Source organism: Triturus cristatus, chromosome 2_1 (assembly GCF_964204655.1).
Source record: "Triturus cristatus chromosome 2_1, aTriCri1.1, whole genome shotgun sequence".
Lineage (NCBI taxonomy): Eukaryota > Metazoa > Chordata > Amphibia > Caudata > Salamandridae > Triturus > Triturus cristatus.
The window spans coordinates 166374895-166446983 of record NC_140581.1 but is presented as its reverse complement, the minus strand read 5'-3'; positions in this window follow the sequence as shown (position 1 = coordinate 166446983).

Here is a 72089-nt window from a genome sequence, read left to right as displayed (position 1 = left end):
CAATTAGCATGCAGCTCCTGATCGGGAGGGTGCGCACAGGGTGCGCATAGGGTGCGCGGATCCTCCGAGACCATAGATATATATGTGATTTTACTTTTGATTTTCTCAGCAACTACTGAATGGATTTACACCATGTAACCAAAAGGCACGAGTGTGAACCAAGGGCTAACTCTTTGCCAAATTTGGTGTAATTCCGTTCAGCAGTTCGGGTTGTAGCTGCGATTAAAGGTTCCTATGGAAAATTGCATGGGGAAAACACGTTTTCGGACCCCCCTTTTTTCTCGGCCCCCGCTTGACGAATCACCCTGAGACTTTCAGGATAGAATCGGACCGTAGCGCCTACCACTTTTGAAAATTTCGTGAAGATTCGTCAACCCGCGCCAAATTTATTCCAAATAGAATGTTGCGGATTTCCTATGGATAATAGATCCTAACTATAACTACCCACCGGCGACCGACAGTAGGTAATATATATATATATATATATATATATATATATATATATATATATATATATATATATTCAATGAAAAAACCAAAGGTTTCACACATGTTATAGTTAGCTGGACATTTCACTCGTACAAAACCAATGAAATTTCCCCGTTATAGTTAGTTCAGCTAACTATAACTCGCGCGCCCGCAATGCACTACTGATGACGTCACATATTACATCACTCATGACATGGTCACTGACATCACTCATGACATCACTGATGACATCTCAAATGACATCACTGATGACCTCACTGATGACATCATCCAGTGAATGTGTGTTTTTCTGAAAATTAAATAGGTTTTATATAAGTATATCTCAAGCTCGATGGAAGATTAAATGGGTATATAAGTGTCTAAATGGATGATTTTTTTTTTAAAATGTATTGTGTAACTGATTGTTAAAATGTATCATAGTGAATACATGGCTTAGTGAGTAATGTTTAAATATGTAAATCTCTGTATCAGTCTCTCACTTTGTGTATAAGTGGCTGCATGGGTTGGTGAGTAGCTACATGGGAGTCAGTATAGGTTATTAGTTGGTTTTTTGAGTATCAGTCTGAGTGTCTGCATGGTTCGGTGGGGGGTATTACGTAGTGCATAGGTGCATGAATGAGTGACTCACTGTATGTGTTGAAGACAGCATGTGTGCATGACTATATGGGTGGATGAGTATGTGTAAAGGTGTGTTAGTGAGTGAAAGACTGTCTCAATAGTGTCTCCATGAGTAACTACATATGTTTTTAACTGTTATATGTGTCTTTTGGTGTATATAACTGAGTATATGTGAGAGTAAGAGATTGAAAGAGTTCCTGTATGAATAAGTATGTGTTTCTATAAGTGATTGTTTAAAAGACTAAGTATGTGTAAGTTTCTGTAGAAGTAGGTGTGGTGGTGTGTGTATAACTGTATATGCAAGTAAATGGATGTTTGATTCTTTATTAGCATGAGTGACTTTGTGTGTGAGTAACTCTATGGATGAGTGGCGTTGTGTAACAGGATGTATAGGTGTATGAATTAGGCCTGGGCGGTAAATTCCGTTCCGTTCGCGGAATTTGCGGAATTTGGGTAATTTCGCGTTCCGCGGAGAACGCGAAATTGCCCAAAAATCTGCGTTCCGCGACTTCGCGAAATTTTTTGCTTGTTCGTGTTCTCAATATGCGTGTTCGCGAGATATTTCACCCCGAGCACGCAAACAGCGATCGCGAACAGGAAAAAAGTATCGCGAACAAGCAATTCCGCGTGTTCGCGGAATTTCTGCGTGTTCGCGGAGATTTTTTACCGTTTCGCGGAGATTTGCGTAACGCGATTACGCAAATTCCGCCCACCCCTAGTGTGAATACATATGATGAGTGAGTACATGTATGAGTGACTGTATAGGACTGTTGGTGAATGAGTGGATGTGTATGTGGTTCTTAGAATTACTGAATAGGTTGTTGTAACTGATATTGATATGTTCATTATTTCGAACATTTTAGTTTCATTTTTTTAAATGTGTGTATTAAAGGTTATATTAGGGGAAGAAGAGGTCTGCTACTATTTCACAAGGATGATTTTTTCTTCTCCTGTGGACATCAACCCTTGATTTGGGAGCGTTGAAATGAGGTGTACAAAATGTGGTGGTCTTATTGTTTTTGGGGATATCAGTCTTACCCTTATTAACAATAAGATAGACCAGCATGTTTGTAGACGCTCATAATACTCCCATTCTTTCTTTACTCCATCCCTGTATGAACCCAACGGCTCTTATAAGAGCCAACCTTACCTCTCAACTTTTTTTTATTTTTTATTTGAAACTTTTTTTTAATTTTTTTTTACCGTACGCGTTTTTTTTTTTTTTTTTTTTTAAAAACACTAAAAATCAATTACCACATCTCAAGATCCTTGAGAAATTAATAACTAATTTTTTTAAATCTTTTAGAGATAAAGTGGACCAGACCACAAAGTATGCAAGTGACCAATTGAGCATTCACCTTTTCCTCCCCCTCTGGAAAAGAAAAATACATTATGAATCCACTTTTCAGATTCTGAAAACAGCACATGTCCAAACTGCTTTTTCAGACCACCACCATGTGTAACCTGGGTGGCTGCCTACATTCCAGCAAGGGCAACCAGCCTTAGTGATGCTGAATGTATTTGCATTACTGGCTGAAACCTCAAACCCCACTCGCTTGTAAATACTGTGCATGATTCCACATGGTAAGCAGCTGGGTGTGTGCTAAGAGTCTGCTTCTGCACCAAAAAACGGCTCCCCCTTTCCATCTAATGCAACTGTGAAATCACCAGAGCAATACGCAATAAATCTCTGCCTATAATTCCTCTTTGCACACAGAGTCATGTTTTCACATTAGTCACAAAACGAAATTTCTTTGCCAATTTGAAAGCACACTTACTGCTCATTTTTTTGGCAAGTGATAATCACTTTTACAGACTGACACATTATGAATCCACTTTTCAGATTTTTTTAATTGCACATGTCCAAACTGCTTTTTCAGACCACCACCATGTGTAACCTGGGTGACTGCCTACATTCCAGCAAGGGCAACCAGCCTTAGTGATGCTGAATGTATTTGCATTACTGACTGAAACCTCAAACCCCACTCGCTTGTAAATACTGTGCATGATTCAACATGGTAAGCAGCTGGGTGTGTGCTAAGAGTCTGCTTCTGCACCAAAAAATGGCTCCCCCTTTTTCCTACTAATGCAACTATGAAATCACCAGAGTAGTACACAATAAATCTCTGCCTGTAATTCCTATATGCACACAGAGTCATGTTTTCACATTACTCACAAAACGAAATTTCTTTCCCAATTTGAAAGCACACTTACTGCTCTTTTTTTTGTCAAGTGACAATCACTTTTACAGACTGACACATTATGAATCCACTTTTCAGATTCTTAAAAAAGCACATGTCCAAACTGCTTTTTCAGACCACCACCATGTGTATCCTGGGTGACTGCCTACATACCAGCAAGGGCAACCAGCCTTAGTGATGCTGAATGTATTTGCATTACAGACTGAAACCTCAAACCCCACTCGCTTGTAAATACTGTGCATGATTCCACATGGAAAGCAGCTGGGTGTGTGCTAAGAGTCTGCTTCTGCACCAAAAAATGACTCCCCCTTTTTACTACTAATGCAACTATGAAATCACCAGAGCAGTACACAATAAATCTCTGCCTGTAATTCCTATATGCACACAGAGTCATATTTTCACATTAGTCACAAAACGAAATTTCTTTGCCAATTTGAAAGCACACTTACTGCTCTTTTTTTTGACAAGTGATAATCACTTTTACAGACTGACACATTATGAATCCACTTTTCAGATTTTTTTAATTGCACATGTCCAAACTGCTTTTTCAGACCACCACCATGTGTAACCTGGGTGACTGCCTACATTCCAACAAGGGCAACCAGCCTTAGTGATGCTGAATGTATTTGCATTACTGAGTCCAACCTCAAACCCTTAAACTATTCTTTTTTTATACCAGTACACCTTAATTTATCGTGAAAACATAGTCCATATTATTTTACATGTTCCTCACATTTAAATTTCACCCAAAACAGAAAATGATAAACACAACTTCAACAAAAGGAATTCCATTTCTATTATTCATTTCTTAATTTACCATATACATCCCCTCTCAAACTCTAAACCCACCTTTAAAATTAGTTAGCTGTGAAAGAAATGTGGCACTCAAACAGCAGATTATCAGAGCCAGGATCTCTTTTCTTTACACCTCTCTCCTATTCTCTTTCTATTGGTTGAAAACCAACCCTTTTCCAAAAGTACCCTTCCCCCAACTTGACTTCTGCCTAGTACCCTTCCCCCAACTTGACTTCTGCCTGCTACCATAGCAACAGCTCATGGAACACTGCTGTGTGGAGTTAGGTCAGAAGTTCGCCAAACAATGTTTCAATTCCACAGAGCAAGAGTGCTTGACTTTTCAAACCTAACAGCAAATCCAAAGTACTGTTCTTTGGTAACACATTTTTCTGTACCAATACAAAACATGCTTCTATTAATTTACACATGCAGCCTAGTTTTTATTCTAGAATGGTATGAAACAGCCAATCAGTTCTTTTTTTTATGAAAAAAATATGTATGCCTCCATTTCCAAACTGTCTTTCATTTCATTTTCCCATTCTACTGAATTACACCTCCTGAGTGCATCCAGATCTCCTTGGAAGATGTTCACAGTGTGGATTGTAGGGCACAGCTATGTCTTCTGGAGTGAAAAGTATGCAGAGAAAACAGGTATGGTGAGAGACCTTGCTTTGCCAAATGTAGACATTAAATGGATTGGTCAGAGAGGGTTAAAGTGGCACCAATTGATGCCATTGGTGAAATCCTTCATGCAAATCCAACACCCTGACCTCATAATAGTGCACTGTGGTGGCAATGACCTAGGCACTTTGACTGGGGTAGGTCTGGAAATGCTTATGAAGGACACCTTTGCACAACTGTTTTCACTTTTCCCTAAAACTGCCTTTGTGTTTTCTAACATATGCCAAAGGCAAAAATGGAACTGGTCCAATCATTTCTGTCCGCAGATTGACAAAGCAAGAAAGCACGTCAACAAATCTGTTTCTGCTTTCCTCCGTGACTATGGTATGGGTTCCATTTACCACAACAACTTGCGTTACGACATGCAAGACATTTATAGAGGAGATGGTGTACACTTCAAGGATGAAGGGAACAGAGTCTTCCTCTTGAACCTTAGACTCTGCATCGGTACTTACTTGTAGGTACCTCTAAAAAATCACTTCATAAACACAACGGCTCTTTTTAGAGCCCCCTAATATCTAAACACTTAAATCTGAATTTTATTTCTCTTTTTATTTTATTTTTCTACCGTACGCGTACGGTAAGCTTACCGTAAGTTTACCGTACGCGTACCCCGCGATTTTTAAAAAAAAAATGTTTTCTTTGAACTTTTCTGTCCTTCTTTGACCCCCTTACAAATGTTAGGGGGTCTGTAACTCTCCACCTTGCCCCCTTTTGAAGATATCACTCTTTTTTTTCTGAGTGAAAAACACGAAATGGCGGCCGCCGCTTCCTGGTTTCGACCGATTCGAATGTTTACTAAGATCTAACAGCCAATCAGAATCGTGCTCGCGCACGCCACCGTACGCGTACGGTAAGCGCACCGTAAGCGCACGGTAAGCTGCCACAGATATATATATTGATTAAAAGGCTATTTTCTCAGATTCTACTGAACAGATTTACACCAAACCTACAAAAGGCACTTCCTTGACCTAGGGACTACCTCTCTGCCAAATTTCAAGTAATTCTGTTCAGCCGTTCGGGCTGTAGCCCTGTCTAAAGGTCCTATGGAAAAATGCATGGGAAAAACGCGTTTTGGGACCCCCCTTTTATCTCATCCCCCGCTTGACGAATCCCCCCCGAGACTTTCAAGGAAGGAGCGGAGCGTAGCGCCCCACCTATTTTGAAAAATTCGCGAGGATTCGTCCACCGGCGCCAAAGTTATTCAAAATAGAATGTTGCGGATTTCCTATGGAAACGTGGTCCTAACTATAACTACCTAATGGTAATATATATATATATATACCAGATCAAATGTCGGGACGAAAGAAAGCACTGGAGCCGCGGCCACAAATCAAAGGTGTGTTTATTTAAACACTAGGTCCGACGCGTTTCGGAGTTTACTCGCACTCCTTTTATGAGTGCGGGTAAACTCCGAAACGCGTCGGACCTAGTGTTTAAATAAACACACCTTTGATTTGTGGCCGCGGCTCCAGTGCTTTCTTTCGTCCCGACATTTGGAAAGTAAGACGCAGTGGATTATCTGGTGTATTTGGGGGTGGCTACCCCTGCCGTGTGCCCGCCATACAAGAGGCTCGGGGAAAGCCAACTTGATTTGGGATATATATATATCTATATATATATATATTATCTACTGGCGGTCGCCAGTAGATAGTTATAGTTAGGACCGTGTTTCCATAGGAAATCTGAAAATTTTATTTTGAATAACTTTGGCGCCGGTTGATGAATCCTCGCGAAATTTTCAAAACTAATGGGGCGCTCCGCTCATCTCCTACCCTGAAAGTCTCTGGGTGATTCGTCAAGCGGGGGCCGAGAAAAAAGGGGGGTCCCAAAACGCGTTTTCTCCATGCATTTTCCCATAGGACCTTTAGTCGAAGGTACAGCCCGAACGGCTGAACAGAATTACTTGAAATTTGGCAGAGAGGTAGTCCTCAGGTCAGGCATGTGCCTTTTGCATATATGGAGTCGATCTGTACTGTAGTTCCTGACAAAACTGCAGTTAAAAGTACATAAATATCTATATGCGCGCACCGTGCGCGCACCGTGCGCGCACCCTTACGTGCGCGAGCGTAATTCTGATTGGTGGTTACATGTCAGTCAACGTTCGAATCGGTCGAAATCAGGAAGTGTCGCCGCCATTTTGTTTGTTTTGGGTGCGACACTGAAAAAGAGAGGTGGCGAACGTGAAAAGGGGGCAAGGTAGAGAGTTCCTGACCCCCTAGCCTTTGTCAGGGGGTCCCTGAAGGACCCCGAAGGGTGAAAAAATATTTGCGCGTACAGTGAAAAACCTTAAAAAAATATATAATTATACATAACTTAGCATTTAAAAAACCGTAAAAATTCACTTAAAAAACCATAGGTTTCACACACGTTATAGTTAGGAATTAGCATTTAAAAAACCTTGCAAATTCACTTAAAAAACCATAGGTTTCAAACATGTTATAGTTAAGTGGACATTTCACTCATAAAAAACCAATGAAATTCCACCGTTATAGTTAGTTCAGATAACTATAACTCGCCCGACCGCCACTCTATCACAAGGATGATGTCATCAGTGATGTCATGAGTGATGCCACTGACCATGTCATGAGTGATGTAATATGTGGCGTCATCAGCAGTGGATTGCGGGCGCGCGAGTTATAGTTATCTGAACTAACTATAACGGGGGAATTTCATTGGTTTTTTACGAGTGAAATGTCCACCTAACTATAACATGTGTGAAACCTATGGTTTTTTAAGTGAATATATAAATATATATATATATATATATATATATATATATATATATATATATATCAAGGAAACAATTCTGCTTCAGAAAAGAAGAAGGCAAGCACACAGGGCTGCAAAGTTAAGGCCTTTTTATTTTCCCGTTCTCCCATGACCCCGCGACAGGAGAGAGGCGTTTCGACTTCGCAGATGCCTTTATCAATCTAATTGGTGCCAAATACACATGAGTATATCTAGCCCTTCCCACTAAAGGCATACATAAACATAAAGAAAATACTTTTATGTTTCAGATCACACACTGAGACAGACACATTATGTTGTTTGAACATTACCCTGACAAAATAACTTGCTGTGCGGCTGGTACAAACAATCATACACTATTCAAATGTACGTTATTAATCAACTGCAAAATGCAACCAAACATATCTCAGCGTGATGTTTCCTCAGCCTGCCATGAACCAGGGATAGACATAATGCATGTGTGAACGTGCCCTTGGTAAGAATAAATCACCCGCTTGTTACAGCTTTGAACTGCGCCAGTCTCTCAAAAAATATATATAAAGATCTCAATGTATCAAACTAGACATGTCAATGCATTGCTATTAAAATCGTGCTGTTAAAAACCAACTTCACATTGAGCTGAGACCTCTTTAACCCCGTGATGTGAACTCTAATGCAGATTGGTTTACCGGTAATTGATCTGTGATTGAAATCACGGGCTATATATATATATGCACCAATAGTTCCTTTATTTGAAACATGAAAAGAGATGGGCCACGGCTCAATTCATTCAGCGTGTATTTAGTATATAAGCAGCAAAAAATAAAAAAAGCCTCAAGCGTTTCGGAGCTAATCGCTCCTTGCTCACGGGTGGTGGGCTGCGAAACACGTCGGACTTTTTTTTTGTTTGCTGCTTGGATAATAAATACACGGTGAAGGAATTGAGCCGCGGCCCATCTCTTTTTTAAGTTTTGAATGAAGTGACTATTGTTTGGTGCATTGAAGGGGTTTGCTAGCTACCCCACTGTGGGCTCATTGTCATAAGAGGCAGGAGAATAAGCGATTGCCTTTGTGAAATTATATATATTTTTAACTCAGTGTTAGAGAGCCTCGGCCTCAACAAGGTGGCATCGGCGTGTGGGGACAGAGCAACCCACATAAATCCATTACCGACTCCTTTGCAAACTTTTCAAAGAAGCACGCCGCACAGTAGACATCCAACATTAGGGTGCTTTATTCACGCATACCATAGAGGACAGCTTGCTTAAAATCCCAGTAGTCATGACGCGTTTGGGCCTCCATTCAGCCTTGATCATAGGTGAGTTATCATGTGACTGCGGCGTAACTTCCTACTTTTATACGCCTAATTGCGACTACTTGATCTCCTCTTAATACTGCAATCCCCAGAATGCATCTTGACAGTCTCTTAGTTTTTGGATTTTTGCCTTCAGTTTACAATTCGTTTCCCAATTATTAATTTATACGGGACACTGCATTCATAGCTTTTTCTCATGTACTTCAAAAGGCGCTGTTTATCAAACTCTTTCTAAAAAGACGCGCTGCCTCTTTATATTATTTCTTGCAACACTTTATGATCGAAAGTCCATGTGCAGGACACATTATCTTCACTCTCCCTTGCCACGCTTCCACCTCCAATTCAATGGTTTGGACAATCCCATACCTATTCTTGGTGCAATGCATGGGGAAAACCCGTATTGGGAAACCCCCTTTCTCCACCACTCTGCAAGCGCACCTCCTGGCGTACTACTGGTTGGAGGATTAAGTCTCCTTGACCGCCAAGGGTCGTTGGGGGCCAATAACCCCTCCTGTTACCACCAGTAAGTCCCACACAGTGGGACTGCTAAAAGCTCGTCAGAGGTCCGCTCCCTTTTACCACCATTCTTCAAACTTGCCTCCTTGCACACTTATGGTTGAGGGATGAAGTCCCCTTGGCTGCTGAGGGTCGTTGGGGGCATTGAACCCCTCCTGTTACCCCCAGTAAGTCCCATAGTGTGAGATTTATGAGAGCTTGTCAGGGGCCCCGCCCCCTGTCTCCACCACTCTGCACTCCTGGTGCACTACAGGTTGGGGGATGATGTCCCATTGAATGCTAAGGGTCATTGAGGGCCAAGAATCCCTTTTGTTACTAACAGAAAGTCCCACTCAGAGGGATTGCTGAGAGCTGGTCGGGGGCCCGCTCCCTTTTTGCACACACACCTCCTGGAGCACTACCAGTTGGGGGAGGAAGTCCCCTTAGTTGCTGAAGTTCATTGAGGAACAATCACCCCTACTGTTACCACCAGTGAGTACCACACAGCAGGACTGCTGAGACCTTCTTGGTGGTCCCACCCACTTTCTCCACCACTATGCAAGCGTATCTCCTGGCATACTACTGGTTGGGGGATGAAGACTCCTTGACTGCTGAGGGTCATTGGGGGCCAAGAAGCCATCTTATTACCACCAGTAAGTCTCACACAGTGGGATTGCTGAGAGCACGGCGGAGGCCCTGCCCTCTTTCTCCACCACTCTGTACATGCACCTCCTGGCGCACTACTGTTTGGAGGATAAAGTCCTCTTGCATGCTGAGGGTCGTTGGGTGGTGGAGGTCAAGAACATCCCCCGTTACCACCAGTAAGTATCACACACCGGTATTACTGAGAGCTTGCTGGAGTCTCTGTCCCCTTTCTCCACCCACTGTACAGACCCATATAGTCACTCACATACCCAGTCACTGACCGTTACAGCCATTTACACAACCACTCTGAAAGGTTGCAGGTTACAGTTAGGAAATAAAATTTAAAAAACCTTCGAAATTCACAATAAAACAAAGGCTACAGAAACATTATAGCTAGGAAATAGAATTTTTACCGTGAAAATACCTGCATGCTTGGAGCCCCAATTCATGCGGTATGCATGTGTACAGACTCATCACGTCCAAAGACAGTAATGAGAAATCTTCTTGCCAACTTGGACAACTTTACTTGGCAAGAATATTTCTCATTACTGTCTTTGGACGTGATGAGTCTGTACACATGCATACCGCATGAATTGGGGCTCCAAGCATGCAGGTATTTTCTTAATGAAAGATCTGTCTCATATCTCTGTCACACTGAAATGATCATTGAGATTATGTCAACCTGTCTCAAACAAATTTTTTTCATTTTCGACAACAAAATATACAGGCAGACCCTCGGTACTTCAATGGGGACCTGCTTTGCTCCTTGCTTTGCGGGTCTCTATTTGGGGTACTGGGAGGAACTGATTGTAAGGAAATCTGAATTTTTCAGTGACAAAGTTGCACTTTGGGTTCGTTATATCGACGATATTTTTTGTGTATGGAAGGGAAATGAAGGAGAAGCTAAAGAGTTTGTTGAAGTAACACCAATGACTTCAATTTGCAATTCACTAGTCAATGGTCCAACACGACACTGGAGTTTCTTGACTTAACATTGACTGTGCACAACAATAAGTTAGAGAGTCCTCTGTTTAGAAAAATCACGACAGGGAACAGTGTTCTCCATGCCAAAAGCTGTCACCCGCAATCGTTGATTGATAGCATTCCGCTGGGAGAACTCCTCCGTGCTAAACGTAATTGTAGCATGGTAGAGAGTTTTGAAAAGGAAGAATGCATCATGATACAGAGATTTCTTGAGAGAGGCTATTCTAAAACAGTGATCAACAAAGCTAAAACAAAAGTGAAGGAAAGAACAAGAGCCTCATTACTGGTTGAAAAAGAAAAACATGAGATAACCGATGACTCTAGAATTAGATTCATCACCACCTACAGTAGACAGGCACATGAGGTGAGAAAAAGTATCACCAAATTCTGGCCGGCATTACACACTGACAAAGATCTCACAAGCAGCATAGGATCACTGCCCCAGATCACTTTCAGAAAGGCCAGATCTCTCAAGGATACCCTTTGCAAAACAGTAGAACCAGTAGAAGTAAGAAGTCTTGGGATTCAAGGGTTTTATCCTTGCCGCAACTGCAAAGCGTGTAAAAACAGTCGTCATTTGAAAGAATGCAGTTTGTTGGCAGATTCTAAACCCTTTAAGATCACTAAACATACATCTTGCAATACTGAATTTGCAGTATATGCTCTTTTCTGTCCATGTAGAAAAGCATATCTTGGAAGCACGATCCATAAAGCTAAAAAGAGGGTACTAGAGCACCTACGTGCAATCAAGAACGGTGACAAGCAATACCCCATGGCAAGACACTTTCAAAGCAAACATGACCAAAACAATTCATTACTCAGTTTTTGTGTACTTGATTCAGTTAGACTTAATGAGAGAGGTGGAAATAGAGTGCAAGCCCTCAGACGCCTAGAGTCAAAACTGATTATACAGTACAAGACCTTAGTTCCTAATGGGCACAATTGTGATGAGGAAATGGAAGTCCATCTGGGTTAAGAAAGTATATCATATTTGGCATGTTCAAAAGTACATCAGTTGTATCTTTTTAGTAAAGTTCGGAATTGTAGAAAGAAGGTCAATGTTTTTCCATTATGCCTGTATGCTTTAAGACAGTTTTAAATTTTTTGTATGAATCTTTTTCTTTAAGTGTCTATTTTTGTGGTATTGTACATGTTGTGATGGTTAGAATAGAATTGGAAGAGAACACTTTGCCATATGTAGGTAGCTAAATACCGGTCGGTAACGGCCGAAATTCGGTAAATATCCCGTTACCGACCGGTATTTAGTCAAGTGAGATGTAGGAGGCCAAAAACCAGTTTCCGGTAAATATGAAGCGGTAAATACCGATTCATATTTACCGATTTCTAAAATACCGATTCAAATTTACCGAATACATATTTTCCGATTCGGTAAATATGAAGTGGTAATTATGAAGTGGTAAATATGAAGTGGTAAATATGAAGTGGTAAAACGGAAAAAGACATGTAGGTAAATTCGGTAATTAAGAAATCCATGAAATTCGGTAATTAAGAGTCGGTAATTAACACAGATTGAAAGCAGGTGGTAAGCATCAACAGTGCATATAAGCAATCCCAAAATGCAACAGCGTGGACAACATGGCCGCTCTGTATGTCATTGCAAGGCGCCTACGTCTACAGGCAGCAGGTCTGAGGATTTGGAGACGGGAGGAACGCATCTACAGACAGCGCATCACACTCTTTCAACAGACTGACGCAGAGATACATGAAAGTTACAGGCTACACCCACAAACCATCATGGACCTGATAAGGGACCTGCACCCACTCCTGGACCAGCCAACAATAAGGGCTCATGCCATACCACCACATGTGCAGGTGCTCTGCAGCCTACATCTACTTGCATCTGGCAGTTACCAGGGGGTGATAGCTGCTGTGGGCGGTGTATCCCAGAGTTGCCTGTCCCGTTTCTTCAGGAAGTTCCTGGATGCCATGATGCAGAGAATGCACCACTACATCAGCTTCCCAAACACACAGGCTGAACTGCAGAAAACTAAAACTTACTTTTATCACATGGCACAGTTCCCCCATGTCATTGGCAGCATTGATGGCACACACATCCCAATCTGCCCACCAGCTGCCACTGAGCACATCTACAGGAACAGAAAGTCCACCCACTCCATCAATGTGCAGGTAATCTGCGATGCAGGGAACATCATCACTGATATTGTTGCGAAGTTTCCTGGGAGCACCCATGACTCCTACATCTTCCAGAACAGTGGGATCTACACACGACTGCTTGCCGGAGAATTTGGAGAGGGATACCTGCTAGGTAAGTAACAGTGACGCCCCATGAAACTTGCAAATCATAGTGTATTGAGGCATGTGACTGATGGTTCCCTTTTACTCACCTAGGCGACAGTGCATATGCCGTGCGGTCATTCATCCTCACTCCCTACCTACACCCATCAACCGAGAGTGAGAGACGATATAACATGGCACACAAATCTACATGCAACGTGGTGGAGCGCACGTTTGGACTATTGAAAAGCAGGTTCCGCTGCCTCCACAAGAGCGGAGGCGCACGCCAGTACACACCCATCATCTGTTGCAAGATCATTGCCACTTGTGCAATGCTGCACAACCTTGCCACGAAGAGAGGTACAGAGGTGGAACTAACAGATTTTGAGGACAATGAGGATGAGTCAGGTCAGCCAGAGGCCAACGCAGCTGGAGTGTTAACAGCAACAGATGGGAGAGAGAGACGGGCAGAGATCACATGCAACTATTTCTGAGTAAGTAAGGGGACACAGCCAGTTGTTGGATGTCATGACGTAGTTTAATAATGCGGCACTACGCCACAACACCAAGAATATGCCATTCTGGCAACATTGCGTAATTACAAGTAGTAAGTCCAGGGTTACGTCACCCAATAGTCTTTGGCTATGCGGTGCTGCATTAATGTTTGCTGCCACGCGCTACAGTGTGGGATGGCACGGATTGAGCCTCCTCACTAGTGCCAGCCCCAAGCCGCCTGCTGTTCCTGCGTTTATCTGGGACCGGGGGTGATATGCGGCTCCTGCTGCTGGTGTCGATACTTTCCGCAGCATCCCCTGCACCAGTTGTGGCCGCCTGACTTGTCAATAGCACCTCAAGCGCACTGGTGACCTGCACCATCCCCCGAGACACGTCGCTGCTGCAGTGTGTCAGGCCCTCCTGCATAGACACAGAGCGCCGGCAGAGTAGTGAAGTGGCAGTTGCCAGCCGGTTGAGTGCCCTGGTGTGACTGTCTCTCCTCTGCCGTTCCCGGCGCCGTGCAGCTCTGTCTGCATCATATTTGCTGCACAACAGCTTGATGGACTGGGACATGTCCCGAATGCCCGCTGCCATGTCACCCATCCCCACCGCCATTGCGCTGATGTTCCTGTCCATGTTGACAAAAGTGGTTTTCAGTCCCCGCATATGCCGCTGAATTGACATAACTGCCTTTGTTTGCAGGCGCTGTTGCTTCAGCATGTTGCCCTCGAGCCCCGAGAAGACCCCATGGCTGTCAACGTCTGCTGGTGGACTCTGCACCCGCGACCTGCGGCGCCTTCTTGCACCCGTGTGTTCACCCTGTGAGGTGGAGGGCACAGTGGCATGGCTCCCATCCTGGGGCATAGTGTTTGGCTCCGGTCCCCTGCTGTCGTCAGATGAGGTGTCTAATGCTTGCAACCTGGCAGCAGCACGCCTCCTCGACCTCACAAATGCAGGCAGTGATGTGGCCGGTGACTCAAACATGAGTGGCGATGCTGGCTGTGGTAGAGGTGATGCTGGCTGTGGTTGAGGTGATGCTGGCTGTGGTAGTGGTGATGCGGGCTGTGGTGGTGATGCTGGCTGTGGTAGTGGTGATGCTGGCTGTGGCAATGCTCCCTGGGCAGAACTTGTGCTGGCCAGAGCTGACCTGTCTTGCCGGTGTGCCCTCTCTCCTGTAGCATGTGCAGTCCTGCGCGATGTTACATCTGTGGACAGAAATGCAACATCAGCTCAGTGTACCTGAAGCCCTGCATTGCTAGCATCACAATAAATTTATGTAACACTCTCACATTGTCCTCTGCCTGCTTTTGGCTAATGTGTGTACCATGCATTGTTGTTCTGTGCTATTCAGTTCATGGTTGGGGTTTCCCTGACTACATCTCCCATAATGCATTGCCTGTTTGCACTAACACATGGACTGGAGTGGGATACTCATTTCACAATGGGGGATGTGGGATAGGGGTAGGGGGGGCTACATTGCTGTGCATTCGTCTTACCTTGTTGGGTGGCGGCTCTGGCAGAGCTGTCGGCATCCCCAAGCCCCACGACACTCTCGGGCTCTATAGTCGACTCCACCAGCTCCTCCAGTTCGGTGAGGGCAGGTGCCCTGTTGATTCCACCTCCTGTCCGGCTGGCCTCCTTCTGTATTTCCCCCATCTTCCTCTTTGTGACGATCCTCAGGTCGTACCAGCGCTTTTTGAGTACCTCAATGTCTCTGGGGGTCACTCCAACAGCATTGACCTGCGCCTGGATTCCCAGCCATATATTGCGCTTCTCTGACTCTGGCACTTGCAGGGACTGCCTCCCAAACAGCTTCTGGTGCTGCTTCACCACCTCCTCCACTAGCACCTGGAGTTCCCTGGGGCTGAATTTTTGCTTCCTCCTCCTTTCCCCTCCATCTCTCTGTGTCCTCTGGCTGGACATAGTGATTTTGAGCTGCACAATCAGGCACTGGCTCCCTGCCTCTCCTCTGCACTCCCAGCCTCTCCAGGGTCTGTTGATTGTGTGCACCTGCCTGGGTATGGCCACTTCCTGGTTGGGTGGGGTGTGGTTGCACAGGATTGGCTGTTTCATCCAGTCATGTGTTTTCGTTTTTCCGATTCGGTAAATACCGATTCGGTATTTACCGATTCGGTAAATACCACCTCGGTATTTACCGCATCGGAAAATTCCGATTCTTGAATACCGAATGTTACCGATTCGGTAATTATTACCGAATTATTACCTACATATAACTTACCGATTCATAAATACCGATTCGGTAAAGTTCGGTATTTAAGAATCGGTAAATTATATTTACCTACATGAGGCCCTTTGTCTTTTCATATTTCTCATAGAGATCACATTCAGCACCGAAGAAAAGCAAAAAAGCAAAAGTATTGGTAGATTGTTTCTACCTTAGAAGATATATCATCATTGGTGGTTTTATGTACGAAGTTCAGGATGATCAGATCGTCTAGACCCACTTGGGTAGAACAGCGAGTACTGTAGTAAGAATTGTGATCCCATTAGGCTAATATGATTTTGTGCAACGTCAAAGACCATGATATTAGTGACTGTTACCATGCAAAGAGAACCGTAAGCAGTTACCCACTTGGGTTTGATAACAAGCGCTGTTATTGATTCCTGCATATGCCCTGGGAGATCGTAATTGTCACATTTAATATGTTTGGGACACAGGTTTGGAAATCATAATTGTGTTAAGTGAGTTCACAGTGAACTCAATGTCATATTTTTCACAGTCACAGTCGCATTGTAAATAGTGCAAGACTCTGAAGCAACTGTTGTTTACCGTTTACTAGAACCATTCCAAGATGCCGGATGTGCTTTGTTTCATAATAATAGGAATGAAGCAACTCCCATAGGTGCAGTCCGTTCTCTATGATGATGTATGGTTTTTTGTAATCACATGTCTTTATTTAAACAATGTTTTGTTTGCATTACCACACTCGTGAACAAGGGAGTTTTCCCGAAACGCGTAGAGTGGCCATTTGTTGCGAAATAAAACAGCGCAATTGATCATAAGAGTCCGTGGTTGCTGTCTATATTTTTCGTCATTGAAGAATTCAGCTGAAGTATCAATATATATATATATATATATATATATATAGATATATATATAGATATATTATCTACTGGCCGTCGCCAGTAGATAGTTATAGTTAGGACCGTGTTTCCATAGGAAATCCGCAACATTCTATTTTGAATAACTTTGGCGCCGATTGACCAATCCTCGCGAAATTTTCAAAATAGGTGGGACGCTCCGCTCCGCTCCTTCCCTGAAAGTCTCTGGGGAATTCGTCAAGCGGGGGCTGAGAAAAAGGGGGGTCCCAAAACGCGTTTTCCCCATGCATTTTTCCATAGAACCTTTAGTCCAAGCTGCAGCCCGAACGGCTGAACAGAATTACTTGAAATTTGGCAGAGAGGTAGTCCTCAGGTCAGGGAAGTGCCTTTTGCAGGTCTGGTGTAAATCTGTTCAGTATTTCCTGAGAAAATAGCATTTAAATCAATATATATATCTATAGGCGCGCTCCGAGCGCGTACCGTAAGCTTACCGTACGCGCACGCTGCCGTGCGCGAGCGCGTGTTTTCTTCCATTAATTTTTAGCTATACATATATTACAAATATTTTTTTTTCAGAAAACACATATGTCATCAGTGATGTAATATCTGACGTCATCAGCAGAGGATTGCGGTCGCGTGAGTTATAGTTGCACTAACTATAACGTGGAAATTTCAATGGTTTTTCACGAGTGAAATGCCCAGCTAACTATAACATGTGTGAAACCTATGGTTTTTTAAGTGAATATAGATATAGATATATATAGATATATATACTACAATGTTACCTCAAAATACCACAGCACAATATGTTGTTTAAATGACTTTATTCGATATAAAATATCATAAAAGTATGTACATTGTGAGGTCATCCTAAAAAATCCATAATAGTACAGCATAAACATTAAAAATATAAAAGGTAAATATGTACAGTTAATAAGCAGTAAAAACACTTCCTATTATAGCAGGGGCAGATGCTCAAATATCTCCAATGGCCAAATTCTTATGAGATCTTAACAGTTTATTTCGAATCGACCAGGCACACCCCAGAAATTTGGCTACCCCGTAAACCACCACCAGGGAAGAGACATCGGTTAAGAGGAAGCGAAGTGCCACCCTGTAGTTCTCAAAGCCCAGATTCCTGCAAATGGGTCTACGCCACTTCCTCCTGGCCGCCCTGTAAATTGGGCATGCAAAAAGGAAGTGGGAAATAGATTCGCTAGGAGCAGGGCACCCAGGGCAGTCAGCAGATGTTGGAGTCTGACAGTTCCAACCTGCTACTATGAAGTACTGGGTATTTTAGACCCAGCGGTGCAGGGGCACACACCCTATGACTTCTTGGTTCACCCTGTTCCAGACCTACAGAAACACAGAGTCTTCTGGGTGAAGTCAAAGATCGTTTATTGGCTGCAGACCAATTACAGGTATCCTAGAAGTACAACAGCGTGTATGTTCTCAGGAGACTGCTGAAAATCATAGGAACGGACTTCATCTTAAATACCCTTTTTCTTGCCTCAAGCATACATTCCTAGGTTTTATGATACGGCCATTACAAGTGTACATTACAAAGAAAAGGCAGAGTCATGATGACCATCCCACATTCCAGTTCGGCCAGCCCACAATGATTTACACAGTAAGGTTCAGATCCCACATTTGATATCAATAGGCCCCCCAATAAACATGAGCATCTCCTGTTTTGGGAAACAAGTCATAAAGCAGGAACAAGCAGGTGTGAAAGAGATTAGCCGGAGGATTGTGTAGAATGAAAGGGTTTTATGACGGGTCAAGCCCTGATGCTAATCACAGGTGGACGGAGGAAGGGGAGCTCGTGAGACCAGTTTGACCCGGGGCAGCAGAGCCAGCTGCCCAGGTCACAGAGAAGTCAGAGGAGAAGCCCATGTACTGTGAGGCCCGCATTTACTCCATTATAGCCTATGTGAGGGCAATGACAAGATGGCCACTGCTTCCAAAATGGAACCCGCGTAGTGAAGCAGAATAGCGTGTACACAGTGCATTCATAGCTAGAACGATATATAAAGCACTCGTACATACCGCATTAACCATTTGCGGTTTGCTAATACCAAGATAGACAGGGGTAGGGCCCTGTCCCCTACGCGGTCCCGAATATTAAAGTACGACAACTAAGGAGTTGAGTGGGAGAGTCCCGAACCTAAGCTTAATGTAGAGCGTTCTATCTCGGGGGCATTGAATGTAGTCCAGGTATTGCTCGGCTTTTGCCACCAACTTGTGCTCAAGGAACTGGATAGTAAGAGTACCCCTTTTGGGGTTGCTATCTTCCTCTCCCTTCACCCAGACCAGTATGCTTTCTTGATGACATGCTTTGCCAGTGGGGTCTTTGGGGAGCCATGCCTCCCCAAAGCCAATATCGGTCACCAGTCGCTTTAAATTACAGATCCATTTGATCTTATTGCCTGTGTTTAACTTGATGATCTCATCCAGGGAATCTGCGTAGCTGGCCAATTCAGGGGTGCGTCTCAAGCGGACCCAGAAAAGCAGTGGCCGTAATCTTACAATATCCCTAATGGAATGTTAGCCAAATCCATACGGAGTGGTATCAACGGGGTGGAAGGTGGGAGAGAGACCAATCCTCTCAAAAAGTGGTTCTCTGATTTCACCAGATCACATGAGTTCTCAAACCCCCATAACTCCGCTCCGTATAGTGCTGAGGGTAAAGCCTTTCCATCATAACTCTCGAGGGCGGCAACAATTGGTCTGCTAAAGGAGAGCCGCTGTTTTCTTAATATAGCACCCGCCACCCTCTTGTGATTAAGGAACATTTTGGTTAAATGGTCATTCCATTTCATCGACTTGTTGATCCTGATTCTTAAATAGTCAAAGGAGTCTACGATGTCTAGAGGCGTGCCATTAAGTGAAATGTCATTCTTGAAACGTTTGGAAGGGGAGAGTGTCATTAGTTTAGTTTTGGATGTATTAATTACTAAACCCCGTGCGTCACAGAACTGACAAAACCTGTCAAGCAGTTTTTGGAGGCCACTTGGACTTTTTGACATGAAAAGGGTGTCGTCGGCAAAAAGGAGAGTGGGGGTTTTTTCCCCTGCCAGGGCTGGGGCGTCTGAAGGCACCTCTCTCAGATAATCAACCACCCCATTTATGTAGAGGGAAAACAGGGTTGGGGCCAGCACACATCCCTGGCGAACTCCCCTGTCTACCGCCACCCTGTCTGTCAGCTGGCCCTGGTTGCCCCACCTGATCTTTGCATAATTCCCCTCGTGGAAGCGCATGATGATATCCAGGATCAAAGGTGGAAAGCCCAAATCGGACAGGACCGCCTAGAGTTTGGAGCGAGGGACCAGGTCGAATGCGGTCTTTAGGTCAATAAAGGCCAGATATAAACTGCCTTTCCCTATAACGACCGCTTTCCAGTAGATTGTGAAAAACTGGAAGACCTGGTCCATCATACCCACCCTGTGTCTAAAGCCCGCCTGGAAATGTGAAAGCACATTGGCTTCGTCCAGCCAAATCCTGACCCTCATAAGGAGGACCCTGCCAACCACCTTCTGAATTACATCAATTAGGCTTATCAGCCTGTAATTGTCAGGTTCCTCCCTATTCCCCTTCTTGAATATGGCTACCACTTCTGCACCCTTCCAGGAGTCCGGAACAGGATGACCTCTAGCAATTAGATTCAGTATGGAAAGAATAAGGTCTGCCCAAATTTTTGGGTCATGAAGAAGGAGATCGCCCAGAATGCCATCTGGTCCTGCCGCTTTCCCGTATGTCAGCCCTGAGATGGCAGAAGAGATCTCGCTAAGCTTAAAAAGGTCTAGAGCACTGACCAAAACAGGGGTCACAGCTGTTGGGGAAACCTCGGAGCGTAGGAAGGGCGCATCGCTGGGCAATTGTGAGTGGCAATTAGCCTCACTGTACAGCCCAGTGAAGAGTGTGTGCCACTGTTGCGAGGAGATATGGTTGGGGATCGGAGCCTCGCCCATGCGGCTACCCTTATCAACAAGTCCCCAAAACAGCGTGGTGTCCCGCATAAGAGCTGCACATCAAAGATCCTGCCAGTGCGCTTCCTCCCATATACGCTTGGCTCGCTCGATAGATTTAGCGTACTCTTTCCTGGCATACCTAACAAAAGAGATGTTGTTACTTTGGAGGGCTACAGTTAGCTTACGTCTCATCTCCCTACAATCCCTGGAATACCACGGGTTAGTGGACCCAATAATTGGTTTATTCGTGCGGGACTCTGGCCTGGTGAGAAGAAGACCCATTTGGTCGATAAAATCTTGGTAACAAATAAATAACTAAGTATTTTAAATTCTAAATTTTAACACCACTTAATCTATTTACAGCTACAACCAAACATTTGCATTTACACCCTATAATTTATATTCCTGCCACATTACATGTACCTCCATTCACCCATTTCCACGCTACAAGTGTTTAAAATACCACACTCCACCCTATGACACTCCACTCTATGCCTCTCCACTTTATAACAATCCACTGTATGCAATTCCACTTTATGCCACTCTACATCACTCCACTATACACTATTCCACTGTACGCCACTCCAATCTACTCCACTTCATTCTATGCCACACCACTCTGCACTACTCCACTGTATGCTATTACACTCTATGCCACTCAGTTTTGCGACCCTCCTGTCTACACCACTCCACTGTACGCCCTCCACTCTGCGCAACTCATCTCTAAGCTGTAAACAACTATACTCTGTGCCACTACACTTTCCAACACTTTAGACTACGCCACTCTACTTAATGCCCCTCCACTCTATGCCACTCCATTCTATGCAGCTCCAGTCTGCACCACTCTACTGTACACCATTTCACTTTACACCACTCCACTCTATGGCACTCCACTCTATGCTGTTCCACTGTATACCACTATACTTTACCTGACTCAACTGTACGCCACTCCACAGTATACGCTACTCCAGTCTACAACATTTCACTGTTTGCCATCCTACTGTATGCTATTATACTGTATGTCACTCCCCTGTACATACCCAACTCTACTGTATGCTATTCCACTGTACACCACTCTACTCCATCCTACTCTCCAACACTCTACTGTGCGGTATTCCATTCTATGCCACTCCACTCCTCACCATTCCAGTCAACACCACTCTACTCTATGCCACTCTACTCTATGCTGTTGTACTGTATGTAACTCCACTCTATACCACTCTGTACCACAAGGTACGCTATTCCAGTGTATGCCATTCTACTCTACACCACTCCAGTGTAAGCTACTCCACTATATGCCACTCCACTCTACCCAACTCCAATTCATGCCATTCTACTGTACTTCACTCAACTATACTGTACCCCCCTCAATGATAATCTTTGCCCTGCCACTCTGCCACACCATAGTCCACTTTATAGCAATCCACTGTACAACAATGTACTCCAGTCAATGCAAGTCTACAACACTCTCTCTACTTTACTCTATGCCGCTGTAAAACACCTTACTCTAGTCTATGACACTCTACACAGTTCCCTCCACGCATCTCCACACCACTTTACTATACTATACCCTATGAGAGACTACTCCACTCTGCTCCACTGTACTTCCTGTTAGAGTGGAGTAGAGTGGAGCAGAGTGAAGTGGCATAACATATAATGGAGTTAAGTTCTGTAGAGTGGAACATATATTATAGTGAAGTGGACTGGTGTGTTGTAGTGTGGCGAGGCTCATATCTATTCCCCATTTTAGATGCAACTCATTAAGTCAACATCTCTTTCTCGTGGTGCCACCTGCCACAATTTCTCTGCTAACTAGCGAATGTGCTGTATGTGCATCTTTGATAGACATTGACGCCCTATAATCTGTACAGTTAGTTTCAGGATCACACATGTAGAACACAATGTCATTGTTATCTTTCTTTTTGTGCTCGCTTGAAGACACTTTACTGTAGCTAGAAAAAACCAAATGAGCTGCTTTGCACCTTGGCCACAGTTGCTAAGAACAGGGTTTTATTATATAAACAGCTTCCCAGCTAAAGCTCTTTAAGAGGAGCATTGTCATGCTGGGAATTATCACAGAACTGCTGCTGACTGTGACAGAGGTGCAGCCCTACTGACTCCAGCCACTATCCTGGTTAAAAAGATAACCTGTGCACTGCGCCCAGCTTCCTGACACCTAAGACCAAGATAAGGGGGTTAGACTATCCCAATTGATCTGAATAATTCTATCACTATGCTCTCTTTGTATAGTGTAGGTACAGATAGGTGTATGCAAACATTAACCTCAATTAACATGTTTGAATTGTTCTTCCTGTTTATCATTCTAACAATGCCGATTATATTAACATTTCTGATCTCTCTAATAATTACAAATCATGATTTGTATGCAGGAATATGATAATTTCATTACATGTTTAAAAAAGGCATTGTCATAGCTTTCTTGTGTTGACTTTGGGTGTGCTAGGATGACAAACAAAAGGGTTAGATCTGTTACAGCGGATTCCTTGGGAATCAGAGTGTCATGTTCGAAGTTGTTAATAACATCTATTACCCTGTTTAATTTCAGGGTTAGATGTCTTGAAGTTTGTATTTGGCTAATACACAGTCATGCTATATTTGACATAGTAACAGTAGATCTGTGGAAAATACACTTTAAAAAATACATTGACAATCAATACCCTAGAATAGTTTATTTGTTTATCTCTGAATCTCAGTGAGTCACTGTGCCCTATGTGAACATATCAAAACAAATCACAGATCTAACCTGCAATTTAATGGAAGATGTCCTCAAAGAAAGTACTGAGTCGTCATCGATTCCGGGAACAATCTAAATAATGTAGCGCTTGTAAATAATGTAGCTCTTGTAAAAACTTTGCAGAGACAGGCATGAGGCATAAGCCATCATTTTTCATTTATAGCACTCTTAAATATTTATAAACGACAAAATAAGCACACACAAATGTAAATGTCAAACAAAGAAGCTGTAATGTTTCCAACAAATAAATTAGATTGGCTGCATCGGACACCAGGGGCCGCTGCATGTATTAAAAGGTTAGACTGTGCACTGCAACGTTTCAAGATTTGTGTTGGCAAAGCCAATATGTATTAGCTCTAAAAGTATGAGCTTTTGGCCTTGTCAATGTTTTTTTATTGGCTACGTGTAAACCTATGCACATTTTCACATGAACAAATGGTCTACAATTCTGTAGTGAGTTTTCACTCAAGGAAAACCCATTCCAATATTTCTGGTCATGCTTTTGATGCATCACAGCCATTTTTTATTTACCCCAAAAAGTTTTTTAAAGTGCTCGCAAGCAAAAATAAAGTGAAACGAGGATGTGGCCTGGTAGTGCTGGTAGTACTCTGCAGGTTGTCAGATCATGGTAAAAAAAACTAATACATAAAAATAATATGAAGAAATGAAGACAGAGTGGGCAGTTGGTTGAGGAGGGACGTATATAAATAGTGTGGTTGGAGCCAAAAACACAAGCGAGAAAGTGAGCAAGGAAACACAGGCTTTCCCATAGTCTCAGATAGACAACCAAGATATGTGATCAAAGGGGTGAACGTAAGCCCACTCTAAGGATATATTGTGTATTGAACATAATAGTTCTTGCCAACAGACGGCAAAGTCTGTCTGTAGCCACGATCTATAAATAATCAAGTTTGATGCTTTCATTCACATACATTCTTACGTTGCATGATAGTTTTGTGACATATATAAAAGAAAGCAGTGATCAACTTGAACTTGGCCAAAATGATAAAAAATATTGATGCTACTAAATTTCAATATGGCAAAAGAGTTTCGGATATACAGTTAGGGGCACAAATCTCAAATTCAGAGTTGAATAATCAGTGCCTGGGTGTTTTTCAGATCATAAACCACTCACTTATTCAGAAAACCAATTTTAGAGAGTGTGTGTGTGTGTGCATATGTGCATGCGGACGTGCATGCATGAGTGTTTGTGCGTGTGGGTGTGTGTGTATTTTCAGAGGAGTAGCCCAGAATTTCCTCTAGGAAAGTGGTGAATAACCGCAAGGGACTATTATAACAAGTAGACTAGGTCTACCAATACTTTATTTTTGAGTTGTAGAAATGCCATGGTATTCCAGTTCCTCATTAGGTACTGGATATTTCTATAGAGAACAGTGTTTCCATTCCATTTTCCCACAGTAATTACAAGGCCAGGGTGGAGTTTGCGTAGCTGTGCTGCACGGAACTCCACAAAGTGGAAAAAACCACACATGGGTGGAGTTCCTTTGTCCCACCCATTCACATGACATTTCTGCTGTACAGCAAGGCAAATTGAGTTTTCGGGCAGAAATATCGCACAAACTACACCATATGGTCGTGCATGTGCGTGGCCAACTTGTTTCTCACTCAGTTTATGGTGCTGGGGCTTACTGTTTCATCCTTGCTCAAACTGTGTAATCCTTGTCTTCTAAAACTTTTTTTCCCAATTTTTTTTATATATATTATCCTACCCTTTGTCTTTCTTAGTGTGTACTTTATTTTTTTATTCAACTTTTGTTGTGTTTTTTTTTGTGAGATTTGGACTTTATTTTTTCACTTTACTTCCTTCCTAATTTTTTTTACCTTCCTTCTTACTTATTCCAGTTTATGCATTTCTGTCCCCTCCTCCCAGTACCATGGCAGATAAGGGTTCCCCAAAAAGCCGGCAACAAGGAGCCACCTTGTGGAAAGCAGCACCAGGAAGGGGTACAGCCCAGTGCCTTGTTTTTCGAGGTGGAGGGGCTGCGCTTGTTTTTTACGTCCAGCGCCACCTCCCCTCGACCCTGGCAGAAGGTGGCAGGCCTGGGTTCGGGTGCAGAATCCGGTAGCACGTGTGCACCGGGCAGTGTATTACTGCTCTTGGGTCAGGCACACACATAATGAGGTGATGCACTGGTAGTCTGACATCCTGGACCTGCTAGGGGTTGAGGTCGCGGGGCTCGGTGAGTAGATAATTATTAATAATATTATTACTTTTATGATCTATGCTATTGCAAAAACTAATTCCAAATAGAAAGCATGCTGCTCACATGCAAGTAAGTTAAGTTTCCAAATATTATATTATGTGATCGCTATTCTAGACAGGTGCTTGGCGCTACCTAATCGTACTTGTTGGCGTTCGCTTGGGCTGATTATGTAAAAATTAATGCAGAGATTCCTTTGTCTTGTCACTAAGATAGTGGTAGTTAGTATTAGTAATATAGCGGTGCATGTCCTCTCACTTCAGTTCTTACATCCTTTTTTGTAGCTCGTACAGTGAGAAGCAACCAATTGGGTGTATCCCATGCATGCAACTATGCAGAAAAGATGCAGACTTAGACTAAGGGGGGTGAGATTGCGATTGCGTTTTCCTGTCAAAGAATATTTTTGTCCGTAGCTTCCTTTCTTCTGCTTTGTCAGTCAGCTTTGCTTCTCCCCTATATTATATTTTGTTGACTGCCTAGGGGTGAGACTGTAAGAATCAGAGAACCCATTAGTAACATACTTCTACTACTACTACTACTACTACTACTACTACTACTAATTCTCTGCCATGCAGATTTCATGCCCAAGCAAGGGTTCTACGCATGTTTGTTGCGATGAGAAGGCTTTCTTTTAATTTCTCATGCTCAATCAGTAAAATTGAGAGAGTGGCTATGGTCACGTTTGACACCCCAAAGTGTGTCTTAGCTAGGCATAGTATTATTAGCAGCAGTTGGTGAACTGATGACTGTGTGCAATGGCTAGAAGGAAGTATGAGGAGGACGGCTCTATTGCATTTGCCAACCTTGACCATATGTCCAGTTGTCCACTCTTTTATTTCTTTTCAAAAACTCTGATTCATAAATAGTTATATCCACTCCTTTACAGTTTGTCTTGAGGCTTTTAAAAAAATGCTACCAATAAAATGCCAAAGCTGAGATAGATAGAAGATACTGTGTGCCTTATTTATGAAAACTGTTTCATCGCTGCAGCAAAACAACGGTGCAATAGTTTTCACTGCGCCCTCCTTGCGACATGATGGATTCACCATATTTAATGTATGGCGCTCCATGTCCCAAGGAATTACAGATACATCAGTATTTCTGACGTATCTGTAGGCGTAAAAGTGATGCATTGCTGGGGTATGTCCGAAAACAGATGCAACTCCAGCAATATGTCATTTGGCCTGCATCAGTCTTACGCCTGCTGTGAGGCAGGCATCAAATATTGACGCAGCGGCATCCTAGAAGTATTGCAGTGAAATCTCATAGATTTCACTGTGCTACTTCTACGACCCCATATTTTGGAGGGAAACGCCCACCCTGCATACATTATACCAGATGCAAGTATAATGTAGTGCAGGCCTTTATAAAGTGATGCATCTGCTTAGATGCGTCACTTTGCAAATATGGCGTAACGTGGCACATTATTTATGCCACCGCAGAGTCACAAGAAGTGACACACCGGTGGCATAAAAGTGTTGTAGGCCTTCATAAATAAGGCCCTGTATGTATCCGAATTGTAGTGATGTTTGTGGTGTATTTTGCTATAAAACAAATAATAGGGGGAGGCATATCTAGCATCTAAACAATGTATAATATTTTTTATATGTGCGCCGACCACCAGTGCCGGGGCTAGCAGTAACGGCACCGGCCAGTCAGTAGATTTGGTAGGGGGTGAGCCAGCGGCAGTGTCAGGCGGTGGTAAGTCAAATTGCTTGCTTATTGACAATTAATTATATACTCACTGCAAGGGCGTATTGTTGACATGTGAACAGTTGAACACACCCCTCTTTACTTAGCATATACAGCAGGAGTTGAGTTGAATAACTAATAGCCTCTTCTAACTTCAACTCAGCAGAGAAAGTTTCATGAAGACCTTTAACTATGATGGGTTGATGGAAAAGGGTAAGAAGGATAGATGGAGAAAGGACAGGAGGAATGTTAAAAGACTGGTAGAGAAGGATGCATGGGTGAAAGGATACATATTCTATAAATGGCTGATAGGATGCATGGGTGGGTGAAGGATGAATGAAAGGGTATCCGGGTGAAAGGATGCCAGCCTGGGTGTGTAAAAGTGTTTGTGTGAAAAGATGCCTGCCTGGGTGGGTGAAAGGAAACCTCCGGTGAATTTGATGGGTGAAAGGACACCTGGGTGGGTAAATGACAAATGTATGTTGTTGAAAGATTTATTTAGACTGAGAGCCATGTTTGGATGGATAGATATATAGATGGATAGATTGTTTTCAACGTTGTAGACTGGATTGAGAGAATGTAATACTTAAACGGTGAATAGCAAAGCTATGGGTGAAGAATTAAAAATACTAGAAGAACTATGCAATGATGAATGGAAAAGTCCTGGGGAACTCCTCTGTAGTCTTGTTCTTCTCACCTTTACTTGCTTGTAATGGTTTTTATCAAGGTTTTTTATTCATAGGGTTGAGGTGGTATTTCAGACTAATCCTTTGACTTACAGTACTTTTCAAGCACAACATGTATTATGTATCCTTCCTACCCACCCATCATCATTCACCTCCTTCCTTCCCTACCCATAGCTTTTTACAAGTGACACCCATGGGCGACCTATGAGCTGCATGGTTACATCGGTGGCTGTGCATTGTTGGATCTGCAATGTGTGTCGGCCGCAGTTAATGTGTAGGCGCATTTACAAATTTCATGGCAATGTGCGCCCACCTAGTCACTTCCTAGAACATAACTCCTTTCCAAAGTTCCTTCTATCCCAGCCTTCTGTAAAATTTGAAAAAAACATTATTTGCATGCGCTACTTTCCTCTGATCAAATGATAAAATGTATTATTGCTTCCATAACAGATTAGGTCAGTTCAAAATTTCCCCTTTCAACAATTGCTAAACAAAGTGACTGACTACTATCTAAAGCTTAGGCACTTGATGATGATGAACATGGAAACGTCTACCTATCCGGCCTAATCCCTCTAACTTACTTGTAGTAGACTAAGTTAATAATCCTTTTCCTTACTGCCTAGCAAATCACTTTTCATTTAAAATCTTTATTCGATCTGTTTACAAATAGATCATAAAAACACAATTTAATCATTTCAAGCAGGTACAGTAAAAACCCTAAAAGGACAGTTTTAAAATCATACTTGAATTAAAAAACAAGAATGCCTCTTACAGTATTTTAAGTCAATGCACCCAACAACTTTCTCTTTCTCATGCAGGCCCACAGAAATGTTGCAATCGAGAAGCAGACCTAGGGGTTAGGGAAGGACTTTAAAAAGTACAGTGCCACCCTGCATTGCCTAAAATTATGACACCTTAAAATAGGGAGGATAAACGCTTCTCCTTCACTTTTATAAAACTTACAAAACAATACCAAATGTAAATCCGACTGGGACGAAAGATTGTCGCAGGGGCATAGGCTTAGGTCAGCATGCTTGAACTTCCTCTCTGGAAATCTCAGCATCAGAGGAATATTGTTCAAGCGGAACCGTAACAAAATAAATCAATGCTGGGGTAACATAATACTTGAAAGATAAAAATAGTTTTCCCCAGATCTTGGCGGAACAAGGGCATATGCAATAATCGCTTTTTGCTGACAATTCTTTTCCTTATGCGCAAAGCTGACCCTCTCGATTATTTTCTGTTTAGGGACCCTACTACAAGAGGTGGGGTAGCTAAACAGGTATCCCTGCCCAATAGCAGCTAATTCTGCTTCCACGTACCTGAGCCAGCCGATCCTGCCGTGCCCCTCCAACTTGAGGCAGTCACCAATTATACGTTGGGTTAAATTAACCATCGACCTACGCCAAATGGAGAGCCACAAAAGGATCGGCGCCATCCTAATGGAGTCGGACAGATAGGGGAGCCCTAGTTCAAGATGTAAAATATGATTGGAGGATGAGGGTGGTAATGAGACCCTGGACTTAAAAAAGGTGTCTTCGGTTCTCTAGAGCTGTTCAATTTGGGTCATCTCCCAGACACCCGCCCCATATATTGTCCCCGCCTTTGTTTTCATACACAAGACCCCCTTCGACTCTCCACTTCCAGCACGAGAGACCCCCACTCAAACACAGAACACCTCCATTTGAAGATCCAGACAAACCCCAGGACCATCTACACGACAACCTCATCTACAGACCGCCAGGACCTCGCACCCACCCCGCTAAAACCATAACCGAGCTTGCCGCACCCCACGCCATCACCTCCACGGATTACATTCTACTCAGGGCCTGAACTTCCACCTCGTCAATGGAAACGACCCCAACTCCACCATTCTCCTCGACAACCTTGCCAACCTAGGAAATGAAGCAGCTCGTCAACACGGCCACCCACAGAGCGGGTCACACACTCAACCCCATCTTCGCAGGAGGAACAAACATCCGCTTCAGCCACACCTCCAAGCCCCTCTGGACTGACCAACACTGCGTCCACTTCACCTTCAACACCACCACCGCACCGAAACGTGCCCTGCGCCTGCCATGACGGAACTGGAGCAAGGTCACAGAGGAGCACCTCAACAGCACCCTCCGTCAAAACCCCCCATCGCCACAACCGACACCAACTCTGTAGGCAGGGAATTTCACCGCTGGGTCTCCTGCTGCACCGACAATCTTGCACCCCTCTGCCCCCACCAAACAACGCCCTCTGAAAGACACCTGGTTCACCACAGAACTTAAAGAAGCCAGATGCCTAGAGAAAACCTGGTAAAACCTGAAAACCACGGAAGCACGGAACAACCACAAGATCGCCCAAAAGGTATACCACCAGCGCATAAGAGACACCAAACGGACATTCATAAGACACAAGGTCCAGAGCAACATGACCAATGCCAAGGAACTGTTCAATGTCATACAGCCATTCGCAAAACCCACCTGCGAAGCCACGGACGTCACACCCTTCCAGGAACTCTGCGACAAGCTCAGCTCCTACTTCCATCTGAAGATCAAGGCCCTCTATGACAAATTCAGCGAACCCACGACTAACACCACCAACCTACCCACCGCCGCCGATGAGCCGACCATCACGTCCTGGGATGCCGCTACAGTGGAACTCATCACCGCAACCATGAAGAAAATTCACTGAGGAGCCCCTATCAACCGCTGCCCACCTCAAATATTCCACAGGGCCACCTCTGTCATCGCACCCAAACTTGGATGCATCATCAACCCTTCCCTCAGAGCAGGCATCTGCCCGGACGACTGGAAAGGGGCGGGGGCAAATCCCCTCCTCAAGAAACCAACTACTGACCCAATGGACCTGAAAAACTACCGGCCCATCTCTTTCCTCCTGTTTGCAGCCAAAGTCCCCGAGAGACTCTTAAATGCCCACCTGACTGCCTTCATCGAAGAGAACTCCATCCTGGACGCCTCCCAGTCTGGATTCCGCAGCAACCACAGCAACGAGACCACCCTCCTCGCCGTCACTGACGACATCCGCATGCTACTGGATCAGGGACACACTGGGGTCCTCATCCTCCTAGACCTCTCTGCAGCCTTCTACACTGTTTCACATCGCACGCTTGCAGTCAGACTGCACTACGCGGGAATACAAGGAGCCGCTCTCGACTGGATCCAGTCCTTCCTTTCCGGCAGAACACAGAGGATTCGACTTCCTCCCTTCCTCTCCAAACCCACGGAGATCAACTGCGGAGTACCCCAGGGATCATCACTGAGCCCCACGCTCTTCGACATCTACATGGCCCCCCTCGCCACCATTGTCAGACAGCATGGGCTCAGCATCGCATCCTACACAGATGACACCCAGCTCATTCTCTCACTCACTAAGAACCCCAAAGACACCAGACTCTGCTTCCCGACTGCATAAGGACCCTCACCCACGCACTCATAGCTAGCAGACTGGAGTACGGCAACACCCTCTATGCCAGAATCAACAAAACTCTTCTACACAAACTCCAACTCATCCAGAATGCCGCAGCCAGACTCGTCCTCGGGACACCACGCCACGAGCACATGACCCAACACCTACGAGGCTTCCACTGGCTCCCCGTTGAGAAGAGGGTCACCTTCAAACTCCTCACCCACGCCTACAAATCCCTCAACAAAATCGGACCCAAATACCTCAACGAGAGAATAGTCTGCGGACCTCGCCCTGGCAGCAGTCCCCCTTATCCGAAGAAACAGCACCAGCGGGAGAGCTTTCTCCTACATCGCAGCCAAAACCCAGAACAAGCTCTCTGTGAACATCAGACGCTCCCCAACCCTACACACCTTCAGGAAGGACCTCAAGACCTGGGTCTTCGACTGATCCGGAGCCGCCCCCCCCAGCTCCTTGAGACCCTCACGGGTGAGTAGCACGCTTTATAAACCCCTGATTGATTGATTGATGGTTTTAGCTAGATAGATGTTTTTAATCATGTCCATCGGACTGGCTCCCAACTTCTTGGTGAAACCTTTTAATGCTTGTATGCTTATTTCCATACCCAGGACTCTTGCAGCCACCAGGTTCGACCAAGTTTGTTTACTGTCGAACAAGACTCAGAGGTATGCGAAAGTCAACCACTTCAATTTTCTTTGAGGCCAGGTGGAAGTAAGGGGGTTTTGCTCCTCTGGCCGCTCCAGCTACGATGATAAAAGATTTGGTTTCATTAACTTTAAGGTCTAGGTAGGCCATGAATGAAGCATATGCAGTTATGAGGCTCTGGAGGGCTACCCCTGTCCTGGCAATTAACACTGCATCATCGGAGTAAGCTAGTATTGGAAGGGGAGTGTTGTCAAATATAGGCACGTCCAGGGTCATGCCAGACAGGGCTGCCTCCACCCCGTTAGTATAGATGGAAAACAGAAACGGGGTGAGGACACAAACCTGTCTGACCCGTTTCTCAATTTTAAATGAGCGTGTGCCCTCCCCATTTACGCCGTACCTCATGCAGGCAGTACCATTAGCATACAGCTGGTAGACGAAGCGGATCACCGTGGGATCAATCCCCATTTCCTCCATCATCATCCATATCTTCTGGTGGGACACACAATCGAAGGTGGCTGACAAGTCCATGAAGGGCATGTATAGTTTCCTGAAATGTAGCCTTCGTATATTTATCTATGCAGAGCGAGAAGTTAAGACATTGGTCCACTGTCCCCTTCCCTTTCTGGAAGCCATATTGCGCCTGTATTAAGATGTTATGTTCCATTGCCCAATCCTCCAGCGGGACTAATAACAGCCGGCCCATTAATTTAGCAGTTGTGTCCAGAAGGGAGATGGGTCTATAGTTCTTTGGACTGCCTCTGTCTCCCTTCTTGAAGATTGGGACTATAACACTCTGCTTCCAGGATGGGGGAGGGCTCTCTACCGCTATGCTATTAAAAACAATTGTTAGCAGGGGGACCCACATGTCGCAGTTGGCCTGAAAGAGATCAATGGGAATCCCATCGGAACCTGGGGCCATTCCCGGTATGCAGGCAGCTAACCCTATTCTGACTTTGTTTAACGTGAATGTCCCGGTTCTAAGGGAAGGGAGTGTTAAAACTGGTTGAGGATGCTCAAGGGCGGATTTTAGACTAAAAATTCCTTCAAAGTACTCAATCCATGCCTCTTCCTCTACATGGGTGTCCAGAGACGGGTCTTTTGTATCTTTAAAGTAAGGGGCATTTATAACTTTTCAAAACTCCTTGCTTTTTTTTGAGCTGGCAGCCTGTTCAAGGTCATCCCAGGCCTTCTCCCTTATATCTTTTACTCATTTGTTTCTGGCCTGCTTGTGCTCATTTCTTAATGTTCTTACCAAAGCCACATCTCTGGGCTGGGATTTTAGCTCTGCCACTCAGCATTTCCTGCCTTTGCCGCTAGCCCTGCCGCGTTCCATGATGCCAGACTGATCTTGTTTCTGACCACTAAGCCCTGAGTTTGGGTGGGCGTAGGGGACACCTGCAAGGCAGGGGCAAAGTTGGCTGGAAAAGTAACTAGAGAGGGGATGGATACTGATGGTTAATCACAGGCTTCCAAGATTGAAAAAGGGGAAAATCTATTTGATAACCCGACCCCCATGATAGTGCTTACACAATCCGGGCGTCGTGGCATGTGTATGGCTGGCCTTTGCCCAGCCCTCTGGCCAATTCCTGGCACAGGGCCCTGCTTATAAAAGTACTCCAGACCTATAGGAATAATCTGAGTGCTCCTAAGTGGTGTACTGTGAAGATTTTCAAGAAGAGAGGTACCAAAGCAGGGTTTAATAAAATGTTTCACCACGCAGTCTCCTGCATGGGATTTAGCAGAGTTACCAACCCACCCCACTCTCCTTGCCATGATAATCTTGTTAGCTAGCTGGAGACTCCCCATGCCCCAGTACCTGAGATGGTTTGACAGCCAGTGTAGGCATTTGTCCATTAGCTGTGTGGGGGATTCATAATGTTGGTCCCGCAAAGGAGGAACATTTGTCAGGTCCTACACAAGGGGGGAGGAAGACGGTGGGAGGTGGAGGACTTGCCGTGATTGTTTGTACCCCATTGCCAAGGGGGGTCCTGGATTCCTGGTAGATATTGTCCCAGTCTTAGTTCACCCAGTTCTTGAGGTACCTGGTGTTCATTGTCCCTTCTGGCCTTGGAGAACGAACCGTCAATTAAACAGTAAGTTGTGCGTGGTGTGAAGGGCCCAGGCCACCACACGCAGGAGGCATTGATATTGGTGTCCCTGGATGTTGAAGGGTTTATGCCCTGACCAGTGATTGCAACCTAATCGGTCTTCTCCGTAATTACAGATGGAAGGTCAACTGAGTGTTTCACGTTCAATAGGGGGACTGATGTTATTTGGGCCTCTAAACCAGCTAGCCTCTCTTCAATTTTGTTAAGCTTCAGCATGATGGGGTCAAGTAAAATAGACATGAATTTAGTTGCTTCATCCCAGAAGGCTTTGTCAAAAACTGGTTCACAGGGTGGAACATTGGCGGTTAATAGTATTGATGTTACAGGAGTAATTGAGGTAATTGAAGTAACTGTCTTGGCGCGAGTAGCCCGAGGTTTAGTTACTCGCGTAGTTTTCAGTAATTTTGACTTGTCAGCCACTGTGCCCCTAGTTCGTTTTGCTGGTGGATCTTTAGGAAAGTCAATAAGGGATGGTGAAGCAGCATTTCTCCTGTTGGGAGTGGGAGACAGTTCGGTGGTGGATAAAGACTTCCGTTGGGCAGCTGGGAGATCATCTGGTGAAGCCTCTTGGATTAGTGGAGTGTGCCTCCAGGATACAGTTGCCACTGCTGCCACCCCCGTTTCTGTGCCTTTCATTGCTCCATCATGCAGAGGCTGGTATGCCTGGAAGCCAGGCAGGAGGAAGGAATGGAGACATTGGAGAGGCAAATTAAGACGCTCATAGCCTACTGTTAGTGTCCTCTTATGCCATTTTTTAAATCCTTTTTTGGGTGGGTGATACTTGTTGTGGGAAGAAGGTGGGAATGTGGCGGTTGAGCATTTTGGGGGAATTTCTTTATGGACAATTTCTTTTTTGGACTTGGATACTACTTGGGACATTGGTTGGGGGTTAGGGAAAGGGGTGGGCTAGTTATCGGTTTACTAGTTTATATTTGTTAGGCAAATACATTTATTATAGTTTTACACTATGATTTAAATATTTGTTGCGGGTTACTGTTTTACTTTGCACTGCTGACTTTGAGGCACCCAATTTTTTTAATCTGCTGATATTGTAACAACAACGTAGTTATGCTGTACCTTTCCTTGTCCTACTACTCTGTCCTCCTAGTCTCTGCAGTCTGCAACTATATTAACCCCTAAGGACTCGGAGGGGGTGGGTGTGTGAATTTCCATTGTATATAGTATGATTAGAGTTTAACAATGAATCAACCACAGTTCTCCTACCTGATTAGATGAAAAAAAGGCTGCATAGTTTCCCAAGGTGCCATGGTGGTGGTGGTAGTACTAGTAGCATCATGTTAGCGCCTTAACAGTGAAGGCATCATACGTGAGGTCCCACTCCCTCCTAGTCGAACTGTAGGATAAGGACTATTCATCGCAGGGAACTAAACAAATTGAAAAATAAAGGAAGTTACTGCTGTTATTATATGCAAGCTTTAAAAAAAAAGAAACTGTCACCAGAAACTAGACTAATAGTACACAAGAAGAGAGACAATAGAGAATATATGATAAGCAATGCTAAATTGAATTAATCAGAACAATGGTGAGCTAGTTAAAGTTACAAAATGCAGTCTACTCAAGCTATGAAGTGGACAAGCATAACCTTTTTTGCAATTCAGTGCCTGAATGATGATGCTGTTAATGATGTTAGAAATGGGGGTCTGTGGTTGGCAGAGGTAGGCACCTTTGTCCAAGTAGTGACCCTTCTTCCTACTCAGGGTAAGGGGGATACACTTCTAAAATAACCCCTTCTCATCCCCTTGGTAGCTTGGCAGAGCAGACAAGCTTATCTCATAGGCAGAGAGTACAGCCTTTGTGAACACATACAGAAATTCAGTAAAAACACTACAAATGGACACCACACCAGATTAGAAAAATAAGTAATCTTTATCTAAACCGAACAAGACCATAACTTAAAAAAAAATCCACAATACATTAATAAAAATATGACTTTCAAATGGTAGAAAAAGTTCAGTTCAAAGCAAATTGCAGATGCAACACATTTCACACAGAGTACCTTGGATGCATCACGCACACAAACAAAAAGGGTAGCAGGGAAGGTGATGCATCGGTTCCTTGCTCCTGGGGAGGTGATGCGTCAGTTCCTTACTGCTGCGCAGGGGAGGTGATGCATCGGTTCTTTACAGGGGAGGAGGTGATGGGTTGGTTTCTTACTGTATGGGGAGGTGATGTGTCAGTTTCTTACTGCATCTCCCAACGATGTGACAGACTGGGCACCTTGATGGGATGATCCGCGACAATGTGTGGGTTCTTGCAACCGACCAGCAGGCCTTGCGTCAGAATCGGTGCGGTGATCTCTGACTTGGAGATCGATGCACGCATGCAGCGATTTCTCGAGCGATTTCTCGAGCTGTGGCAGGCACTGCGATGATTCCTTCGGTTATGCATCGTAAACAGATGTGGATGCGCCACGTTTCTCGAAGTTGCATTACTTTTTCCAGTGCCCAGAAGCAAAATAGCCTCCAGAGGTCTAAACTAACAGCAGGCACTTCTTAGCTGGTCAGATCTCCCAGCAAGGAAGTTCAGGGGAGCTGGTGGCGATATCTTTGTGTCCTTTAGACTTAAGAACAGGAGGCAAGATCAGTTTCAAGCTCTTGGAGTTCTTCCTCAAGCAGGGGATGCAGCAAGCAGCAAAGTCCTTTTCCCTTTCCTTGGCAGAAAGTAGCCACTGCAGGCCAACCCCAGACAGCACAGCGGCAGTATTCCTCCTCAGTTTCTCCAGCTCTTCTCCTTGGCAAATGTTCCTCTTGATTTCACAGAAGCGATCTAAAAGTCTGGGGTCTGGGCCCCTCTTTTTATACAGTAAAATCATTTGTTCTCCGTGGCAAAGAAGCTCTGTTCTGTCCTCTCTGGTGTAGCTTCCTGGCGGGAGGTGAAGACAGCATTGTGGAAGGGAGACCAGGCCCATTCAGGTGAGAGGGAAATATCCTACCCCTACTCTAAATGCAGCCCAGGTCTATTCAGCCCAACGCTGACTCATCCAGACTCTCTGGAGCCACTGCCCCTCTCCAGCCACTGTCATCCAAAAGCCAGACATGCAATACACATCCTAGCAGAGGCACACTGGATGGCTAAGCAAGAGAATGCCTACTTTCTAAAAGTGGTATTTTCAAACACAGAATGTAAAAATCACCCTAACTAAAAGATGCATTTTAACATTCGGAGTTTAGGCATACTAAACTTTATTTCCCTAGCTTGTTCCCAGGGGTAGTTATGTTTATAAGATGTTATAAGCAAACTCCTCATTCTATCCTATGGGAACAGGTAGCCTTGCAATAGTGAAAAACAAAATTGGCAGTATTTCACTATCAGGACATGCCACACACATCAGGCCATATCCTACCTTTCACATACACTGCACCCTGCCCACAGTTGTACTTTGGGCCTACCTTAGGGGTGATTAATGTGTAAGAAAAGGGAAGATTAGGGCCTGGCAAGTGGGTGCCCTTGCCAGGGCAACATGGCAGTATCAGACTGCACACAGGCTCTGCTATGGCAGGCCTGAGCTTCATTTACAGGCTGACCCACTAGCAGCATTTGATTTACAGGTCCTGGGCACAAACAGTGTTCTGCAATAGGGGCTGATTAGTAAATCAAAGATGCCAATCATGGAATCACCAATCCATAACAATAATTTCAAAGGGAATACTTGCACTTTGGCACTGAACAGCAGCGGCAAAGTGCCCAAAGCATCTAGACCAGTAAAACGAAGTCTAACTCATAGCAAAATAACAGGCGGCAAAGGCACAAATACAGGGGTAGCCCGCCCCAATGAGGCCAGGTCTAACAATGTTCTTCTGAAAAAATTATTGAGCACTGAGCGTGGATGGGTGTTATAATATTTACAGTATGGGCTATACGTAGAGCTGAAGATCCTCTCCCTGCCCTGAGTTGGTTTTGCTTTCACCAAATCCGCCCCACCAAGTGTGTGATCAATTATTGGTGTAAATTATTAAGAGAGTCATTACGATGATGGCAAAACCGCCATCAACAGGCTGGCCTAGTCCCTGATACGATCTGCAGCCATCGTAATGACCCTCTAAGTCACACCTCAATAAATCACACAGCTGGGGGGAAGAGCATTCAGGGTTTGATGAGTGGATGGGAAGGGGGATTTGGGGAAAGATATGACAAACACTACACAAGGGCAACATTCATCTTGCAAAGGAGCAGCCAACCATCATAAATCTGTTACGGTAGGAGAAGGAAACTAAAGAATGATGAGTACAGATAAATTAAGCCAAATTGTCATCTGCCCCCAGAGAAACTCAAGTTACATTATATAACTAATTACTCTGTGGTATCAAGCTTTGCAAGATAGCAAATATATTGCAAATTAAATTACTTATAGGAGTCAAGTAAACAACATACACAGTTCTAATGATTACTAAAATACAAAATGATACTGTATTGCCAAATTTGGAGCTGCATATGCATTGCTCTTGGACTGTCCATAAATCTTAGGTGCCTGGTGGATGTGGTTTGGTAAGGTGAGCATAAGTGTGTTATGTTGGTTTTCCAGTATGCCACAGCGTAAGACAGCCTGTAGATTAAAAAACAAAAATGATATTGAATCAAGGAGAAAGAAGTTAAACTGCATTAGGAGTGTACTGAGACTCAGAGGCAGCACAAGAGAGAAGAGAAGAATAGTCCTTTTAGCACTCATTCGTTTTATGCCTGGTATGTGAACAATTAGGCGAAGGCAATTTTTCCCCCAAAAAATCACACAAAAAGTGTTTGCATGTAACTAACGGTATAGGGCTGATCAAACTCGCAACTGAATACAAAACCCTTAGCACACAACAAAAATTAATAACATAGTGTTCTTCATATCAGGATTAAAACAACACCAATTCTGAAAGAATTTTCTTGATGCGAGACTCGTTCTTATCAGTTTTCTTCTAGGTCCTTTTTAATAACACGAACAGTGATTCGGTAGACAAGCCAATGCCAAATGCCAACACGTGTTTCGTCGCCTTCTCAATTTACATGCGACTTTTTCAAGGCTGTATCGGCTTCAATACATAAAATTAACGTGTGGTGTTAATTCCGACCCACACGGTCCTGCGGCATGAGTAGTGAAGCTTAATTGGATATCGGTAGAGTATGCAGTAATTTAGCGCGCCAGTAACGCGTCATCGTCTGGATAAGAAGGAACACTCTCACGCCGATTACCTCAAGTACGTGTTGGAAGAGTTTGGTGGTTCTCCTCTCCCCTTTTAGCACCACACCAAATACTCATCCTAAATAGATATTTGGAGTGAAATTATCCAGGAGCGCCTTCCCTATTGTAATATAAATACCACAAACTCGCAACTGTCATGCTCATCAATTCATCATCATGGTTCAGAACAATAATATGTAGCCTAACTGCACGTACCAAATGTGATTATCATTCTTGACTAAGGGGCTCATTACGATGGCGGACGGACCTGAGTCCATCCGCCATTGTTACGGGAATTGGGACCGTCCTCCTATATGACATCAGTCCCGTCCATGGAATCACAATGCGACCGCCACGGTGGCTGTCTCATTGGAAATCTTCCCTATTGCAGTGGGTGGTGCAGGCTGCAGCACCTGCCGCAATGGTAAAAATGCAGGGTTTGCATTTCCCTGCACCATGCGGTGCCTGCCACATAATGCAGGAAAATGTAGCTTAATTGGATATCGGTTAAGTATGCAGTAATGCAGCACGTTGGTAACGCGTCCTCGTCTGGATAAGAAGGAACACTCTCACACCGATTACCTCAAGTACGTGTTGGAAGAGTTTGGTGGTTCTCCTCTCCCCTTTTAGCACCACACCAAACACTCATCCTAAATAGATATTTGGAGTGAAATTATCCAGGAGCGCCTTCCCTATTGTAATATAAATACCACAAACTCACAACTGTCATGCTCATCAATTCATCATCATGATTCATAACAATAATATGTAGCCTAACTGCACGTACCAAATGTGATTATCATTCATTCTATCATTCTATGGGAATTGGGACCGTCCGCCTATATGGCATCGGTCCCGTCCATGGAATCACAATGCGATCGCCACGGTGGCTGTCGCATTGGAAATCTTTACTATTGCAGTGGGTGGTGCAGGCTGCAGCACCTGCCGCAATGGTAAAAATGCAGAGTTTGCATTTCCCTGCACCATGCGGTGCCTGCCACATAGTGCAGGAAAATGTAGGGGGTCACCATAAGTGACCCCCAAGTGCAGTAGGGAGGTGCCCCTGCTGAAGGGGGGCCTGCAACGGGCCCCCAAAATCAATCTCCGCCAGCCTTTGAATGGCGGGTGAACCGCAATTCTAGACTTGCGGAGATGGAGCATGCTAATATGGCAGCCGGTGTCTGTTAGGCACAGCCACCATTCTAGGTATGCTTGCAGGCCTGCCAGGCAATCTGAATGATTGCCTGTGGCGGACCTGTGGTGGGCGGAATTCCCGTCCGCCAGAAAACCGCCTGCCATCATAATATGGCAGGAAGAGAATGGCCGCAATTTGGAGGTGAATCCGCTATCGGCAGGCAGCCGGTGGCGGATTCACTGCAATCGCAATTAGCCCCTAAAAGTGTGTCTCCAGTTACCTTCAAAAACAGGCCCCCCCAACCAACCACCACTTAGCTTCCAATTTGAGCCAGACAGCACTGAGCACACACACACTTAGGAACATTGCATTTTCCCAATCAAGTAAAATCAGCGCACTGCTGTGACCATCACTAAACAGAGTTGTACAGGTCTGTTTTTTAACTTTAGGCTACTTCACAGTCATCACCCAATCGGTTGGTTTTAGTGAAGTTGAATATGTCCTTCTTCTGCTTGCAGTTCTCGAAGTATCACAAAATCTGGAATACCAGAAATAAAAACCTAACCGTGGGGAAGAACAGGGTTTCCAATGAACATGTATGAAAATCATCTTTCCAGAAAAAATTATAATTTCTAGAGTCCCCTCACCTACCAGGGTTTTCCCTAGGTGGCATGCTTCATCCTTGGGGGTCCTCTCAATCTGCTGTGGATTGAGGTGTGCTGAGATTTGTTGAACTACATAGGAGCACTAAGTTGTGGAAAATGTGTAGTGCAGGGAGTGGAAAAACAAAAAGTTAAAAATACCTAATTAGTGGGCTAATATTTTATTCTTCCCCCCTAGTTGGTATTACTAAAATCAGGGGTTATTAATTGGGAAAATCTAACTGTAATGAGTATAGAGTCCCTAGTATTGGGTCAACATGTTTCAAGCTGTCTCCTCAAAGCTCATCCTCAGGACCACACGAGGACCAGCCCCATGCGTGCCACTCTTAAGCAAACCTATAATTAGGAATTAATGAGGTGCACACCTACCGTGTATACACCTATCACGTAATCCATACGGTTAATCACTGACATGAAGTATTTTAGTTTAGGCAGAATTTTGCCTCGTGATCTGCAGGGATAGAGGGGCTTGTGGTCACACCTTCATCAAAGCGCCCCTCTGGCAAATCAATTAATGGCAGACGCGGAGACCGCATCTTTCTCGAAGTAGTCACGCCTATGCCCTGAGTCATTCCATCATCTCAGATCCTCCTGATTCCGAGTAAGGTGTCCAATTCCGTGCCAACTTTGTACCCAGTCAAATGCAATAGATGAACCTGTAGCACAATTTTGTTGTCAACTTGTTGCACACCTAGAGAAACATTGAGTCATCTTTTGTGTAGCCTAGATTTGTGTTTACGTTATTGATTCTAAAGGTACTGGTCGGGTCTGACTCTTTGAGGAGTATAAAGCTGAAAACAATTAAACAAAGCTGTGTGGAGTGGACATGGTGAAATCTAGCTATCTCCCAAATGGGAAGGAAATAAAATCACCTTCAGGGAAAAAATGATCAGCCGTCGGTAGGCCTCCAACACATTTAAACCTAATAGTTACAGATCAACAGACACCCAGTGTCACAGTGCCTGCCGCCACATGAATCATCTCAACACACATCAGAAGTTCACAAGAAACAACAATCACTCAGTGTGCAAAGCATGCCATTTACCTGTTCTTCAGGCGTGGCCATCATGATTGTGGTACATTGCAGAATGCAGATCCATTGTTCACGAAGAGGACATGGGCCAGTTTAAATCACATAATGTGGGGCAGTCCAGATAGGGTAATAAACCAGGAAAGGATAGAACTTAAACTGCTCCTACTTTGAAAGGAACTACTATTTTTGGTTGCGGCTGTTGTTGTTGTCCACTTCTCTGAGTTTCCTGCAACGATTGGGTACTACTTTGCGATAGAAGTAAGTCAATTTCAGCATCACTGCTCATCGGCGTTGCCGTGCTTAGACTGGCTGCCTCTGTGACAGACATGGGCTCAGGCCTAGATTGGGGTAGGTCTACTGATGCGGGGGTGCTTGTCCCAGGTTGCTCCACTGTGGCTGGTGTGGCAAGAACAGTTTTTTTCAAAAAAGATCTGGGTCGACATACTAGTGGTGGTAAGCTCCTTCTTCTTCTTACTGGCCACTTTCTTGGTAGCCCCTTTCTTTGGGGCCATCTTGAAGCTGCCAGTTAGCAGTGGAACTTAGCTTCACACAAGTTGAATAGATGTCTGTGTGATGTGTGGGTCATGCGTCACGTCGTGCACAGGCCTTCCTGCCTGGCAGTACTGTGGGTGATGTTTTCACTTGTGCATCTAAAAGAAAAAAAGTGGGCAGAACATCAGTGAAATGTGGCACTGTTGCAGGTCAATTAGTAGTTCAAACAAACACAATATCATTTAGTGTGGTCACTGCGTACTCTTATTATAAAGAAATTAATAAAACAGTGTATCCATTCGTAAAACGGAAAACCACACCAACATAAACTTTCATGGTGACTGACTGTACACTCAGGAAGGATTGGAGAGAGCAACAACAACATATAGATGTAACTGTTTGCTTTATGTGCATCATGTCACGTGGGTGCTGAAGCTGACAAATGACAATGGAACAATCCTCAAGCAATTAATGCTGTTGTGCACCTATAGCAGAAATGGGGTTGATTCATTGATGCCAGATGTAGTGAAAATGGTCTAAAAAAATACAAAAACATTATTTAAAAAAAATAAATCAAACAAACAAATACATCTACCAATTAAACAAAATTTTAAAAAAAAATGAAATCAAAAACATTATAATAAGTTAAGTTATCCTCAAATATATAAAAGTAATGTATTAAACTGCTAACTCATTGCTCAACTAACCATGCAAGCCTCTGGCAAAGGGCCAGACTGGCTGGACACACAAAATGGCTGCCAGCCAGTGCCACATGCTCATCAACAGTAGCAACACTTAGCAGGAAGGCATTGTGAACAAAGAGAAGACATGCAAGCCTATGGGAAAAGCACACTCTCTGACTACAAAATGTCCACCGACCTCATGGTCACATCAAAAAGCAAGAAGGAATGTCCACAACAAAGAAGACATGGAGGCCTATTACGAAGGCACACTGGCTGGCTACACAAAATGGCTGCCAGCAACATGGTCACAACAACAACAACCAGCAAGAAGGCATGGCACAACAAAGAAGACAGGCAGGTCTATGGCAAAAGCACATTGGCTGCCTACTCAAAATCGCTGCCAGCCACATGGTCACAACAAGAGACTGCAGGCATGCAAAACAGGCCTATGGTCACTGACTAAACCTGGGCGTAGTTCGCGAAGTAGCACTACGCGAAGCTACACAAAGTGCACTTCGCACTATGCGAACGACACGTAGCACTTCGCGAACTGCGTAGTACCCTGTTCGCACTGTGCAAGATGCCGTTTTCAATGATTGCAAAGTGCGGACAACCATCCGGCACTGTGCAATCATTGAAAACGGCATCTTGCACAGTGCGAACTGTAGTTTTCTGCCGCTCGAGTAGATTTTTACTCGAGCAGCAGCTTTCTCAACGCGGACTGGTAGTTTCTCATAGTGAGCGGTCGCGAGCATACGCGACCACTCGCAATCAGAAACCTGACCTCCTCGCGTTGAGAATCTCGCCGGGATGTTTATTTTACACACTCGCAATCGGCAACTTGATGTTGCTGATCGCGAACAAGGAAAAAGTCATTTTGCTTGCTCGCGGTCGCCAACTTGATATTGAGGACCGCGAGCAAGCAAAAAATGACCGCTGCACTACGCATTGCTACGCTACGCATGTTTGCACTGTGCTACGTGCAATTCGCGTAGTGCGAAGTAGCGCAAACTTCGCAAACTACGCGAGCGTAGTGTAGTGGTTTGCCCAGGCTTACTGACTATACAAATTTGACCCCATGCCACATGGCATGTGGAACAAAGGCAAATGGTGGCCTATGGCAAACACACACACACAGGACAGACAAAGGACAGACAAAGGAAGCATGGTGAAACAGAAAACACTGCATTAATTCAGCAATGCAAAAAACGAAAATAAACAGGGCTAAAAATTTTTACAACACACACATCCTCCTAAGGCATTACCCCACCTATATACTATTGCAGGAAAAGAAAGTGAAATGCCACAAAAAAACACATTTTATATTTCAATCCAAATCCATCCATGGGATAAATGATGTTTCAAAATCCACATTCACCACAGAAACAGTTGGTTCATGCACCCATGACTAGCAGTGGGCCTGCTGGCTAGAAGGCCAATTGGCAGACTAGGCCATATAGTGAATTAAATAAATATTGCAAATGTATTAAAAAAGCATGGAGAAAATATAGTGAACTGTACAACATTTTTCCTTTTTACAAGAAGAAAAAATACTTACAAAGAATAAACTAGGTCCCTATTGAAACTACAGGCCACCCACCACAATATATTTTAAAAACGGATTGAAAGTACAAATAAATCCAGGTGCATGGCCCGATCAAACAAGCAACACCAGTTTTTCAACTTACTTCTGACATCTGAAATACAAGGTCCTTAAACTCAATGGTATATGCGGCAGACTCAAAGAGTGATCCATCCAGTTCCAAATCCAAATGAAAAGTGACCAGGAAAAAGCACTGGGAGGAGCCTGCTGGAGAGGAACAGGGAGTTAGAGACTCTGGGTCACTTCCTTCCCGTAAAAACCCAATGCCAAATGTCCATTTGTGGAGATTTTTGACTCCAAACCATCATTTCTGGAAGATTTTGAGGCTTCTTAATGAGGTAATCTTCCCCATATATCAGCCATGGTAGATCCTGAACGTTCTGGATTGCGTATGCCAGAATAAATTCACCAGAAGTCGCTGGGGCCCCCAAATGACATGTTAGCGACAACAACATCTTGCCGGAGCATTCATCCAGCTAGCAAATCTCGTGGCGAATGGCTCTGATACACTTATGGTAGAATGAGAGCACCTGTCAAGTCACACCCGCATCCGCAAAAAGGTTTTTCAAGTGCGCTAACAAAACCTCTGCTCTGTTGCAGGGTGAGGAGGTTATCGGCAACTTCGCGTTCTCCTCGTAACGTGGAGTTTCTGAATTCCGTAAACTCTCCACAAACAGCTACTGGTAGCTCCATGATCTGAGGGACACCACTTGGGGTCAGGAGCTTTCTCCAGCTTCATCTGGGTGCTGGTGCAGGTAGTTGGGAGCTTGTTATGCCCCATTGGATGAGAACATGAGGCAAACTGACTAGCCCTTGGAGTCACGCTGGTAGTCCTGGGCTTGGGTGCACATCAAAATCACTATGATTCAGGAAGGAGGCCAGCAGGGTAGCAATTCAGTCTGACAGCAGTCTAGCAAGGCGGTAGTCCAACAAGACAGCAGTCTAGTAAAGTGCCAGTCCTTTCAGCAGCACAGCAGTCCTTCTTCCTGTCAGAGTCTCAACAGGTCCAGAATTGTACTGAAGAGTTTGTGTCTGAGGACCAATATTTAGGCCTGGTGTCTATTTTGAAGTGGGAGAATCTTCTACAGGTTTCCACTCCCCCCTCCCCCAGGTGTCAGTTATCCCCTTCCTCCCTATCCTGGCCCCGGCTTGTCTGAGGTCATAATAGACTAGTGACAATCCTTATGTGAGAGCGCTCAGGCAGTGCCTTTGCAATGTGCACGTGTTGTAGGGGACAGCTCCTCCCTCTTGTTATCTCAGAGTGCCTACCCAGCTTACACCTATCTTCCCTTTGTCTCACTGTCTGGGAGAAATACACAAAGACCAACTGCCATCTACACCTAATCATGTGTTCCAGGATCAGGCTGCAGGCACCAACTTGGTAGGGCAGCAAAAGGCCTAGTTTCTAAAAATGCCATTTTCAAAATTGTAATTTAAAATCTGACTTTACCATAAGAGAGGATTTTTCATTACAATTCCAAAGACACCAAATATGAAATGGTTACCTGTTCCCTTTCAGCGGTTACAGCTTATTAAATGTGATAAGGTAACTCCAATTTAATCCCATTGGAGAGGAAGGCCTGGGAGTATTGAACAATGAATTTAAGAGTTTTTCACTGCCAGGACATGTAAAACTTAAAAGTACATGTCTAACTTATTAAAAACATTGTACCCTGCCCTATGGGCTGTCCAGGGACTATCCTAGTGATGACATATTAATTCAAAATTAAGGTTTGGGCCTAGCAAAATATTTATTTTGCCAGGTCAAAATGACAGTTATGCACAGAGGCTGGAGTGACAGACCTAAAATGTGTTTAAAGGGCTACTTAAGTGAGTGGCACAATTAGTGCTACAGGCCCACTAATAGAGTGTAATTTACAGGCCCTGAACACATGTAGTGCCACTTTACTAGGAACTTACAAGTAAATTAAATATGTAAATTGGAAATAAGTTTGTATGGGATTTTTAGAGCTCACAGATACTCCAAAGACAGTACCGGGACTAGTTCCAAGGCCTCGTGCACCTCATGGTCAACCTATTACTTTTGTTGGAAGTGACATGTTTTTAACTTTCTTTTAAAGATTGCTAGCTCAGTTGTGGCCTGTAACTCCAGTGCAAGCTTACTCTAGGTAGAAGGTCCTAGATAGGAAAAGGGCCTGCCTCTAATTCTCGCAAGTTGATTCTTCACCGCCGCTTGTGAGAGGATTGAAGGTTTCAGGAGTGGACATAAGCTAAAATCCTCTCCCTCAAATATCCAGCTCTGGTGGCATGCGGTGCTTTGTGGACAAGGACTAGAGTTTTGAAAATAATCCATTTTTATAGGGAGCCAATGGAGGGCCTTCAGATGCGGGGATATGTGTGTTCATGAGGGGAGATTCAGGTGCATACTGTCCAAAAAATTCTGACCCACTTGGAGTCTGTTAAGACGACAGTCTGGTAGACCCAAGTATAGGGTATTAGCATAATCCAATCATGATGTAATCAAGACCTGAACCACTGTCTTCCTTGCAGCCACAGAGAGAACTGGGAGAAATGTTTTCAGAATTCAATGCAACCTAAAACACATGCCAGTCACTGCCTGGATTTGTGGGTGGAAGAAAAGTGCGCCATCAAATTTATTAACTAAATAATTAACAGCGCTCTGTTGAAGGCCGAGAAGGGAAGCCTCCTTCGGCCAGAAGTACCTTCAAGAATCTTGTAAGATGAGGCCAAAGAATAGAATCTCCATCTTACCTTGGTGATTGATGGACTGCCAGTGAAACAGATGCGAGAGGCATTTTCGAATAGCCTCTCCTGACAGCTCCTCACCCTTTCCACAGCTAAACCGGAGCTGAGTGTGGCAGTATAAGCCATTTCTACCATGTTGTAAGGGGAGAGCACAAGCACTTTAGCACTGGTTAGCAGTGGTAAAGCAGGTAGAGTCCTAAAAACCAACAAAAATGGGCTCAGAAAACAAGAGGGTGAACGCAAAATGTTTGAGGATGACCCTGAAAAAAGGGCCAAGTCCAACAAGACCCCTTTCCAGCCAAAAGCCAGAGTAGAGTAATCAATATCTTGATGGGCTTCCCTGCTTAGGTGATAGAAAATGGACAATGGCCCTATCATGCAGGGGCACTTGTCAGCTCCACGCCTCCCTGAACTCACTTGGATTTCTCTGTTTACACACTCTTGAGCCACTGAACTGACCCATAGGGAACCCTTCTCCTCACTGGTAGACTCTATCTGTGAAGCACCTATGTTTGCTTTGCTCGCCCTAAATTGGCAGGGTATTCCCTTGCTCACTTCGCCATTGGATTCAAACAAGCCTGGCTGATGAGGGGTGTTACCCCGAAACCGGTCCCAGGATGCTTGTTTCTGGTGCAAGGAAGACATGGCTTGGCAGTTCAGGCTGGACTGTTTCCATGAGGCACAGGGTCAAGACTGATTTGCATATAGCTGGGTCTGAACTGGGGTGGCAAAGTGAGCTAAAAAATTATGATGGATTCAACACAGATCTGTGACTGGGGGTGAGTGTCTAAAAAGCTCAGCATTGTGTCCATCATCGCCTTGTGTTTGCTTTGTTTTCCCTAAGTTGGCAGGGTATGCACAGACGTGGGTCCCTTGCTCTCTTTGCCACTGGATTCAAGCTAGCCTGGCAGATGAAGGGCGTTACCCTGAAACAGGTCCCAGAATGCTTGTTTCTGGTCCAGGGAAGGCCTGGCTTGGCAGTTTGGGCTGGACTCTTTCCATGAGGCACAGGGTCAAGACTGATTTGCATATATCTGGGTCTGAACTGGGGTGTCAAAGTGAACTATAGAACGATGATGGATTCAACCCAGATCTGTGACGGGGTGAGTGTCTGAAAAATGTCAGCGCTCCGTCCATCATCTCCTTGTGTTTGCAGTGTAAAAAGCAGACCTGGCATTAAAGACAGTCATTGCTGTAGCCTAAATATCCTGTTGTCATCGTGAGGGGCAGGCTAGAGCTTCATCGTGGTGCACCCCGCGAACTGTCGATGCTGTAGCACAAAATTCAATCTGATGGAACTTTGTATTGGCAGGCTGTCTGAATGACAAGGTTTCATCACCAACAGGATGGTTTGTGGTCGCAAAGATCCCAAAACTTCAACTCAGCTGATCTGAGACCACACATAGGGTCCAGCACCTGAGCGACACGACTTGGGGTCAGGGGCTTGCTCCAGTTGGATCTGGGTGCTGGTGCAGGTGGTTGGGAGCTGGTTACGTTCCTGTGGATCTGAACAAGAAGCTAGAAAACTCGCTCTTGAAGTCACTCTGGGAGTCATGGGTTCACTTACAGATTCAAAACCCCCTGAGTCAGGCAAGAGAGCAGTGTAGCAGCAATCTAGAAAGGCAGTTCTTTCAGCAGCACAACAGTATATCTTCCTGGCAGAATCTCCACAGGTCCAGAAGAGTACTGAAGAGTTGGTGTCTGATGTCCAATATTTATACCTGGTGCCTAATTTGAAGTGGGAGTAGTTTCTAGAGATTTTGACTCTCCTGAGGTATCAGGTATCCCCTTTCCTCCCTGTCCTAGCCCCTGCGTGTCTGAGGCACAATAGACTAGTGACAATAACTTTGTGAGAGTGGTAATGCAGTTCCTTTTGATGTGCAAGTGTGGTAGGTGACAGCTACTCACTCTCATTATCTCAGAGTGGCCCATCCTGCCAAAACCTTTTTTCTCTTTGTCTCACTGTCTGGGAGTAATACACAGAGACTGACTGCCAACTAGGCCTAGTCCTTTCACCCAAGATCAGGCAGCACATACCAAATAGTTAGGGCAGGAAAATGCCAACTTTCTAAATATCTTAACAAATTTAACCGTACCATAAGAGGATTGAATGAAATGTCGGAGATGTGCAGGATGTGACAAATCAAAAAGTTCAGTCAAAGGAAGAAATTGCCCAAATTGAGACAGATTCAATGAAAAGAATTGTTACTGATGGTCAAAACTACACTTCCCAGCATACAACAAGATGGTAATGCTTGGCAGGCACATTTTGGATCAACACCGGAAGACGCTTGGAAGAGACTTCCTGCTCAATTTGAAAACAGATTAGTGCCGCAACTATCCAAACAACATCGCAGGAGTGAAATGAGTAACACGGTCTTTTGACACTTTCTCAAGTATTAATCAATTCCAAATTAACTGCAACATTTTGTTGATCCGACTGAACAAGCAACAAATGCTGCGAGCTTAGACCCGCCACTTGATACATTGTAAATATCAATATGCTGCTCATCCGCGCAATGCCACTCGCAGGATAGAATAAATGAGGCAAATCGTCATAGTAGTGCACAGGGAATTAGTTTGCAACATTGTAATAAGGAGTTAACTATTATGTTTCATAGTGAATGTATCCCAATATTTACAAATCTAAATACACTTGCTCTTACAGATAATTCAAAAAGATAAGAATCTGGTATGTGTTAGCCATGGTTAAAACCAGCAGGACTGATCGGATCATTGACAAATACAAAATATCTGGGAAGTGCTCCACGACGAGCAGAGGATTCTCAGTACTAAAAATGTACTGTTGATTATTAATTATTACGCAGCCAAATAAGTGGAGAAAGAAGGTTAGTTAGAAAGGAAACTAACCCAAATCCTACATTATTGTTTACAGAGCATACCCAGTCACTGTCCTGAGGAGAACCCCAATAACGATAATGGGGTACGAAACACGTTGGCGAGGCACAACATATTGGGAAAGCAACTTTAAAGATAGGGTGATCTAGGGAAAAGTTATGAATTTACAACCCTAGAAATTGAGTCAACAAATCCCAAGGATTATCAACAGTAGTATAGAACCATGCTTGATTAAATGAAATGTAGTTACTACTATGTGATTGTATAAGTACATGACTGGAAGAACTGATTGTGAAATAGCACATATGCACTGATTGTAACTTGTTCTGAAACTTTTTTTGATTTCTGTATTGTTTTGTTTAAAGAGTAGAAACAGAATAATGTTTATATACATTGAAAAATTGATTTTGGTACCTTTTTGAATTTTTTAAAAAGTATTATGTTTCTAAAAAATGGAGAAAAGAAGTAATTAATAAACACAAGGACCAAGGTAATTGAATTATAGGTTTTGCAACAGCATCGCATATTTTGCTAGAACATTCTTTTGATGAACTTTCTAAACATGACATTGCCAAAATTGTAATTTAAAATTTGACTTTACCATAAGAGAAGATTTTTCATTACACGTCCAATGACGCCAAACATGAACTGGTTAACTATTCTCATTTGGAATTTACAGCTTATTAAATGTAATAAAATAACTTCACTGTTATTTTATGGGAGAAGAAGGCCTTGCAGTGTTGAAAAACAAATGTAAGAGTTTTTCACTAATAAGAAATGTAAAACTTAAAAGTACATGTCCTGCTTTTCAAATATACTACACCCTGACCTCTGGACTGTCCAGGGCCTAGCCTAGGGTTGAAGCATATCTGAATGAATGAATGAATGGGGAATGTGTAAAGTGCAAGGCCACTCTGGGGAGTGTCCCTTGCTGAGTAGGGCAAAAACTCTCAATGTCGCACAACCACTGCCAAACTTCACAAACTCCCTTGAAAAGCCAGGATTTGAGTTTCCTACACTATGCAATCTCCAACAGAATTGGCACAGTTCCTGAGGGAGTTCATTCCAGGCTTTAGCTACCAGAAAGAAAAGGTTTGCCCCCGACAAGCATGCTTAAAACGAGGAATCGACAAGAGAGAGGCTGAAGAGGATTACAGTGTTCCTGGAGGGACAATACTGTACAAGTCTCGTTGCCGTGTATCTTTAGCTGGCCAGAAACACCGCCCTATGAGCCAGGACCAAGGCTTTCAAAGCTATCTGTTTCCTGTCCAGCAGCCAGTGGAGAGCCTTTAGAGCTGAAGAAATGGGTGAACGCATAGGAAGACGCAAGATGACCATGACTGCTGAATTTTCAACCACCTGCAGGTGGTTCACCAAAACCTCTGCAATTCCTAAATAAAGGGTGTTAGCATAATCAAGACATAAAGTAATCAATCCATACACCATCACTCTCCTTACTTCAAAGGGAGGAGGGGAAGGAATTTCTTCAGGGTGCAGGGCTTGGTGAAGTAATAATAATAAGGTCTTTATTGCTTGATTAACAAAAATCATTGCAATTAAAACATCTTAACAATCGGACAATATATAGAAAAAATGGACATATGTAAAAACCGGGCAATACTAAAATTGATTGCAAGCTGTTTTTTTTTTCTTCAAAACTATACCACGGATATTATTATCAATTTATAACTACATTTGTAATTAAACAATAAAGCCAATCAAGCATCATAACTAAAAAATAAACTTTCAGATATGGGCAAGATCATTGCATATTAAAGTGCAAACGAGCAGTAAACAGCAGTTCCATTGTGCAAAACCTATTTTGAGAGTGTATCAGTAATTACGATAACAGTTGTTACAGTACTAATGATTTCACTAGCAGCAGAAACACCAAATTCTACGAAAAAACAATGCAGTGCAAATGAGCAGGATAAAAATACATTCAAGATTTCTCTTGAAGCCAGGAGATATAATTATAATACATCTTAGACAGTCAACACCAAACATTTTACGGCAGCAACTAAAAAATTCATCAATTGGCATAGCAACGGAATCGACTCGCCCAAAAGCGAAATAATAAGGGCCTGGTGAGCTGATCTAACCCCAAACTTTAAAAATAGGGGTTTCAAGAAAATACGTCAAATTTGAAGCAATTTGGGACACACGCACACTATAAGCAATAAAGATTCACGTGGCCATCCACAAAGTCTGAAATTGGTATCAGGCCACTGCTGAATCCAAGGCAGCTTGCCTTCCTTTGTTGGATTTAAAATTAATTTTATATTTTTGCCGATAAATGAGCAGTCAGATATGGCTGGATGCGTAAAGACTGGGTAAATTAATCACATACCATGCATGATTTTTTACTGCAAACACATTTTTATCCTTCTTAAAGGATTCAATTTTGGGCATTAATAATTTGTGAAGCCCAATTTGCAGGCCAATATCCTAAAGGCAAGTTGAAATATGGGATCTCCAATTATCAGCATAAGCAGATTTTGTTATTTATTTTCTAGCCAGCATTTGTTTGCTAGAGAAGCATGAGTGGAGGAAAACATAGAATACATAAATTTCAGAAAAGCTCCTTGTGACACCAAGCACTGCCTTTGGAGACCAAACTCCAGTCTTATTTCAGGTTGATGCATTGGCCTAGGAATCCCAAAGGTTGCTTTATAATCTTTAACTACTAATAAATCCAGTAACTTTGTATCTTCCCCTCTGGTAATGGGTAAGCCATATGAAAGAGTTGACTGTAGCTTTGCTTTCATGACTTCAAGAATATGTTCATAAGATTGGCAATTCAATGATTTTTGCAAACATTTAAAAGCGTGAATTAAAGTCACAGTTTTTGCCCCATGATCTTTAAAATTATACTTACAAGAGACTCTATTATCAAACACCACCCCATAATATATGTATAATTTAACAACTTCAATTGGCCGAGCTCTGGCCCTCCATGAATTACATTTCTGTTTTACTCGTCTAATTTTCAAAGATTTCATTTCTTTGACATTCAGTTCAAGGCCATTTATTTGACTATAATCATCAAAAGCATTTATGAGTCTTTGTAGGCCAATAGGAGTTTGGCTCAGAAGGATAGTATCATCAGCATGTTGAAGATAGCTAATTTACACCTCATCCAACCTTTGAAAGTGGGTGTTAACAGAGTACAAGTGCTGCAAAAGATCTGATAAAAATAAGTTAAAAACAGTGGCGGCTGGTGACATATCAAAGTGGTAGGGCGTAAAAGTTTAAGAGTAGTGTTATGTCATAAATGAGCGAGCCCAGCAAGATAAAGGGGGTTCTCTCCCTCCACCCCCGAGAAAGTTTGAAAAAAGCATGTGACAAATTGTGACAAGAAACACACTACATAATTAGCAGTAGCAATTCACCAAAGCACTGAATTCATCCTGATTTCAACTGTGGGGGAGGGTGGGTAGTTCAGAGCTAAAGTAAAAAATGACAAAACATACTGTACCTATGTGAATGCGCCTCGTGGAAAAGGGTGCAAGAGGATGACAGACCCCACAAACACCTACAGCAGACCGTGGGTGCGGTTGGTAGAAATTAACAATGCACAGAGCAGCACATGATACAAAGTGCACTATGCGTAGACGTTTGCATAATGGATACTGTAATCTGACCCAACAATGATAATAAGATTGTCAACGTGGGGAGAATGAAAGTAGGAGTCAGCCATACCAGCAGAATGCTCATGCTCACGTATCAAGGATTCAAACTTTGTCTGTATGTGGTTTTTTTCATCATTTCATACAGACACACCACACACCTTGGCATCTGTCAACAGCAAGTCTGACTGCCTGCAAAGAGTATTATTTATCATTACAGTGCATGTGGTAGCATCAGTTATGTGGGCAGTGTGTGGAATAAACAGTTAATGCTAAAACGAGCCCGGCCACTAAATTAAAATAAATAGTTGTGGCACAGAGTTCAATTGAAAAAGGCGCGGGCTGCAAAGCACAGCTTCTAATTGGTGCAGGGAGCTGGCAAAGTATTTAACAGTTTTAGACAATTAAAAGAGGATAGGCAGACATGGGGTTTAAATGTCCTAGAGGGGATTGAGGCTGCATTAGCTTTTAAAAGATTACTTCTGTATTGACCAGCATCCTCTAAACCCCCCAAATCCAATGCCGCTCGGTAACGGATGTATCTCTGCTTTTCCTGTTGTTTTTGTTTTTACAAACATGTTTCCCTGAAGTAACAAGCGGGGTGTTGAAAAGGGCCCGGGCCGCGAGCGCCGAGATCTGAGTGTCACCATGTAGAGTGCAGCGGGGGCTCCCTGCTTTTAATTTGGATTATTGCCTGGGAAGCCCTGTTTAAATTTCTGAGAAACGAAACACAATTACATAAAATCAAGGCGACTAAGGGCAAATGCCGTTCCTATGCTTAACGAATATGTCATGGCTGGCATATTTCGGCAGCAAACCATACTGTAGATGTTTTGGCACACTGGGCTGTGGTGGCTGGTTTGCGGCTCCTTTTAAGTATGTGAGCAACTGAAATTATATATGCGGTGTGAGAAGGGGTGAGCTGGAGAATTAATTCCTACCCTAACATGAAGAGGCTTTCCCTCGCAGTGCCCATCGGCCCCTCTTGTCGACTCAGTGTCGACTGGAAGAGAGTGAGACCCTTAAAACAAAAATCAATTTATCAATTTATTTATCAATCTTACCGGCAGCGTTTCTTTAAATTCCTTTCCCTCGTGCTGTGCGCTCCTTTACCGTGGCTGCAGGCGCGGCCTTTCTTTTTCAAGCTGCTGCAACTGGTGCCTGTAGCCCTGGGGGTTAATTTATATCAACTGGAGCAGCTTGATGGTGTCCGTTTGTTGCGTTGCGCGCCATAATAAACAGTCAGTCAAAACGTGACAAATCCCGTAAGAGCTGAACTAAACTCAGTAACCACCTCCCAGCAGCTTCCATTATCCAATGAAAAAGCCACCTAAAAGTGCAAAGACGAAAGCAGTGCTAATCGTTTCCACCAACTACACTGTGTTGCTGTCGGCCAGCCCCACCCCTTCCCCTTAAAGTGTATGAGGCTCTGCTGACCGCGCCCAGGGCCACGTCAGAAGCGCCCCATTTGAAGCCCATTCACTGCTGCTTGGTGTAGCCACTCCCCTCAGGATAATGTGACTCTCCTCGCTTGTGCCTCCAGGGCGAGGAATTATCCTCGCCCAGTTCAGCACATGCGCAGGAGAGGACTCTCGTCCGAGGGTCCGACCTCTAAAAACGATATTAAAATGTTACTTTCTTAGGATAGAAGTGGTCAAGTGGAGCATGAAGCAGTGAGCATGCCATGATTTAAAGCTGGCAAAATGCTCCATGTGATGTTAATTATTTTCTCCCTTTTCTCCACTCCAAAGCTGGGAGGGCAACGCCCCTTACGCCCCTTAATACCAGCCGCCACTGAAAAAGGCAAGGTTCAAGAACACAACCTTGCTTTAAACCATTATATGTTCTAATTTTCTTTGATAAAGAACTACCATGACCCAGTCTGACATGAACCCAGGTATTCATAGAAAAAAGAATTATTGCGTTTAACAGTTTCCTTGGAATATCCCAGACAACCAGTTTTTTCCATAATAAATGGCCATGCACTGAATCAGAAGCTGCCTTTGAATCTAAAAAAGCAATATATAAATTTTGTTTTTTTAAGACCGCCCAGCGCCCACCCGGCAAGTAAATTAAGTGTCAACATGTTGTTAGTGGTAGATTGGGCCTTCTGAAAACCAGTTTGATTGAGCAGAATTATGCCTTGCTGCAATGCCCATATTTCCAATTCTCTAAACAATTTTAAGGCAAACACCTTAGCATCAACATCAGTTAACGAAATTAACCAATAGTTAGCCGGATTATCAACCGGACCGCTTTTGTAAATAGGACCGCTTTTGTAAATAAGCTGTAGTATACTTCCTTGCCATGATGCTGCCACAGTTTCCAATGAAAAGACTTTGTTAAACAATTTGGAATATGGCAGTGTATACCCTATGTTGCTTCTAACTGTATACCCTATGTTGCTTATGGACACTTGTAAATTGACAACTTGTAAATAGAATCATGTTCATTTACCCTTATAATGCATCATGTCATGTGTATTCACAGAACTGAAAACGATGTTGAAATTAGTGAGACTGGAAGTTGAATTGCACTTGTAACGTCAATGTGTATTATAATTTGTGGCAGTTCCAAACTTTTAGGCAATGTGAGCTTCATGAATAATATTAGCCTTGCACACGCGTTCTGCACAGGTCGGGCCTGAGAGACAGTAGGCCTCATGAATATTCACATACAACATACGCGGCAACTGCCGAAGACGCGTGTATGTAAATGCCCCCAACGTGAATAAGAGGGTATTTTAAACCACTCAAATTCACTATTCTGTGCTTGGCCCCGTTTGATCCCCCTTCACTTACCTGGCTCCAGTACTCCGGATCAGAATCCCCTCGGCTCCTGCACTGGTGTCCTTGCTTCATGATTCTGGCTGCATTTTCCTGTCGGATGACTTCCTCGAGGCTTTCCTTAAACCCTGAAAAAGAAGAGCAAAAGAAAAGCATGGTTAAGGTATTTTGGCCAAAACCTAACCAACAGTGAGTCTCTTCTTGCATTTAATTACAGACAGCACATATCTACAAACTTGAAAAGACTTTAGAGGCATAATTCTCAGCTTTGAGAGGAACCAAGGTCTTGAGTATCACAGTGAACAAATACCGTATTTCTTGGACACAACGTGCAATACAAAACAAAGACTTGCAATTGTACTTTTACTAAGATACTGTGCTCACCACGAATATTGCGAAGCAATTAGCTTCTGGACGTTTGAATCATTGATTATTGTTTACTGCATTAGTTCTTCTTGTTGTTTTAATATTTATTTGACTATAGTGTTGTGCAACTCCTAAGAAGAATTGAAGCATCTCATCCAAGCAGTGTGATAAAAGGATGCAGGTACCAATTTAGTATTGTGATGTAAGTGGTATATATATAGTATACTGGATTCAATTGAATTTTGACAAAAGTATTGTTTACTTCAGATAGCTCATTTGCACTAGATTATAGAACCCTCCCTATCCAGTTGCGGACTAAGTCTGATTTAGGTAATAAGGAAATGCGAATTATGGTTAAAACAAATTGTAAGACTCATTTAAACAATCTACGCATTGTTATTTCTTTATACTCTGTTTATTAGATGTTGAGAGGGAGGCTTCAAGCATTATTGAGCGTCCTGCCACATTCCTGTTCACCACCCAGTGTATGTCCTGCCCCGCAGAATTCCTGCCTCACTATAGAAGACCGCTGGAATCTTCTTGTCTCTTGTCTCTGTTTCTATCCCAAACCCCTTTCCCGCTGGAGACTTTCAGATTGACACTAAGCCATCTATCTTGGGGTCACGCTGCTATTTTCTGGAGATTCTGGGGACTTGTAGTCATCCACAAAATCTACCGTTGTCATCAAGGTGAAACAACCTGGAGCACAGGTGAGTGCCTCTTAACAGTTACACTTCACTAAAGAATTCAATATAACTATTTGAGGATTATGATCACTTACGAGTCGAATGGTTATTGTATATGCAGACAGTTTTGATCTTAAGTTTTCTGAAATAAACGTATAGTCAATAATTGATCAATGTTTAGAATATTTAAATGATTGAATGAGCCTAGATTTTTCTTTTAACAGATTAAACCCAGCATGGAACATTATGTCACAACACTCATTTGCAAATCCATTAGTCTTATCCTTTACGGAACTAAAGGAGAACAAGTTCAGATTAAAATCACCAGAAACTATAAAACCGGCTTCTTGGTGCCAGATTATTAATGTATTTAGGATATCCCACAAGACATTCAACTATGTGGTCTTATTTTTCCTGGTACTTAGATATACATTGATTGTAATTAGATTACATTCTTTGTTATGTAACACAAGGCATTGTAACCAGTCTAAATCAAAATCCACCACTTCTACTACGAAGTTTAGGTCAGCCGCAATGTAGCATGAAATCCCACACTTTGCACGGCCTGATTTATTAGTGTGTTCTGCCGGAAGATTATACTCATTAAACCCAAGCAAGAGTGTGGCTTGTGCTTTCCATGTTTATTGAAATAATAAAATTGCAAAAGAATTTTAAAATAAAATTGTATCTGGGTCAGACAGTAAATTGGAAAGCCCATGCACATTCCATGAGCATTATCTTAATTGCACATCTTTATCATCTGTAGCTAATAACATTCAGTTCCCATCTACTCGATGCACATTTGCAGGAGTAGCTGAAACCCAAGACCAATTCTCTACACGCATGATGATTTTAGGTAACCATTCACAGTTTGGGTGTCAGTAATTAGCAGGCCTGAACTTTAAGATTGTTTATCTGCTGGGCCAGTTGCACCTCTAAGTACTGGATTAGACTTATTTTTTCCCACCTTTATTTTTTCTTTTTCCACCTTAGTGGCCAGTACCTCTAAGATTTGGGTTATTTTAAAACGTTCCAAATCTCTGCCTTAATACCCCATTCCATAAAGTACACACTTGATTCTAAGGTTTTAGTCACAATTTCATTAGTGATTACAGTGGACTCACAAAGAAAGTTATATTGTAGTTGTTTGAACTGCGCAGACAACAGATCAGTGGTTTTAATAAATGATAAACCTGGAATGGTTGAGATTATTTTCAAGATTAAACTCTGATGAAGACTGTCATGAGTACCCCGTGATTCATATAATGGATGCAATTCTGTTGTTGTAGTTACTTTATTCGATATATTAAAAACATATCATAAAAGTTTGGTACAATAAATATAAAAACAGTTTTAAAAACCCACTACAACTATATGCTTTGAACCTTATACAATTAAAAGCAATAAAAGATAGCAATAAATATGCATGTACAGTGTAAACAAAGACCCCCATTTGTCAGTACTTTTGGCAATGATATTCTTTATGGGCAACAGGGATAAGTTTATATCTTAAATTTATTGCACCTTAAGGAGCTTGCGTCTGATCCTCCAGGCCCAGCCCAGGTATTTAGCAGTCCCACAGATGACACTAGGGACTGATGTGTCATAGATCAAGATACGCAATGCCACCCTGGCAGACCTGGTCCCCATATTTTTACAAACCGGTGTCAACCATCTCGCTCTTGGTTGCCGGTATGCTTTGCATGCAAACAGAAAATGACCAATAGACTCCAAGGGCGAGGCACAACCGGGACAGCCTTTCGATCTTACGGGTGCCGTGCTCCATCTAGATTGAACCTCGAAGAGTGGGAGTGTACCATATCTCATCTTGAGATAAAGGGACCTATCTTCAGGAGATTCAATAATGTCCAGAAAGGGTTCCATGCTAGGTGCAGGTTTCACATCCAGGAAATTTAAAGTTAGCTCACCTCCCTGATTTCTTAGGGTATTAATCGTAACCCATTCCCAGTAAGCCTTCTTTATCACAGGTTTGGGTGGGGGGAGCTGGGTTTCCCAGGCCTCTTCCAGACCTATCTTCTGGAGCTCCTTTTTCAAATTTGATACCCAGGGGATCTTACGCTCAGCTCCGAGTTTTATTAGCTCGTCGAGGGCAGATGCATAGTGGAGGAGTTCAGGGGTTCTCCGGAGCCTTGCCCAGTATAGTAATGGGCGCAGCCTGGCTACATTGCTAAAGTTTTGTCTGCCAAGATCATAGCGGAGAGGAACTAGTGGGGTAGACAGAGGGAGCGACAATAAGTCTCTGAAGAACTTATTCTCAGATCTAAGCAGCTCTGTTAGGTTTTCGAACCCCCACAGTTCTGCCCCGTATAGGGCCGCTGGCATTGCCTTCCCCTCATAGACCTTAACTGCCGCGGCAATGGGCCTGGTGTAGGAGAGTCTCTGGTGTTTCGCTATTGCCCCTGAGGCTCTCTTATGGGCAAGAAGCATTTTCGATAGATGGGGAGCCCATTTTAGCTTATTGTCTACCCTGACTCCAAGGTAATCAAAAGCCTCAACTAGCTCAAGAGTAGTGTCGTTAAGCTTAATGTTATTCCTAAAATTTCTAGAGGGTGATAGTGCCATTAGCTTGGTTTTAGAAGTGTTTATTTTCAAGCCCCTGGTGTCACAAAAATGGGAGAAGCGGGAGAGCAATCTTTGTAGGCCCATAGGGCTTTTAGATATCAACAGAGTGTCGTCAGCAAAGAGCAGGGTGGGTGTTTTTTCCCCGCACAGGGTTGGTGCATCGACCGTGTCCTCTCTCAAGTGGTCTGCCACCCCATTTATAAAGAGAGAGAACAGGGTCGGGCCTAAAACACAGCCCTGGCGTACTCCTTTCTCGACGGTGATCCTCTCTGTGAGCTGTCCCTGATGCCCCCAACGGACTTTAGCAAAATTCCCTTCGTGAAGGCGTTTGAGGAGGTCCAAGATTAGGGGGGGGATGCCCAAGTCATACAAGACCTGCCACAGCTGTAATCGTGGGACCAGGTCAAAGGCCGTTTTTAAATCAATAAAAGCCAAATACAGGCTGCCTTTTTCGATAATTACAGATTTCCAATGTATGGTACAGAATCTGAAGACCTGGTCAATGGTGCCAACCCCTTCCCTAAAACCGGCTTGAAAATGGCTCAGGATACCCTCCTCATCTATCCAGGTCTTGATTCTAGTAAGGAGGACTCTGCCAACCACTTTTTGTAGGACATCGATTAAACTTATCGGTCTGTAGTTGGCAGGGTCCCCCCTGTCCCCTTTCTTATAAATGGCCACCACCTCCGCCCCCTTCCAAGAATCCGGAACCGGGCATCCCAAAGCTAAGTTATTTAAAATGCGTAGAATAAATTCTGCCCATAGGTCTTTGTCGTGTAGCAAGAGGTCGCCAGGGAGGCCATCAGGTCCTGCTGCTTTTCCTGGGGAAATCATATTAATTGCAGAGAGGACCTCTGATAGGCCAAACGCGGCCTCTATCTCCAGGGGTACCAAGTTCTCAATTACCGGGGTCAGATTCTCTGGAGCCATTTTTTCCCCAGAAGAGTAAAGATCAGAGAAGTGCTGGTACCATTGACTCCCCGTTATATGATTGGGGATTGGGTCAGCTCTTCCCTTGGACCGGACATTAATGAGACTCCAGAAGGGAGTTGAGTCTTTTTGTAAAGCTGCGGCCTTTAAATCCTGCCAATGGCTTTCCTCCCACAGTCTCTTTGCCTTCCTGATAGTTTCGTAATAAATTTTTCGGGCTTTAACAATGGCCGGTTGAACCTTATGTTTAATGGCTTCAGATAGAATCTGTCTTTTTTCCCTGCACGCCTTTGAGAACCAAAGGTTTTCTGTTTTGGGGGGAGGGCACTTATGGTCCCCCTTTTCCTGTAACACAAAAAAGTTCCCCACCCTTGTCACTGTTTGATGATATACCTCTAAGAAGTGTTGGGGAGAAGGGGCCTGTGAAAGACAGCCCCTGGGCATATCCAGGGCTATAGAACCTTCTTCCACTATCCTTTTTATTTTTCCCAGGTCCAATTCGCGTTTTACCACCCTTGGCCACTTAAGACGCCTATTACAATTGGTCGGGACAACCTCTCTTGCCCCAGGCCTCTGTTTGTTGGAATACTCGATGGAAGTAGTAACAGACTCACGCTTGAGCTTCATGAACAGGGGGCTGTGATCGCTCTCACACCTGTTGATTACTTCCATGTCAATAAGATCTGGCCAAAGCTCGATGCCCAACAGAATGTAATCAATGCGCGAGGGAGCTCTAGTCCTTGTGAAAGTAGGGGCTCCCTGGCCATCTGAGCAAGTTCGCCCATTTGTGGCCCTCAGATTGAACTCCAATGTTAGCGCATTAAGTTGCAGAGCCCTCTTAGACCATTTCTTTATTGGCGGAAGAGTAAGTTGGGGTATGCCCTGCTTAGAGTCGGCATCTCCAATGCCCAGGATGTCGTCGCTGCTCAGGGGCTCAAAAGTGCAATTAAAGTCCCCGGCAACGACGACATCCACCTTGAAAGTGAATGCTGTTAATTCGGCCTCAAGAGCCGATACAGCAGGGCTTTCCCGTGCTCCAGGGGTCCCCCTAGCATAGATATTGAATATTTCAAGCGGGGGTTGGTCGTCGACCCCGTTGATTGATAAATGGAGGAGGTCGTGAGATATAATTACGTGCCTCTTGATTGCCCAGTTCAAGTTGATGTTAATCCAAATTAGGAGACCCCCCGATGGACGTCCTCTTATGGATCTGATTGCGGGGACAAAATGAGTGATGAACCCTGATCTATGCAGGGGTACCAAACTCCAGGTTTCCTGGAAGAGGATGACATCAAACTTGTCGATGAAATCGCTCCAAACAGGATCTGCGAGATTCTTCCCGAGCCCCGCAATGTTCCATGATAAAAAATTGATAACGCTCGTGGGAGCAGGAGTTAGGGGGGTCCTCAAGTCCACCACCTGACTATCTTGGCATCCCTCATTGATTACCAGAGTATCAATTGTTTCACCCAAATCGTTTGAGGACTGGTTGGAAATGGGGATAGTGTTCGAATCCAGCCCCCCAATGGAATGAGATGTGGAAATATGTGCAGGGGAAGTCATGTGGAGATTGGTTAGTCAATCCACCTGTCCTAAGCCTGAGTCCTGTCCCCCCCTCTGTTCAGACCATGCGGGGAACCTACGAACCTGGATTGAAGAAAGAGCGGGAGGAGATGACCTAAACTCCAGGAGTAATAAATTTTCTGCTAAGACAGGGTCCCCAAACACGATCTCGATACAATCTGAAGAAGCATCCGCCCGTGATAGCCTTTTTGCCCTTATGATGTCCTCTCTAATGATTGATCTACACCCTCGAACATGTCTCAACCAGTGTATGGCTTTGTTATGAAGAGATACACTGTTTTCAAAGGTGGACCTTGGTGACAATTTTGGAACATGGGTCATAAAGACAGAGGAGTTGGCATGCACAGGTTGGAAATTTGCCGAATTGGCTGGGGAGTGGAGTGATTGGTTGTTATTGCCCTGTCTATGAGATGGAAAAAAACGAGGGGGGCGTCTGTTAAAGGTCTTAACATTCGGTGTGATTGCTTGGTCAGGGCATCTTGTCATGTCCGCATATGAGTTAATCCGGCCGTTTATTCTAGATGTGATATCCGCATTATGAGCCCCCTCCTGTACATGACCGGCATTAGTTTTGGCAGGAATTGGCTTTGGGGGAACGGGCTTCATCCTGCAGGGGACTGCCCCGGAAGATGGTAGAGGTAGAGGAGAAATCGTGGGGGGTGCTTGACCTAAACTAAGACTCTCGACCCTCTTGGTAAGGGCCCCCACTAACTCCTCTAATTTCTTGATTCTCTCCAAAAGAGTCGCTAAGGAGTAAGCATCAGGTGTAACTGGGGCCTCGGAATCGTCAGCAAGTATTGTGACAGAGCTAGTTACTTGGAATAAATCAGGATCAAGGGGGGCAAACCTGTTAGAGCATAAGATGGATTGGGGGGCACAATGAGGAGTGTCTAAATCTCCTTCTGTACCATTCATAGTGCCCACGGTCTGTTTAGATGATATTTGAGGGTCAGAGGTGATTGTATCGGGGGGTGAGATAATACTTTGCTGTTTAATCGAGCACTGAGTATGGAACATGGATGGGATCGTGCGAGTTGAGTTAGAAGGTGTTTTAGTTAACTGATCCTCCACCTGCCCATCAACTAGCGAATCCTCACAATCATTAACTATCCCCTCAATTCTTGTCAGGACGCAATTCATGGCAGAGTGAATACTTTTCTTCGGTTTTTTACCCTTTTTACTACTGGCCATGGATCCTCCTTCTACAGCTTTCCTTTTACCCATGGTGCACGATCCACGGCCGGAGGAGTTACCACAAACACAGAGGAAACACACACTAGTTTATGGAAGTCTTAATAGTAATGGAGCGTAAATGTCACAAGCCCCCACCAAAACTGTGAAAAAGCCTTTTAACGTAGCACAGTACCTCAGGTCTCAGTCAATACGATGTCATCAGTGCACTCGGATTTGGGGGGGATGCAATTCTAATTTTCCCCTATTATGGGAATTATTATCCTGTAATGTGCGAAGAGATCTTGATGTCCCTGGTTGCTATCTATAGCTCGATTGGTATTTTTAGATTCTTATTATAGGGGTATTAAACTCTGAGTGACACTGGGCTTTATCTTATCGGCTAGAATTAACCTTTGTGGCATGTGGACTACTTGATCTTGGGACGGGGGCATAGTCCCTTTATATACTTGTAATATAGTTTCCGGTGGAGGATGACAGGTTATTTCTCAAAAACTGGGGCTTGCTGTCATACCTAATCACATATCCATTATTAATGTCGACTGAATCAGGCATCATTATGCAAGTAGGGGCACAAACTTCTCTTTTGCTTCCATTTACAGAGGCCTGACCCTCAATCCCAACAGACTCCTCTGGCACCCTAGTATTATCAGGGATCACATCTTCCCGTGGTTGTTGCTGCTTCATGCTCACACTAGGTACACCGACTCCCAATTTGTTATGACAACCAGGGGATCCTTCCGGATACGATTTGCCACCAGTTTTTTTAATCAACAAGTGATCCTACTATTGTCGGGAGGTCTGATACCTTATCTAAAATGTGTGAACACGTGCATTGAATTAATTGATTATTGACCTCAGTCTGAGCCTTAACCACCAAATTTGTCAAGTTTTGTAATTTTGTGTCAATGCCCGCCACATAAACTGCTGAAGTGTTTAGAAGTTCCACCTGAATATAAAGATTATTTGAATGGAAATTCAATGCTGTTCTTATTGCATTCATTGTATTTAACACATTTTGCCACAATCTATTATTATCTGCACTTTTATATATAGCAGAATGCTCCTTATATATAGTAGAAACGTCATATTTATCTCGGAACGAGAGGTCTGCACAGTTCAGCGAATTATCTACTTGGGCCATATTCTTTAAACCATGTTCACTGTTTATGGGTTTACTTTTTAAAGGGACAAACGCTGGATGGACATCCAAGAACTGTTCCCCATCACATAGCCCAGGACTAAATGGATTTAAAACACTCCTATTGTTCAGTAACTCTGCTATAGATGTTTCTAAACTATCACATACACTCTCGGCCCTGAACTTGGGCGACTGAGATATAAAGGAGCCTTGATTAACTTGAAGTTCACCCAGGCAGATACAAAAAGCATCACAATCATTTGAGAGCTTATTACACTCAGATATGTCCCAAGGATTATCTTGTATCTGGATTGCACAGTTCAGTCTTGGCTGCAACGTAGTTTGGGTAGACAGCATGTCTCCCTGACTGACTATCGGATCATTATGAACTTGAGCTTTAGCTACTATTACGGGGGTATTTGTTGCCGCAAGTGCATTTTGAAGTTAAAGACGTGAAAGCAGCAAACTGTTCTCCACTTTCCCTCATTGCGTCCCTGTGGGATATAACGTCTTCATAGATGGCCTGAACTATAGATAAAGCAAACACAAAGAGATGATGGAAATAGCGCTGAAACTTTTGAGACACTCACCCCTAGTCACAGATCTGGGTTGAACCCATCATCATTCTTTAATTCACTCCCCCACCCGAGTTCAGACACAACTATATGCAAATCTGTCTTGGCCCTGTGCCTCATGGGAACATTAAAGCCCGAACTGCGAAACCATGTCTTCCCTGGACCAGAAACAAGCATCCTGGGACCGGTTTCGGGGTAACACCCCACATCAGCCAGACTAGCTTGAATCCAGTGGCAAAGTGAGCAAGGGACCCACGTCCATGCACACCCTGCCAACGTAAGGAAAACAAAGCAAACACAAAGAGATGATGGACAGATTTTTTTTATAACATCTTTGACCTGTATCACATATGTCCTAGTAACAATGATTCAGAACCTCTTCCTTTCCCTTGAGAAATAAACATCCCCCCTTTTTCATTTTTTATTTTCTGTGCTATATTCATTTTATCATTAAAATTATTCCCTTATATTTGTATGGTTAGTACTCTTTGGGCAGTATTCAGTAACTATTATTAACCTGTAATCTACCTTGTTTACAGGCTCGTCTCGTTGGGAAACAGGGAAACACTTTGCTCGTTTCATGGCATTTAGACCTTCCATTGGCTACGTTTCCCAATTTACCCTATTTTTTACCTTGATATTTCATTTCTTTTTTCCTTGAACCTTCCTTTCATTTTATTGCACATAATGTTTTGACATTAGTGAGCCACATGATGGCACCCTTAACCTCTTAGCCCACAAATTCACTTCTGTTTTCCCTTATATATGTTTCACTGAGCCTTCGAAGCTCAGTTTTTCGTTGGATTTAATTTCAATTGTACGCGGTACGGTCTTCTGTCCTTTGTGTGGATCCATCTTTCACATCCAACTTTGGAGAGCCTCTGTGAGCCTGGTGATATAGACCTGCTCATGTTTATCCGTTTGTACTTCTTTCAACATGCAGGCCATATTTCCGCTCAGTATGATTGACGGAATCTTTCCAGCCTTTGTGGTACCTCCTCAGGTTTTCCGTCCTGTCAATCTAGACGATGCAGGATGCTATAAAACACGTCCTCTCCCAATTCCTCGTTACAGGCCGAATCCTGGTTATCGATGGAAAGTGGCTTCGTATTCTACCAGGTAAGATCCCTGTGATGCATTCTTTCACCCTGACCCTGTGAACGCAGGACCTGCGGCTGTATTCTTGATCCAGATTAATACTTGTCTCTTTTTTCCGCTTCCCCATCCTCTGATTTAGCTTTACCTTTGGGCCTCTGTTCTATTTTTACGCTTCAATGTTTTGTATTGTCTTTTATTGGAACATACCATGTAGCTTTTCCCTATGTTTTCCTTATTTTGTCTTAGTGTTCTTGTTGCCCTCTAGCTCCCCTCAGATTGCTTTATGAGGCAAGTATCCCCTTATATGTCCCTCTATGACTCCCTTTGCATCCTTATATATTTTATTTCCTTTTCTCATTTTTCCCTCATATCCTTTGTTTTTATGCAGATGGGTTAATCACCCAGAAGTTATCCTTTATGGAATTGTGATTGCGACCAATACACTATCTTCGATATTATTTAGAAGTAGGTATTCCTCCTTCCTTCTGTAAATCTCACTCTGTCTTTATCTTAGAATGATTTATAGCATGAATTATATATATATTTATTTATGTATATATTCACTTAAAAAACCATAGGTTTCACACAGGTTATAGTTAGGTGGATATTTCTCTCGTAAAAAAACAATGAAATTCCCCCGTTATAGTTAGTTCAGAGAACTATAACTCGCGCGCCCGCAATCCACTGCTGATGAGGTCACATATTACATCACTCAAGACATGGTCAGTGGCATCACTCATGACATCACTGATGACATCATCCTTGTGATAGAGAGGCGGTCGCGCGAGTTATAGTTATCTGAACTAACTATAACGGGGGAATTTCATAGTTTTTTTACGAGAGAAATATCCACCTAACTATAACCTGTGTGAAACCTATGGTATTTTAAGTGAATTTGCAAGGTTTTTTAAATGCTAATTCCTAACTATAACGTGTGTGAAACCTATGGTTTTTTAAGTGAATTTGTACGTTTTTTTAAATGCTAAGTTATGTATTTCTTAATAATTTTTTTTTTTTTTTTTACCGTGCGCGCACCGTGCGTGCACCCCGGGATTTTTTAAAAAAAAAGATGAAATGTTTTTTTCCCCCTGGGGGGTCCTTCTGTGACCCCCTGACAGAGGCTAGGGGGTCAGGAACTCTCTTCCCTGCCCCCTTTTCACATTTTCCACCTTTTTCCCCCTTTCCTTTTCACTGCGAGTGACAAAATGGAGGCCGACACTTCCTGATTTCGACCAATTCGAGTGTTGACTGACATCTAACAACCAATCAGAATTTCGCTCACGCACGGCACGGTGCGCGCAAGAGCGCGCACCGTGTGCGCACGGCGCGCGCTTATAGATATTTATATGCTTTTAAATGCTATTTTCGCAGGAAATACTGAACAGATTGACACCAGACCTGCAAAAGGCACTTCCCTGACCTGAGGACTACCTCTCTGCCAAATTTCAAGTAATTCTGTTCAGCCGTTCGGGCTGTACCTTCGACTAAAGGTCCTATGGAAAAATGCATGGGGAAAACGGGTTTTGGGACCCCCCTTTTTTCTCTGCCCCCACTTGACGAATCACCCCGAGACTTTCAGGGTAGGAACTGAGCGGAGCGCCCCATTAGTTTTGAAAATTTCGCGAAGATTCGTCAACCGGCGCCAAAGTTATTCAAAATAGAATTTTGAGATTTCCTATGGAAACACGGTCCTAACTATTACTATCTACTGGCGACCGCCAGTAGATAATATATATATATATATATATATATATATATATATATATATATATATTTCCAACAAACTGCCCTCAGCATCGAGAGGTCACTCAGCAACACTCTGCCATCCGGCTTTGATATGCAGGCAGCCTTTCACAAACATCATTATTTCCTTATTTTCGCCAACGCGTTTCAAGGCTGAAAGCCTCTTCTTCTGGGCATGCAATGCAACACATTAGAAGCTCGCATTTTTTCATTCACTGACTTTATTTTTTTCCATTACCCCCACTGGTCGTGAGCTTAGTGCAAAGTCCATAGAGCATTATGGGGCATGGAGTCACAAGTGCGAGTTTAATTTTTCACTTTAGTAAGTTCCAATGTGGTGTTTAAAATAAAGCATCTTTTTTCCTTTAGTAGGTAATGTTCGTGAGGTAGGCTCATTGTGCATTTAAATGTAGCACTATTAAGGTCCCAAACAGTTCAGAACCAGCTTCTCCCAGCCAGCAAGAAATTCCTACCCCAGCTGGTGACGGTGCTCCTCTCCATGGCCGGGCCGGCCGTGTGTAAATCTTTCCAACAAACTGCCCTCCGCATCGAGAGGTCACTCAGCAACACTCTGCCATCCGGCTTTGATATGCAGGCAGCCTTTCACAAACATCATTATTTCCTTATTTTCGCCAACGTGTTTCAAGGCTGAAAGCCTCTTCTTCTGGGCATGCAATACAACACATTAGAAGCTCGCATTTTTTCATTCACTGACTTTATTTGTTTCCATTACCCCCACTAGGCGTGAGCTTAGTGCAAAGTCCATTGAGCATTATGGGGCATGGAGTCATCATAAGTTCGAGTATATACATATATATATATTTATTCACTAAAAAAACATAGGTTTCAGGGACATTATAGTTACAAATTAGCATTTAAAAAACCTTTGAAATTCACTGAAAAAATATAGTTAGTTGGACATTTCACTCATACAGTCAAAGTGATGTCACTGACCATGTCATGAATGATGTAATATGTGACGTCATCAGCAGTGTATTGTGGGGGCGCGGGTTATAGTTAGCTGAACTAACTATAACGGTGGAATTTCTATGGTTTTGTATGAGTGAAATGTCCAACTAACTATAAGGTCCCTGAAACCTATGTTTTTTTCAGTGAATTTCCAAGGTTTTTTAAATGCTAATTTGTAACTGTAGTGCCCCTGAAACCTATGGTTTTATGCTAATTTCTAATTATATCATTCTTTAAACCTATAGTTTTTTCAGTGATTTTAAATTATCACTTCATTGTCAACCTAGTGAAAACAGCTACTATCCCTAGTTTTCCAGCAATAGCTTCCACACAAAATAATTAGTCACAAATGAGAACAAGAACTAACGGTGATAATAAACAGAGTAGACGTCCCCGTGCAAAAATTAACACAATAGCACCAGTTTCCGATATTTTCAATGAGAAGCCAAATCTGGGGTGCAATCCAAAAAAAGGGAAAAAGCCACGTTTGTAGTAGGTATCTAACATCTGCAGTTTACCTGTGTAAACCAGGACGACTACCTACAATGTGAAAGGGATCGCAGCCCAGAATCACATCTGAAGCGCAACGTATGTCATAGAGTTACTGATCACGCAGCTCAAACACTCATGAAGGCCACAACACTCACTGCCACCGGCCTCAGGACGTTCCCCCCCGGACCACCCCCTCCCTACTACCACCGAGGCAGGGCACAACAGGACCTTCCAAAAATGGCATGGTCCCTCAGCCACACAATAGCTGAATGTTGGCAGATATGGCAAGCAAATATGTGTGAAGGATGCAACTCATCCATCAATAATAATAATGCACACAATACCAAGTGTAGCGGTGATGTGTTGGACAGACCTCACTACACAGATCACAAGCCTCTCCATCTGGACATATACTGCTGGTGCTTGTAGTGTTGTGCACAATATAAGCAACCATGTTACCTCAGGCAGTAGGGAAGATCTCGGACATGTAGCTGTGTTGTCCTCCCCTGGAAGCAGAAGCGCATTGGGCTGGTCCAATGTACGCCACTTCAGCGTAGGAGTATGAATAAATTAGTCGGGGCTCTGGGCGTGGTTCACTTGTGAACTGTGAAGACCAACGAGTCTGCCAGAGTGGCCGGCCTCACCCTGCCATGTGGCTGCCGCCATGACCGTGGGTCTCCTCGACACAGGCCCCCTTTGAACCCAGCAGCACAGCGTGAGGATTGTTGCAGTAATTGTATAAGCACATATGTTGGCACAGCCTAGCTCTGACAATGAGCTTGTCTCTAATTGGCTGCCCTCCATGTACCAAAAACTGAAACTTCAACTTTCCATGGCCCTGTATTGCTACAGCTGCAACACTCCACTGAATGTGCAATAAACATTCATATCCAAACAGATGTCTCATGTCCATCATCTTTCTTGTGTGAAACTATGCATGAATATAGGGTAAGTAATTCCCCGTACCTTCATTGTTGGCCATATTGTTGGACTTGGCTCACAGACTGACACTTTGGCTTTTGCAACCCGGGTGTTGGTAACACTCCAACAAGGACACCCATTGCCACAGCCACTCCCTCACGGCTGGTATACACCCACACCACACCCATCCAGCACAGGCGTCACAGGACACGTAACCCTACTAATAAAAAAGACCGGGCGCACGTGCTCTACACCATTTTAAAGTTGCTCACAACACATGCACTGCGGACAGCATAGTCCCACTGCCACGGTGATGGCCCATCCCTGTGGTCCGTACAGTTGATGTTTTGTGTGCTCTGCTACACTGCAGTGAAAGCCTGAGCCCAACAGCGAGCGCCTACTGTCATGTGCTTGGGCCTCACTTCTCACTGAGTTAGTAGCACCACAAGCACTGAGCGGGTGTTGTTCTGCTTGGGTTTTCGGATCAGATAGAACCCACTCATCAGGGCCTCACTAACCCAGCCAGAACGTTACCCCCTCCCTAGAACCTATTTACAATCCAACAACCACATATATCTATCACCTAAGGACAGGGGATTCCTACTATGTATACCAAGATCTCACAATCGGCGGCCTCGCGATCCCATACGGATCCAGACCTTTCTGCCCATACGACAGTATCACAAGTGGCGGCCTCGCGGTCCCATACGAACCCAGACCTCTCTGCCCATA